Source organism: Pelmatolapia mariae, linkage group LG15 (assembly GCF_036321145.2).
Source record: "Pelmatolapia mariae isolate MD_Pm_ZW linkage group LG15, Pm_UMD_F_2, whole genome shotgun sequence".
Lineage (NCBI taxonomy): Eukaryota > Metazoa > Chordata > Actinopteri > Cichliformes > Cichlidae > Pelmatolapia > Pelmatolapia mariae.
Window position 1 is genome coordinate 18,427,866 of NC_086240.1, and position 72,089 is coordinate 18,499,954.

Below are 72,089 nucleotides of genomic sequence, written 5' to 3' on the forward strand. Positions count from 1 at the left end.
AAAATGTAGAATAATAAAATGTAACGACAAAGGTCTGACTGTAAAATAGAAGTTAACACTTAGACGTAAAAAAAAAAAGTGCTTGTTTGAATGCATATGAATGACATATGTAAGCGTTTTGAGTTTTCGAATAGAAATGTATAAGAAACAGTCCATGTATCATTTTCAAACAGAGGATTAATGTATGGTACATTTTCATTTATGACCAACAAACTACTCAAAGACATTAAAGGGAGTAATTATTTCTTCTGTAGTAAACATGTGAGTTCAACTTTTGTGGCCACTTTTGGTACCACAACAGACTTACCTTGGCTCCCTCACGTGCCCGTAAACTCTTAACCCGCTATATAATTACGAGTGGTGACCCACTGCAGTAGATGACAGCTGAGAGAGTTTAGTACCTCCTTAAAATGGTGGTCAGAGATATTTTTTTTACTTTAAGCTGTCTGACACACACACACACACACACACACCAAAGTGTACAGTAGATGAAAGACACTGACCATGATTGTACCGTTCCATCCAGTCTTACTGTAGGCTTGCACTGATGTTACCCTGTCATTTACACTGTCTGCCAACCCGTCTCTAGTGAATTAGGCCACAGTGTCTGTCAGCCGGACTAGAAGCAGCCAGTGTTTTGGATGGTGTTGCAAAGATTACGTCCACTAACGGAGCCCATAAAGTCTCACAAATAGTAAAAGTAATGACAATTGGATAACATTTATTTACAGTGGTTGCATTTTTATATCTTATTCATTTCTATGTCCCGTTTCCTTAGCTGCATCGTTAAATTGATAGAAATTAATAGCAGGCCATCTTCTAAGAAACAGTGTAAGTCAAATGACAGCATTCACAGTAATGTGTATTTTTGGGAGCAACTTGTCTTGCATATTGTTGGTTGGGCATATTTGACATCCTACTCAACATCCAAGAGATAGTCTTTATTTTCACTTCAATTTCAATTCAATTCAGTTCTATTTATATAGAGCTAAATCACTACAAAAGTAGAGAAAAAATCCCAGTCATTACACAACCCCCTTTGAGCAAGACGTTGGTGACAGTGGGAAGGAAAAACTCACTTTTAACAGGAAGAATCCTCCATCATAACCAGGCTCAGGGAGGGGCAGCCAACTGCTGTGACCAGTTGGGGTGATAGGAGAAGACTGGATAAAAGACACATTTGTTGTAATCAGTTGACCTAAAACCTTGGCCTATAGTCTTTAGTCAATAACATTCTTTTTTTCTTTTTTTTTTTTGGCGCTGGTCCCTTTTGGTTCATTAGCAATCCAAATTTTTGTCTGAAGTCCAAGAAAGAAGAAAGATGCCCAATGGATTTACTTTACCAAGTGAACCATCACAGCCTTGCCATATTGGTCCATTTGATGACCTTCGTTATTATTAATTTTATTTAATTTTATTTAATTTTATTTAATTTTATTTAATTTTATTTTATTTTATTACAGATACGACAGACATGACTGGGGATAGGAAAGGGAGAAAGAAAGGGAGGGAGGGAAAGACAGAGGGGAAGAGGGATAGTGAGAGAAGACACTAAAAAAAATCCACTGGATCTGCTGTTGAAAGAAAGAAAAACGAAAACAAGCAAAAGGAGAGCAACACAATAAACACAACATCACAGCAATAAACTAGATAAGTATAAGGAGCAGTAAATATTAAATAATGAATGTTACTGTGCAGCACGCAAGACCGACAGCGCTTTGAGGAAGCAGCCAAGAAAGATATAGTTTGTGTCTGTGAGCACCCGTGTGTACACCTATGTGCACACCTGTCTGCATGAGCGCACTTGTATTCAAAGGGTTTCTCCATGTAATGATCTGCTAGAGCGTTTGTGGAGCCCTAGCCCTGCCCCCCAGGGCATGAAACAGGCATGGAGGAGATCCAGGCCCCAGACATCCAGAGGCTCTCAGAGCGCAAAAGCCCAAGGACCATCAGAGGGCCAGCTGCGCCACCCTCATGGTTGAATACACAGACCATCCCCTGAACGCCATATAGCGTGCCCACCCCCAAGGCCCTATATGTATTTGTTATGAGAGTATGAGTAATCGGATGTCTATGTTGTGGAATAAAATTATGGCACAGGTGGCCAGAAAGGGACAGAGGAGAAATCCCTCCACTGTCCCTTTGTGACACACCTGTACCCAGTGTTGGGAAGGTTACTTTTAAAATGTATTCCATTACAGAATACCGAATACATGCCCCAAAATGTATTCTGTAACGTATTCCGTTACGTTACTCAATGAGGGTAACGTATTCTGAATACTTTGGATTACTTAATATATTATCATGCTGTTTACAACTACGTGAATGTACTATTGCTGTGATTTATTACTGTTACTGAAGGTCCGCGGCTCCGAACCGTAGTAAAGGGACCTCTGGCTAATACGGTGGGTTCTGTGTCGGGCTCGTAGCTGAAAACTAGCTTTACTTTGTTGTCTGGGTCAACTTTGCTAGCGAGAGACAGAGAGAGGCGTTGAAAGGCTGCTCCAACGGAACTTATTTTTTCCGGAGGAAAACACGAACACAGTGTACAGTCGAGTCTTAATAGCTTACTTACAACTGGGCTCGTCAGGCTCTGTTTGGCTGCAGTGGTTATTATTATATTTACATGCTTCCAGCTCCCGTTTCTGCTCCGTGACAGCTCGGACTTTTCCTTTCTCTCCCTCCCTCGCTCACAGACACATAACGTGTATGGCAGTCCATTCTCGCTGCAGCACGGACTACACTGCCCATCAGGCTACATTCTTTAGAGCTATGCCTGTAGCATTCTGCCTATTAGCTTAGCACAACAACAACAACAAAAAAGCGCTCTCTCACCCAGGAAACACGCAGAGAGAGAGAGCGTCACCCCGTAACCATGGCAACCGTAACGCTGCCGCCTGGAACAACAGAGCGTAGCTGTCAAACAAAACCCAAACAGTCCTGACCCGCCACAATATGAAACAGGAAAGTACCGCCGTGTAATCCATTTATTTCAACAAAGTAACTGTATTCTGAATACCACCTTTTTAAACGGTAACTGTAACGGAATACAGTTACTCATATTTTGTATTCTAAATACGTAACGGCGGTACATGTATTCCGTTACTCCCCAACACTGCCTGTACCTCATGTACAGGTGTGTCACCATGTGTGGGTGGGTGTGATGGAGTGGGAAGAGGGAAGCAGTTGGGGATGTGACCAGCTCCCCTGCTGACCCCAGTAGGCATCCCCATTCTCTGGAATCCACCAAGGCCAGGGGGCCCAGGCCCATCCGGACCAGGGCCCACGGCAGCGGCACCGCCAAGCCCCACAGAGCCCGGGGCGGCCCATCAGACCGCACAGCAGAGGAAACTGCACCCACCCCATCATCCAATCATCTCCCAGACTACACAAGACAATAGACCCCCAGGTTGAGTTCATTCTCCATCTCTCCTAAATGTCTCCCCCAACTGCAGAGTGAACTCCTAGAGAGCAGAGACCTCCTGCAAGGATGTAACAGCCTCCCCGCCAGTTGAAGAGGCTCCAAGTTCCACTGATGGACCAGAGGCCCCCCGCACCAGGATGCTAACTAAATTTTGATGAATAGTAGTCAAATATTTATTCTGACATTTACATTCAGACAATGTGACTTAATTTGAAATATTTTCATGTCATATAATGAATGCTGTGGAGGTCAGGTAGCACTCTAGACTCTACAGACCTCCACATAGTGATGATGGTCTGAACCAAAAATTTCACATTTGGATTCATCACGCCATAACATATGTTACTAATGATTTTCAGTTGAGTTCTTATATAATTTGGCACACCTTAGTCTTTTCTCTCCGTTTCCCTTCCTTAATAATAATAATGACGTCTTTACAGACACCCTCTCAACTGTTACCATCACAAATGGTCTCAGTTGAGACTCAGTGAGGCTTCAATGAACAGGAGATGGATCAGCTGACAGGCAAAATAACACAAAATGGGGGATGACTCAAACTTTTTGCACAGTAGTGTGTTAAGAGCTCTGGATTATAGTGCAGAGAAGAAGCCATGCTGTCAACCACATAATGAAACACATTAAATCTACTGCAGTTGAAGCACTTTTTTCCCACGGTTTAGTCAATTTTAGGCAGCACAATTACGTTGTTTGGGTTGGGAGGAGTTCAGGGTTTGGTTTAGAAAAAAACAAGCAGTCAAATAAAATGTTAAATGAAAATTAGAAAGACATTTTCTACATAAAGAGTTCTGGCTTTTTCAGCCCATGCACCACTTATAACACCAAAGCAAATTTGCATGCACATTTAACACTCATTTCAGATGTTATATTAAGAGCCGTGATGAACACAATACACAAAACAAGGGCAAAAAGAAATTCAGAGAATGATGATTACTTAAACAACCTATTGCAAATATTTAAGTTTAGGCAGGTGTATTTATACATTAAAGAAATATATTTTATGTAGCTTTAAATCTGAGTAAAATTTGAGTACATCACAAACAGGTTTTTGTTTGCTTCATGGTTTCTTTAATAAACCAAACATTATTCAAGCACTGCATATAAAACAGAACAGCATATTGTCTGTGTGAACACGTCTGTTACAGTACTGTATAAGGAGCCCACTGTTCTCATAAGCCGCCACGTTCTGTGTGGTTCTTGGAGGAATGTCAGTAATTAGCTCAGTAATCACAAGCTTTAGGAAATCTGCAGGAAAATGGGCTTTATTGCTGTGTGAAGACCTTCTGTCTGCACTGCTTTCTAAAAGGCTGGTTTTATTGTGATGTGAGAGCTCAACATATCAACAGGTTACAGTATGAAGCAGAGGTGCAAGTCGCAACCTCAGTTCTCAAGTCTTTAATTGTCAACCAAGTCCCGAGTTACAGCAATGATTTCAAGCAAGTCAAATCTTTGCTAACCATAAAACGGATATGGCGGCTACACACCCGTTTAAATTAAATTTCTATTTTTTCACTAGCTCAAGATCTGCCAAAGTCATTAGATTAATGTGGGTTTCCTCCAATCAGAGTTAAAACAAATGGGTTATATTTTCAGTCTCTTACAAGTGGAAAACATTTAAATATAGTTCATAGTGAATTGAATTGTCCAGAAGCATTTAACAGATGTTATTATTTACAATTTAACCAAAAAAAATTACACTATATGAGACATGCTTGACATGAAAGAGCCACTGAACAAGAAGGTGTTGAACCTTACTTATTTTCATCATTTGTAAATAGAATAGTCGGCTAACTATGTCAGCAGAGACCTTCAAAGGATTTTCTCGAGAGGATTCAGTTTTTCTTTATCAATGAACAGTTGGCTTTTGCCCACCTCCAGAGAGCTCATGATTCAGTTTCTCATATTTGTGTCGACTGATTTGCAAAACAAGCCTCTTCGATGTAAGGTCCATTGTTTAGGATGTGTAGTCCTCATGGGATCATCATGATGTTCTGCAGAACTTTCTTCTGCTTTTTGAGTACAATATGTGTGCCTGTTCCTCTCTCAAAGCACCTCTGCACTTTCATTGTTTGTGTCCATAAAAGAGAGGATCGAAACACGGCAGCTCTCAATGAGCTGCACCAACTCGCAGTGCTGTATTCATGTAGCACTCAAAAATGACAAAAAGCAGCCATGAACAGTCTGCTTTTTCCACAAAAGGCTGCAGTGTCACATGAGCCCAGGAGGATGCTTTCTCACTCTCGCATGTTGAATGGAAGCCAGACAAATGTGACAATAGTGACTCAGCAAGCAGATGAATTCACACCAACGCAAAATACTCCAAACTCTTTCTCTTGCCTCTCTCTCTCTCTCTCTCTATGCCAGGCTCCTGCAGGCAGATGAGATCTGAAGAGGAGACTTCTCTTGTGTGAGTATGTGTGCATCCATTATCAAGGCAACCCATCTCCCCTCGGGTCTGAGTGCTTCTCTAAAGTGTACAGTACAGCTAGCGAAGCTGAACAGAGAAAGGACTCCATTCTTCTCCCCCTCCTGCCTTATGGCAAAATAGCAGCACTACCTGAAGCTCTAGTTTCTGTGGTCCTTTTGTCTCGCGCCACCGATTGAGGGCACAAAATGGGTCTGGAGGGAACCCAACACCGCACCCTCACGTTCCTGTCAAAGCTATAGTCACAAGAATGAAATAAAGGGAGCTGTTTCCATGAAACCATGAAGGTAGAGAACTCAGACAATCATTTATTAATTAACTGTGCTTATAAAAATTCTTGTTTTAGTTCAGTTTCATCCCTTTACATTCAACCGGAAAAGAGATACCTCACTACCACCTGCCTGTAACCTTTAAATAGGTATTTTCCGCTTATTCTTGAAACTGTCCCAGGTGGGCTGCCCAGTAAAGAAATGCCACTGACCCAGTAATGTGAGCAGGATGCCTTCCTCTGAGTAGCTCTGCTCTACTGCTCTGGTCTGGAATATTACAGAGGCCAGTTGCAGTGGAGGCTTGTAACTGGAGCTTTTTGGTAAAGGAATGTTGCTGGTAAACACAGCTTTGCTATTAGATACGTGTGGTACCAAATCTGACCTTCACTATCAAAGGGATACACTACCTGTGCATGGTGACATGCCAGCAGCTCAGAGGATTAGTTTTGTGGGTGTGTGTGACTGCATGTGTGTGCTGTGCAAGTGTGACTGTGTCACAAAACATGAACAACAATTACACTGATTGTGCTATATTCTATAAATGTTGATCTATTACCTTCTAAATGGTGCAAGATACAAAGTGGCATACATTTAGTATCCATCCAGGTCCATCCATACATTGAGCAGGGACACAAAGTACTTACATATTAAAAAAAAACAAAAAAACAATCTGCTCAAATAATGACACAACAGGCCACATTATTTTCAAGATAACTACACTTTAAAACTCTCCAACACTATAAAGGCTCCAGTTCAGTGACTTGAATTAGCAGAGCTAGCAGGTTTAGTTTTCAGAGCACGGCTTTGAATCAATTTAATTGGATGTATTCTGTGAAAATGCACAGGTGCACCAAAGATTGAACTTAGCCATGGAGACTAACCCATATATTTTTTATTTATTTATTTATTTTTTACCAGACTGTAAACATGTTTATTTCTGCTATAAAATTGGGCAAAATAACACAGATGTCTATGGGGACTGACTCAGTTTAAGAGCATGTATTGGATGCTATTTGTAAGAATGCAATAACAAAAACAGCTATCCAGCCAACATGTCTTAAAAATCCATTAATCGTTATTCTTTACAATGTGCGGGCATGCACATGTATTAATGGCTCCACAAACCCTTCTCTCAGTCTCTGTTTTTCTCCCTGTTTCCCCCCTGACACATTTCTGCCTACTTATGAGCCAGTTTTTTTTCTCATCAACTTTGGCTACATTTGTCACATAGCCTGGCACTAACCCTTGCAAGGCTATTCCAGTTTGAGTGGAAACCTTGGTCTGTCCTGGACCTGTAGCCCACATTAGTCACTTCTTTAAACTTTGTCACAGTGTCAGCGCGAGCAGAGACTGGAGTCTCTCTATTTTTTTCTTGGTCCTTTCCTGGTGTAATTTAGCCAGATGAGCTCCTCGTCATGGGGCCTTGACAACAGAGTGAACAACTGATTCAAGATGCACATTTCTGTACTGTGTTTTGGAAAGTGTTATATTACAGTCTGAAAACAGAAAAATACATGACAGTGTTTATGCCAGAAGTGTCTGTGAGTGATCGGGCAGTAATGCTGTCCACTCGTTATAATGCTAAATCCTGCTTGAATGGCACAGACAGAACTGTGATGCAAGTGGGTTAGAAAGAGAGGAGGGAACCAGGTAGGTTTTTTTGCTGAGAAAGTAATTAACATACGGTTATCCAGACACTTTATTAGGTACACCTTGCTCTTTTGTCTTCAGAGGTGTCTTAATTCTTCACTCTATAGATTCAACAAGGTGCTGGAAACATTGACATATTAACATATTTTGACAGCTGCACATCCATGATGAGAATCTCCTGTTCCACCACATCCCAAAGGTGTTTCGTTGAACTGATGGTGACTCTCGAGGCCCATTTGGTACTAAAGGGCTCAGAATGTGCCAAGACAGTCTTATGTACACCGTTACATCATTGTACACCATTACATCAGCACCTTAAAACATTGATACAAGGCAAGATAGATCCATTCTTTCATGTCCATCCATCCACCTATCGATCAGTCCGTCCATTGTCTTCCACTTATCCTCATCAGGGTCACGGGGGTGCAGGGCTGGAGCCTATCTTCAGGGCGAGAGGAGGGGATACATCCTGGACAGGTCCCTATTCTGCCGCAGAGCTAAAATATAGAGACAGACAACTATTCACACTCACAGTCATACCTATTGGCAATTACCAATTAACTTAACACCACGAACTGCATGTCTTTGATTTCATGGCAATTTGGCCCAGAGAACTGCTACTTACTGGTTATCTTCTGTTTTTCTGGCTGTTTTCTCTGAACCCTAGAGTTGGTAGTGTGGGGAAAATCCCAGCAGATCAGCACTTTCTGAAATATTTTGACCAGCCCATCTGGCCCCAGCCTGTTGACCTGCCGAGCCTGAAAAACACTGGTTGAAACCCTGTTTGATCTCAAGAACTGAAGAGGAGATAATTATAATGGATCATTAGCAACACAGATCAAGAAAGGCAGGGTACACCCTTAACATGTTGCCATTCTGTCTCAAGGGTTAAAGGTAAAATAGAGAATTACAAGTTAATCCTGTTGACAGCCTGACATAACAAACATGAAAAGCTTTAAAAATGGCATGAAAGACTGCAGCTGGGTTAGTCCTGACTTTATTCTTGACCCACACAACACACAAAGTTGTCATAGTGCTAGCTACCAATTCACACTACCACAACATACCATCCCTCAGTTAAAACCAGTCTTAACTTCTTCAGACATCGGCCTGCTTGCAGTAACACAAGTGTCTCAGTCACAGCTGTTTACAACCTCGTCTCTTGCGCAGTGCTGACCTGTTGAGAGGTTCAGGGCACATGTGGAAATCTTTCTGCCACAGCTATCTTTAATATTTCACACCTCTGTGTGGAGAATAGGGGGAGTCAATTTGTGGCCAACAACAGAGAATACTCTATTTCCTGCAGGCGGTCATACGTTGGTTTGAGGTTTCAAACTGAAGACACTGTGGTTTTTTTCAGGCCATGGTGCGATGGTCTGTGTTTGTGCAAGAAATGTTCATATTGAGAAAATAATAAAAGCTTGTATTTTAGTTTCCAGTGTGGGTGTATAATGTTGTTCATTAATATTACGGTATTACGGCATATTCTTTCATTATTGCATTCAAATGATGTGTCTTACTGTAAGTGCTCTGCTGGAGTTAAGCATCAGGGACTTTTTTCTTTTCAATTCCAGTAGAGTTGTTTTGTACCACTGGCAGAAAAACATTCCTAAAGCACAATGCCTCTACCACCAGATTTGATGGTACAGATACTTTTCACGGGTTCATAGTCACCATTTTTTGTGCCAAATAGCTCAATTTGGTCTCATCCAACCGCATGATATTCTCACAAGTCTTGTTTAGCTGTCCTGCATGATTTCAAAACATAACGATGTAATGTGCCACCCTTAGTTTTCTTGAATGTTGTCCCACCTACTTTGAGACCATTAACAAGATCTTCTTGTGTAGTTCTGGGGTTATCCCTCATGGTGACCATCGATGCTGCCTGTATGCTTAGTCGAGGTCAAAGACTGGTAGACAGCAGTGGGGTGCAGTGACTTTTACAGAAAGTGAAAGTCTACACTTTCATTAAAAAAAAAATATATATATTAAAAATATGTCAACCATGTGTGCACTGCTCTTCCATGTGCTGTTGTTGGTCTGTCAGCCAGCTGTGGAGAAGAGTGAAGTTAAAACATACAAAGAACTGAAGTGAAACCGACTGTTAAAACAATGAAGTCTCCACTTCAGCCACAGTTTGTACTTTTCATGCTGTAGTTTTGATCTCTGATCATTTTTTCACACTTCTCCTGTTCTGCTGTCACTTCCTTCCCTGTTCTGGCCCAGGACATAGGTCATCTGTGTCCACGGGCACGCAGTTGGGATTTTGGAGTACTGCATGTCAGCATGTCTGCATTGCTCTGTATGCTGTCCAAACACAAACCACAGCTGGACACATTTGTAGGACCATAAATTGTACTTAACATAGGAAGCATATCTGTTATAATGATAAATCAGAGGGTTGGTGTACTTGCTAATGCTAGCTCCATTTCCATACAACACAGATGGTAATTGAGCTGAGAGCAGTGAAAGCAGTGAAAGCTCCCCTCCCTAAATGTGGTTCTGCCATAGGTTTCTTCCTGTTTTTCCTTTACACTGTTGCTAAATACTTGCTTTATAGGGTGTCAGCTGATTGTTGGGGTTTTCTTTGTATTATTGTACGGTCTTTACTTTGCAACATAAAGCCACTTGAGGCTTTGACTGTTCTCAGGATTTGGTATAATTATCAATGGACGTTGGCTGTCAGTAACTATGTTGTTTCCACCTAAGCTTTTACTGGATAGTATGTATTATAAACAAATACTTATTCCCTCACTACAATGCACACGATTCAATGTAAAATTTAATAAAATGTTTCACTGAAACTGTAGCCTGGTCATTTCTTAAGTACTTAAAGTTATGAATTCAAAAACGTATTTACTCTACTGTCAACTTTGTTCCCGTTGAGTGAAAATAAAACAAATTTTGTAACAAATGAATTTTTCTGTCAAGGTTTCACAAACGTTAAATTAATCTTGCACTTGCCTGAATTCCTTTGCATTACAGCTGGACCCAAATCAGATGTCTCGCTCAATTTTTTTTGAAGAGAAACATTGTCAGTGCCTCTGCAAGCACGAGGTTTCGCTCTCTGGCTGCAGGCCCGCCTCTGTGCCTTTAGTCTGTTCAGCGAGCGTGAGAAGAGAGAAGCGAGCAACAGCACTGATTAGTTAGCTATGTGTGCAGTGTTGTTTTTGTGGTTTGTTAGCGAGATGGAGGCTGTGTCAAAGAAACAGTAAGAAACACATTGTGTTACCTCTAACCTCTCCAAATGATTATTTATATGCAAGCATAGTTAATGATTGGGTTTGGTCTTGTAGTTTTAGATTCCTTGTTATCACATGTTTGGTGGTGGCCAATAATTTAAATGACCTGAATATGTAATGAAAAAAAATGTAAAAGTTCAAAAAAAGTTAAAAGCAAACTTTATTTAATAAAAACTAAAAGATATAAGAAAAACTTCATCTTTTGAAGTGCTTTAAACCAATGCAGCTGCTCTGCTGTGTGTTTGTTGTATGTTTTCTCTTTAACCCGGGAGGGGGTCTAATGAGAATGAAAATAAAGCCTGTTACCGTCATTACTAAACATGCGACTGTACAGTGATGTTAATGTGCAGCTGTGTCATACTGGTACAGATAGTGGAGGTGTACCATATGGGCACACAGTCTCTTTGCTGTGGCAGTGACGGTGTGTTTGAAGCAGCGAGTCTGTAACTCCACACAAGGCCAAGGCCAGGAGGAATTACAGGCCATCGGATAAACATAAGCTGTAGAGCAGTAGCAGGGCGTGCTCCCTTCAGGAAATTAAAAGCCAGTGCTTCTTCCTTCAGTCTGCCCACCTTCTCTCATCTCCTGCCAGTTCAGTTAAATGAATAGCAAACTAATAGTGTCTGGGACTTTTCTTATCTACTGTTGTCTGTAGAGGGCATTCACCTTCACATTATCATACAAGTATAACAAAAAGAATGCTCTAATTTTTCACAGGCATGAAAGGGATCATGGCATTAGCATAATGAGTACTGTACCATGTCTTAGTTGTTTGCTGTAATCTAGAGGGGCATTGTCAAAACATGCAGTCAGTAATAGCTGCAACAGCTTGGTAAGACTGATTCCTTTTGTATCAGTGATGTTTTGATGACTCAGTTTTCCCGTTTGATGAAATGAAAAAAACACCCTCTGTCCCTCGGGGAATGAATCATGCATAAAAACAAAACACCTCACTGGATCTGAGCCTTTGAAATCCTTATCAAAGTTGCTAATGTTCAGTTAGTTAAACATGTAAACAGTTGATAACTGTTGAAAACTGCTGACCATCAAATCACTAGAAGAAGCCTATGCGTCCGACCAAGATCAGGAAACATTGAACAAAATATGCAAAACAAAACTAGAATTAAATGAGATAATTGATAAAAAAACAAAATTCTTAGTACAAAGACTACGCTTACAAAATTATGAACATGGTAATAAATCCGGTCAATTTCTAGCAAACCAGCTAAAAATAAATAAAGAAAAAACAACTCTATGTGCTGTTCAAGACTCATCTGGGAACACAGTATATGACCCGAAACAAATAAACAACATCTTCAGGGATTTCTATAAAACGTTGTATTCACCACAAATAAACCCATCTAAAAAGGAAATTGATCAGTTTTTAGACAACATAACTCTCCCAAAATTATTAGACTCTCAAGCAATGGCATTGGATTCGCCACTGACACCAAGTGAACTCCAGGAAGCCCTGATAAGTATGCCCAATAATAAGGCTCCAGGTCCAGACGGCTTTCCTGCAGAATTCTACAAAGAATTCTGGACGATTTTAGCCCCAATTTTTTACAGAACGCTGTTGGAAATCAAAGAAAATGGCAGACTCCCATCAAATATGAATTCTGCAAACATTAATCTCCTGCTAAAACCAGGCAAAGACCCTGTATATCCCTCAAGCTATCGTCCAATATCCCTTATAAATGTAGACCTTAAAATAATCTGCAAAGCTCTCTCGAAGAGACTAGAGAAAATAACCCCCCTCTTAATTCATCCTGACCAAACTGGTTTCATAAAAGGTAGGCACTCATCAACAAATACACGTAGATTACTTAATTTGATAGACTACTCATACAGTAAAAACCTTGAAACTACAATATTTTCTTTAGATGCAGAAAAAGCGTTTGACAGAGTTAACTGGAAATTTCTATTTGCAACTTTGCACAAATTTGGTTTTGGATCTTCTTTCATCAACTGGTTAAAAATATTATATAATTCCCCAACAGCTTGTGTCAGAACAAATGACCAGACATCCTCCAGCTTCTGTCTCCTGAGGGGCACCAGGCAGGGATGCCCACTCTCCCCTTCACTGTTTGCAATTTTTATTGAACCACTAGCAGCAGCAATTAGACAGAATTCAGTAATTAAGGGCATAAAATGCAAGAACGTGGAACATAAAATCAGCCTTTATGCGGATGATGTGCTACTCTTTCTCCAAAATTCACAAACCAATATCTCTGGGGTGATTGAATTGATAAACTCTTTTGCAAGAATATCAGATTACTCAATTAACTGGTCAAAATCGACAGTCCTTCCGATTAATTGCTCCTTCCATAATTCCTCTTCTACTCCACTGCAATTGGGAAATATAAAATATTTAGGTATTAATGTTTCTTCCAAGCTTGCAGATCTTACTAAATTAAACTATATCCCACTTTTAAAGAAAGTAGAAGGCGATCTGGCTAGGTGGAAATGTCTACCCATATCACTCATGGGAAGGGTTGCCGCTATAAAAATGATGGTCTTACCAAAAATAAATTATTTATTCTCAATGGCTCCAATTTATCTCAGGATGGCTAAAACATACCCTCTTAGATGAACCTTGGCTAGATGTAGAACAAGCACTTTGCAATAATCTAGAGATTTCAGATCTACCATTTATCAGCTCAAACATTCAACGACATGAATGCTTCAAAAGCGTCAACATTAGCTCCTCTCTGACAGCATGGTGGGAGTTTCTGAAGTTGACAGAGTCTTCATTAATCCCATGCAAACGTACACCTATCTGGAACAACCCTGACATATTACAAAACAATAATATGATAAACTTTTCAGATTGGAGTGGTAAAGGAATCAAATATTTAGAACATATACTAGAAGGAACAGAATTTATTTCATTTGACAGACTAGTTACACAATATGGGATCAACAAGAAAAGATTTTTAGAATATCAACAAATTAAATCCATAGTAAAAAAGAAATTTAAACCGGGTCAAGTTGAACTACAAACACCACCAAGTGTGGTTCAATTTCTTACTCTTAAAACCCCCAAATTACTATCCAAAATATACAGAATGCTTTCTAAAATAGATGAATCAATATCACTTCCTATTGCAAAATGGGAAGCGGATTTATCAGTTAACTTAGACCAAAACTTCTGGTCTCAGATTTGCTTAAAAACCTTTCATCTAATTAGAAATCCCAGTCTTCAATTAATTCAATACAAAATACTACATAGAGTGCACTATACAGGTCATCGGATGTTCAAGATGGGCTTTACGTCTACCAACAACTGCTCACACTGCCAAACCAATTCACCGGACAATTATATCCACGCTCTTTGGTTCTGTCCACCAGTTCAGAAGTTTTGGCGTGAGATATGTGAAGACTTATCGAAGTGTCTGAAATGTAACATTCCAACTTCTCCTTTAGTGTGTTTGTTGGGCAGCTTAGATAATGTCACTTCAGAAAAGAATATAGCCCACATGGTTTTCACTGCCCTATGCATAGCCAAGAAAACAGTCCTCATGAACTGGAAAAATAAAAATAATCTTAATTCTAACCAGTATAGAAATTATCTATTAGATTACATTAGTCTTGATACAGCCTCTGCCACCACATCAGATCAATTGCTCTGGGCTCCTTTGATCAGCTTCATCACCTAGTGGGGGTGGGGGGTCATAGTTTGGTCCCACCTTCACTGTTGTGATTGGTGTGGGGGTAGGGACAGGCTTAGGGCGTCGGGGGTTCCCCAAGAGCATCTTCCTTGGGGGGCTCAACCCGGGGTAGCGGTCATGGCCAATTAAGGGCTCTGTTGGCTCTTAGGTGACGGTTTTCTCGTGGCTGCGTGCAGCGGGGCTAGGGGAGGGTCTGTGCTGACGGACGTGGGTTACTGACCTGGTAGCCTGGCTGCCCCTGGGTGGGTCCGGGACGGGCGTGAGGTTCTGGGGGCGCTCCGTCTCTGGGCTGGGGCCCTGGCCAGGCCTCGGGGGCTCGGGTCCTGGTTGGTGTGTTGCTGGGGTTGTGGGCGGGTGGGTATATGGGGGCCCAGCCCTGGCGCAGGGCGCCGCCAGTGCATCGAGCCACCTGGGGGACTCTTCAACTGGTGGGGGAGGTTGTCACATCTTGCAGGAGCTTTCCTCTCCTCAGGAGTTCTCTCTGCAGGAGGGGGAGATATAGGAGAGGTGGAGGAAGATCTCAGCATGGGCGTCTATTGTCTTGTGTAGTCTGGAAGATGAGTGGATGATGGGGTGGGTGCAGTTTTCTCTGTAGTGGGGTCGGGTGGGCTGTCCCGGGCTCTGTGGGGCCGGGCGGCGCTGCTGCACTGGGCCCTGGTCCGGATGGGCCTGGGCCCCCTTTCCCTGGCGGGTTGCAGAGTATGGGGGTGCCTACTGGGGTCAGCGGGGGAGCTGGCCCCAGGGAGGGGTCACTTGCCCCTCCCTTTCTTCCCTCCCCATCTCCAGCTGCCTCCCTCTTCCCGCTCCACCACAATCACCCACACATGCAGGGCCTTGGGGTAGGGGTGTGTCACCAGGGTGCAGAGGAGGCATCCCCCCCCTCTGTCCCCTTCTGGCTGCCTCTGCCTCAATTTTATCCCACAACTTAGACATTCACATTACTCACACTCTCATAACACATACATATAGGATCTTGGGGGTGGGCTCACAACACGGACTCCAAATTACCATCAGGGTGTACACCTCACCCCTGGCGTCGTTGCCCACCTCTCAATTTTAAATACACGTAGACATTGAGGGCTATCAGGAGGGGCTATGCGCTTACCTGCTGTTCTCTGGCAGGTAGCTCCATGCCCTCCTGGGTTTTAATTGCACCTTAGAACACATATACATCAACACTACATATGAGCGGGTAGAGGGAGGTTTGGAGTCTTCTCACACCCCCGGTCTCTGCGGCCTGCTGGAGTGGGGGGGCTAGGAGGAGGAGTTGGCCGTCCGACTGGGGTCTGGAATGTGGGGCCTCCCTGCTGCTGCGGAGTCGGGGCAGTCTGCTTCTCCCCACTGCAGGGAAAAGGGTAACACCACCTGGGTCTGGGTGCAGTTTCCCCCTCCAGGGGCAAGGGTACCTAGACCCGGTTCTTAGAGTACGCTTGGGGAGTGTGATTGTGTGTACAGCGTCTCTTTATGTCTGTCTCCACGTTGGTTGAGTGTGGAGTAATTGCCTATGAGAGCATGAGGGTGGGAATGGATGTTTGTATTTGAGTGTGCCTGTATGTCTGTGTCTATATGTCAGGTTGGGTATCAGACGCCACCTCTCTGGGGACATCTCAGGCCCTCCAAGGTTTGGAGGCCTATCTCCCCCACCACTTCCCCTGCCGGTGGCAGACGCCCTCAGACATCGATGCCTTGGTGGTTCTTTGTGTCCGGGGCTGGGCGTCCGGGTACACACCGGCTGACTCCTTGGTGGCTGCTTATCGGGGCCTGGAACCTGGGGCTCGCTCGGGCCACTTCGGGGGTGGGGTGCCCTCGGCCTCTCGGCCTGGGGCTCGGTCACTCAGGCACAGCTGGCTGCCGGCGGAGCTCACAGGCACGTCACTGCAACCCCCCCTGGCTTCTGCTCCGCGGCTGCTGAGTGATCCCTCATCTGGGACTCTCCTCAGCTCTTTCTGGGACAGTGGCGCGGCTGCCCCTCTGTTGGTCTTCCTTGGTCTCTTGTGTTCTGGGGGCCTCTGGATGTCTGGAGTTTTGATCTCCTCCATACCTGCTTCATGCCCTGGAGGATGGGACTGTGGCCCCCCACACCCTCTAGCAGATCATTACATTAAGGAACCTTTTAAATACAAGCGCGCTCATGCTCACAGGTGTACACACAGGTGATCACACACACAAACTACACCCTTTTTGGCTCCTACCTCAAAGCACACTGTGCGCTGTCGATCTTACGTGCTGCACAATAATGTTTAATATTAAGTATTTAGTGTTATATTCCCATATTTCATTGTGATGTTGTTTATTCTATTACTCTCGTTTTCTTCTGCTTGTTTTCTTTTTTCTTTCTCAACAGGTGATCCAGGTGATCGATATATGTATTTTTTGTCTGCTTATTTTGTTGGTTTTTGTTTTTTGCCCTTTATCCCCGTCCCTCTTCTCCGCTGTTTTTTTTTTTTTTTTCCCCCTCTTTCTTTCTCCCTTTTCTTTTCCCCTGTCCCGTATCTAGCAAGTAAAAAATAAATAAATAAATAAAATAAACAATAAAAGGTAAATCAAATGGACCATTACGGCAAGGCTGGGATGGTCCATTTGGTAAAGTAAATCCGTTGGGCATCTTTCTTCGCCTTTAGACAATAATTCTGATGGCAAAAGAACCAAACGGGACAGGTTTATAAAAAAAAAAAAAAAAAAAGAAAACTGCTGACCACCTTTCTGTCATTATTAGATCAAGAGAAAAACTGTAAACACACTTTTCTTTACACCCTAGCAACTGCTCACAAGCTAGATAGCTAGTTGCCTCATAAGTCATATCTGATCAGAGTATTTTCCACTTCTGAGTTCAAAGATAAAATACTTTAGAAATGCAAGAATATATATGATATAAAACTCCCATAGTGTGATTAAAAAAACAACATCAACAACTGCTTGAAACAAAAGTCAGTGGGATGTTGGAGGAAAAGAACATTTGTGAATACATTTAAGGTTGCTCATTACAAATAATCAATAAAAGAAAGGAAATAATCCAGTGCAGGGACAAGAAAATCTGTTCTAAATTGTGAAAATCTTCAAAAATGACTCACTCTTGAAAAAGAGATTGTCGCATTGTGGTTAAGCTGGATAGTGGAGCACTTGTATATTAGTCTAGGAGAAGATGTGCTTAGTGTTTCCATGCTGCGGAGTAAAAGCAGGCCTCTGGCATGGCTCTCAAAGTAATAAAATAGGAAGCAAGGATGAATTTCATCCAGAATGGAATTCTGGTCACGTAGCCGGCTTTGCCAACATGGTCCCGGTCTGTTTTGGAGCATTCAGCCTTTTTGCTGCTTCTCTGCTTTACATGTGACCAGATGACAACGGGAAGAAATAAACAGAAGTAATGCACAAAACACACCACACAGATGTGACAGAGCAGGAACAAATGTGGTCACGCGTGCTGAACAGTGACTTAAAAAATGTAAAATTATAATGGATGGTATGAAAATGAACTAAAAATCCCCCCTTATAGTTTTTCAGTTGCAACTTATATTTAATTAACCATCATTTAATTATGAATTTTTTAAACCTGTTGACATGCGTCAAAAGATGATGAAGGTCACCTTTTTTTTCCATCAAAATATTTGCTGCATGTTTAAGTTCACCAGGTGCAGTCAGCTCAGGGGTCAGAGGTCAGAGCACATCCTAGCCAGGAATCCCATCATGTCTGCCAAAAATCACAGGAAGTGCATTGTTCTCTATGGGGAATTACTTTATGAGGGCTTACAGAGAGGAATTATAGAAACGTAGCCAAAGTGTTTATGTGATTACACGGCAGTTATGTCACTAAGTCTGACCTAATAAAAAGAACTTCTTTGGTTTACTGATGCCATGATTGTTTTAGTTCTCATAAAACTGTTGTAGAGTTGTGGTTTGGAGTTGCTGCGGAGCCTCTGATTTGGAAAACACAAAGATCAGAAAATCCTGGCTGTTCCACTGAGTGTCCCAGAGTGTGTTATTATAAAATGACCCCTCTTGTGACATCCAGCTGTCTGACACTTCAACACTGGTATTACAGAGAGTGGAACCATTTGGGTTTTAGTGGTTCATCTTATAAAGGTGTTTGCAAATCTTTTAAAACAAAGATAGACTACATTCAAGTATGTGGTTATTGACCAAAGACAATTTGTGTAATACATTAATTAGTGTTATCATTCGTAAAACTAAACTGCAAGACATTTTCAGTATTTTTTACGCCTCTTTGACTCATATGATTATAAATTAGAAACCTTTGGGTAAACATTTGAATATTTGCCCACCTGGGCAACAGCACTCTGCTACAATAATTATATAAGGGTCGATGCTGTCCTTCTTAAGTTAAATGCAGTGTATGAATGGTAAAAATCTGTGAAGGTCATTGTAATTAATGTAAAAGTAAGCATCATTTTATTATACTAACACTAATAATAATAAAACTTTGTTGTTATGACTCGCAAAAGAACAAGCACTGAGTTGGACTTACCTCTTTGTTCCTGCCAGACTGTCTCTGGGTCTTTGCATGTGAATTCTTCAGCCATTTGTATCATATCACTCATCATAGATGAGTCCAGATGTTGCACAACCTCTGGAGTGATTAAAGTGATGACTTGACCAGATATGGTGCCTGCAGCTATTTTTTGTTCTCACAAATAGTAGAGTGCAGGTGTCATTGGGGTTTTATTTTGATCCCACCCTCCACACCCATGTAACTATAATGGCAAGAAAATGCTTTGACTAAACCACATCCCAGACCTATTTTTCACTGAGCCTTTATTGTTCGAGATCATGTCATTTTCTTCCTATTTGAGTCTCGAATACTGTATGCACAGGTGGCGTCCTGCAGCTCCTGTACTTAAGGAGGTGGATGGTGGGGAAATACCACAGAATTCAGTGGGGGGTACTTCATCTTAAAATAACACTCCAACACCTCTGTACACAGCAGCAGGAAGCAGAGAGGTGTTGAATGACAGAAGGAGGAGTGAGGTCAGATCAAATGTAACATTTCAGGTTTGAGGTTTGAGGCTAGCTGTGGCAGTTGTGCAAATGCGGTGCAGTCGCTCCAATTAGGTGGATGAATTACATGAGCTAAAAAAAGCATTTTTAACTTCAGGGTGGATGCCCTTTGTTCCATTCATCAGCATATTATTCACTACACTGCAGGGTGCAAGTGCTGCTTTTTGCTCACACATTTAAGGTTTGTGAGCAAATTGAGGGATACAGCTTTGGCCTGTCATTATTTGAGGAGAGTGGGTGGCAACTAATGACTGAACTGGTTTGCAATTGCAGGACTACCAGTTAAGTTCTGGTCTGTCTGGGAAATTTTTAGCACTTGCAGATCGTCTTGCTTCAGCTCATTTAAGTCTTACAAGAGCTATTTGATTAATCTCTGACCAAGACACCCACTTTAGGTTCACTGATGATTCTAAATCATGAATGTGAGTGTGAATGCTTGTGCATCTCTCAGTGTTAGCCCTGTGATAGATTGTCAACCTATCTAAGGTGTACCCTGCCTCTCACCGTATGACAGCTGGGATAGGGTCCGGTCCACCAATCCCAGCTTTCATAGCTGACCCGGATTTACGATTACTATAAATACATGAGTTTGAGCTTTAGAATTTTTTTTTCAACACAAACATAAGGAGAACATGTAAATTCAAACTTCTGAGTTGCCAGGTTGTGGAAAAAAACCCTCGACCCGTCCCTAAAGAACCTCATAAAAGACTGCAAAAACAAAGCATAACTCATATCAGCACGCCAAAGCAAGGACAAGGGTGTATGCTCAGCTCATCTAGTCAAGCAGGTAACCATATGGTGCAAGGCTCAATGCAGTGGCTTGGATTAGAGTTCAACCCAGGTCGCTTTGCTGTGTGCTTCCTCTTTCCTATATAAAACTTTGCTGTCTTATGAAATAATGGTGACAACACCCAAAAAAGAGTTTAGAAAAAAAAGCAAAAAAAGGTTTCATCTGAAATTTATTTACCACTTTTTATCCTGGAGTTTTTGTTATATATGTATATATATATATATATATATATATATATATATATATATATATATATATATATATATATATATATATATATATATATATATATAAAGAAATACAAATAATTTGTTTATGTAAAAAATAAGCATAATGAAGAGTACTCTTGACTCATTAGAAGTTAAGACAAAACAGTCTAAAGGTACTTTATTGGATGGATGGATGGATGGATGGATATTTGTTCAAAAGCAGGGTTTGCAGAAATCATGTTGGAACAAACACCAAAGCAAATCAAAAAGAATGGGAATTGATAAATGACTTATCAATTAGATTTCTTATTGACTAGCTCACTGGCTCCACTTGGAGAGTCACCACCATCTCTAAGGTCTAAGGAGCTTAGAAGAAAAAGCGTATGGACTTCTTTAAGTTGCTTGAATGACTGATCTGACCTGGATGACTGAGAACCTTCACAGACATATTGCCGTACATTTTGGGAGGAACACCCTTCAACTGGTGCGGGAGTATGAAAAGGAATCAAGGAAATTAGCAGATTATAGGAACCATCTCCGTTTCAACTTCAAGCAACTTAAAGAGGTCCAGAAGCTTTTTCTTCCAAGCTCCTTAGACTACGATGACCTGGATGACTGAGAACCTTCACAGACACCATCTCTAAGCAGCATATCAAAGTCATTACATTTGTGCAAATTGTTTGTGTGTAGTGTGGCCAAATGTTTATGCATGTTGAAGGTATTTCCCCTCTTATTTGTGTTCAGTGTTGGGGTTGTTACTGAAAAAAGTAATGCATTACACATTACTTCTTACTGTTCTTAAGAATAATGCACTATGTTACTTAATTACTCCCCAGAGAAAATAATTTGTAACACAACTTTTTATACATTACGCTCACATTTCTCCATAAAATGACCTGAAACACACCATAATTACCAGTTAACAAAGTAAACCTCAGATAGCCAAGCGGGCTAACCCAGACATTGATATGTGTCTACTTCAAACGCTTTAACTACGTCACATCCAGTTTTAGAAACATCAGTGAATCCAACGTTTGTGGGGTTTTTTGGAGGGTGAAGCTAAAATACATGGGAGAAACACATACTGTAACAGGCAGAAAAACTTCACACAGAAAGAAGTCATTAGGGACTCTTTTTTTTCTGTGAGGTGACTAACCAATACATGATTATACTGCCTATCTTATCAGTTTCCCCAAGTAAGAGATGTGATATCATTTATTCATGGTTTAAAGGAAGATATTAGTGGTAAGACATTAAGACAGAATTTACAGAGTTTTCTGTAAACTGGTATGTGTTAACTCTCACATCCTGAAATGTGCAGGATGTACAGCTTAAAATAGGCCATAAAGTAAACATGTGGGTGTTTGTAGGCAGCTGACAGAGACCTGTGAAAAATGCAGCCAGTATAAGGATGTCTGGTCTTTAATATTGGCACATTAGGTTATTATGGATTATTAAGATAAGATAAGATCCCACACGCGGGAAATTTGTTTTGTCACAGCAGGAAGTGGACAGTGCAAAAGTTATATAGCAAAAATTAGAATACAATAAGAATAAAATACTGTACACAACTGTACAGAATAGAATAAAATAAAATACTATATACAGTAGAATAAATAGAATAAAATATACAATAGGATAAAAATAGAATACAGATGCTTTATACAACTGAGTAAAAATACAACTTTGTCGGAAAAAGAGTATTGCACTTAGTGTTATTGCACATCTGTGGATGTGTGTGTTTGATCAGTTGGAGTCTATTACAATACTGGCCTGTCTAAGTTAACAAGAAGGAGTTTATAATCAGCTTCCTTTTGTTTTAAGGGAAATGTTGTAATGTAACCAGTTAATTTATATTTGCTTCTCTCCATTTGACTGCAACAGGATAAGGATTCATTCTATTTGCCATAAAATGATCTCCATAATCATATCTAAACACAACTATGTCTGGTCTGTCTTATTCTGTAAAAAAGCCCAGACACACTGGGAATTATATTGTTTCTTTGTCTTTTACAATAAACTGAGGGAAAGCTTGGTTTATTGCATGAACAGAGATGCAGCCACTGTGGCTCAACAGCCTAAGTCACAGGAACTCAAACATCAATGGAAAGTCTAAGTCAGAATGCATCACTCTGCATAACACCAGTCATTAGAAGTCACTGAGCTCTTGTTGTATTTCACCTGAGTGAATCTGAACTGTAAAGTGCACGTGAAAAATTACCTGTATGTTTTCATTTTTAGGACACATGCATTAGCAAGCTTTTGCAGCCATATGTCACCAGAACTCTGAGGTCTTCTATTCAGTGCTGGTTATCCATCCTTAAGTCTAAAAACTAAAGGTGTCAGAGCCTTTGCAGATGTTGCCCTACACCTTGAAACTCTTTGCCCTCTGATCCATGATCTACAAGCTCAGTCAACTACAAAAGTTCAAAAAGAGCTTATTTTTTTGAACTGGCATTTAGGTAGCATTCTTTTAAATGCCCTTTTATTTCTAACATCCTGGTGTCCTTTTACTCCTGGTCTTAGTTTGTTTTTTTGTTTTTTGGGGGGGGGGCTCAGGTTTTCAGAAATCGGCAGTTACAAAATAACAACAATATAACAAATTCAGCACACACTTATATAATGCCTTTCAGTCAATGTCAAGGTTTGTGTCAACCTAATATTTGCATATTGCAAAAGAGGTCACACAGATCAAACTAAGGAGGAGACACCTGCGCCACATTCCTCATGAGGCCTTTATCATCGAGATGACGGAATGTACAAGTCTATCTGTGCTTCTGAGAAAGTAGGGCAAACATTCGACTGTGAGTAATTTTGATTGCTGTGCGCTGAATCTATAGATCTGATCAAATCTACTTGCGTTTTTGATGGATTTTGTTGGTGAGAGTCACTGCTCTCCATAAATCGTGAATTGATCAATGCTAGATGGCATGAAAACCAATAAAGTAATGAGAATGTTAACAACTATTTATTGTCTTAAAATACATAACAAAATAGTTGTGATGAATAAAAACAGCATTTTGCTTTGTACAACTATGAAAATGTTTACAGACAAGCAAAACTAATTGTACAAAAATATTGGTAACATTGATACACAATAACAAAAAAGATAAAAACAATAAAGAACATAACATCCTCACGTCAGTGTGCAAACCGTTTATACAGATGGACATGTGCCCCTTAATAAGGCAGCAAATCCTGATAAATTATTTAAATAGCAAATTTCTACAAACACGCGCGCACGCACACACACACACACTCACACAAAATCAGCGTCTCACAAACCACTAAGACAAACAGGACAATAATTTATCTGCTAAAAATCGCACTGGACATACGTGATAAAGCAAAATAAAAAAAAAATAAAAGAAATATCCCACCTTCTTATAATTTTCACTGTAGTAAATCATGGGATTGGGAGCTCTGCTGTATTTGTAGCTATGTCATGTTATATTATTTACAGCTCATGCTACAGTAGCACTAAGATGTCAATCATTTCAAAGGAATACGAAGAAGTACTTATGTTTTTGTTTGATCAAATTATACAACAGCAATGAGGTAATAATTGTACATCAACAATCTCCTTTGTTTTTCATCTCTCTCTGAAGAAAAGGCACACGGATCAGATACACTTCATGCTAAATAGCCCTGTCTGAAGAGTAACGAATTCTGGAGATAAAAGACAACGACAATGTTATGCATCCTGTATCTAAGCGTACCTGATTTGGGGTCAATTTTCACTGTAATTGGAAGGATACTTTTACTTTTTCAAAGTACAAAAATTTTGTTTACTGCCTACACTGTAGGCAAAAATCAATAAATTAGATGTATTTACATTATTTCATAGCAAATTCCCCCAAAAGTTGAGGGAGCTAATTCTCTTCGATTTCTACAGTTAGGATCTGATATAGGGAGTATTTTGGAAGAAATTTTGACTATGTGGTTATAGACTCAAGCAACTTTTTGTAAAATATAATTATCTCCATCTAATCCTGAGAGCTGTTAAGACAACCAGATGAAATCCAAAAAACCAACAATACCTGTATGTAAATGATAGTTAACATAAACCAGTGCTGTCTTGCATCGCATACTTCCATAAGGCAAGTGTGACAAAACGCTCACATATGGCATCATAAAGAACACAAGTACCCAGATAGGATACTCAAAACAGTCAGAAGATCAATATGAAATGCTGTACATTTCTCACCCGCTAGCTATCTCCAATTCCAGCTAGCTAGCTAACAGTAGCAGTTTTTTTTCTAGCTTACACCAAACAGTGCATTTTATGGATTTGTCTGGTGTTTAGGTATGTTAAATTGAACTGTAATCTTCACTGTTGAGTAATTCTGTATTAAAAGAATCACCAAAGGCTCAAGAAGTTGCAAATTTTTACATAATATGTTAGCTAACTCATCAAATGCAACTGTTTTTTTCTATTAGGAACATTTTTTAGCATGTTCAGTTTGAGACAACTTTGTCGGAATTCATGCATTACGTAAATATGCAGTGTACATACTGTGCTACTTGGAACTCTGCTCTTGGAAGTATTCAAATTGAGACAAACACAGTTCATAGTTCTTCTCTACAGAGATTCTAGGGTAGAAGATGAAAGAACTTTCTTGTTCCATTCATGGTTAGTCTTCCACATACATTCTGTACATGCATGCAAACATTTATCCACAGCATCATATTCCCCTTATTTCTAACTTGCTCCCCTCTCAACAGTTTTCTTAAATCATTAACAACAAATATTCCTACAAAATGTCATCTTCATTTTTTGAGTCCTCATAAGTTGTATTGTCCAGGATCTACATCCTGGTCAGACTGGTAAGGCAAAGGAAATATTCTTTATTTCTTTGGGAAGTCCATCTAGAAAGTGAGGCAGAAAAGGCTGAAGAGGTGAGACAGAAAGAGAGAGAGAGAGACGTAAAGACTTGGAAGTGCATAGTTGTTTATGAGGAGCCATTCCTGTACAGAGATGAATGAGGTCTTTCAGAGAGCGGGTAAAGCAGGCAGAGCGGGGATAGAAAGGTGTTGGTGACCTACAGGCTTTGTTGGGTTTTTTTTCACCTCTCCCTGCTCTTATAGATGTTAAGGATGGTGGTGGAGAAGGGGCTCTCTGATCCTCAAATGGCATTCAGCTGGTTGGTTTTCTTCCCAAACCAGCTTCAAGTTACCCTGAGGCTAACCATATGCCCTTCGCTCAGTCTGAGTGAGCATGCCCAAAAAGAAAGAGTTGCGGCAATAAATCGGTCCCTGGACTTTGCATGAGAATATAGAAGTTCATACTTTATACAAAAAGGTGCATTCCTCAGAGCTTCCTGCGCCGTACATTTATGCATCTGTCAAAAGGAAGAGACATAACATGAAGAGATTGCAGAGGGTTTGTTTAATGTATTTAATTCTAGAGTCCATTTTAATAGAACAATGTCAATTTTAGTGGTTTTTAAATAAAACTTACCTCTGCATTCATACTTGAGGTCTGAGAAGTATACCATCTCTTGTGAAAAGACAAAAAGACCTAGCCTTCCACCTGCATATGTCTTGTCATAGATGCTACCAGAATCAGCCATGATCTTCTTACCCTCATACATGACAACTCTGTGGAAATCAAGGAAAAATTAGACATTTGAATGCCAAACTCATGAAGGGTAACTACCGACAGACTCAAAATTATTTTCTGCCCACCGAATGTGTCCTGTTCTCGGCCTGTGGATCAGATGCCATCTGTAGGCAGTGAAGTCTTTCCATCCAACGTTCTTTGGGTCATGCCAGAGAGTGCGAACCTAAAGCGTGTGAAAAAAAATAAATAAAAGACATGAGTTTTTCAATTTTATTTAGGTTTGATTATCAAAAGTAAATGTTTAAATTGTCCATGAAGGAACAGAAGTCCAATGTACCTGTCCTGGGGTGTTGCCTGTGTGCCAGAGGGCATTTCTGAGGTGCTCTCCTGGGCCGGTGGTGGAATTAACCACTTTGATGGACAGGCCAGAGTAACCTTGTGCCTTAGTTGGCTTATGTGACCAGTAGGTCTGTGTGATTTGCTTCCACATCACCACATAGAACCTGGAACTGGACTGGTAGCCAAACACAAAGCCGGCATAGTCATCATCCCTGTCAGTGTTGATGAAGAAAGTCCCACTGAAGTCCACTGCATTGAACTCATGGTAGCCTGAACAAGAACAGGTGGAAAAGGTGTCACGACAAGAATTGAATAAAAAAGAAACTTTCCTGTTAGTCTTTGCAAAGTTACACATTTGGTCCAGAGAAATCTTTGGTACTTACCAACAGCAATGCCAGGGTCACAGTTAACAGTTTGAACCAGCTCTTTGCCCTGGTGGCGGACGACCCAGTTAGGATCAATCTGGGAGGTGCCTTTTGGATCCAAAGGAACCATCTGGAACTTGCGGAAGTCTGTCTCACTGATGTCAAAGTTCTCGGGACACACGTCATAGATGTCAGGCACATTGTCCTGATCAAAGTCATCTTTGCAAGCATCTCCACGGCCATCACCTGAAAAATACATATTCCAAATTATTTAATAATAATAATGATACCCAGGGTGTATAGATATATGTGTTCCAGCATAAAACTGCTTGTCCAACTTTGCTCACCATCAGAGTCCAGCTGATCAGGATTGAACGCCAGCCTGCAGTTGTCTTTTTCATCAGGGATGCCATCATTGTCGTCATCATGGTCACAGGCGTCACCTTTGCCGTCCTTGTCATGGTCAGCCTGATTGGCATTGGGAATATACGGGCAGTTGTCCAGGTTGTTCTGGTGTCCATCCTCATCAATGTCCTGGTTGCTGTCGCACTTGTCTCCCACGCGGTCATCATCTGAATCCAACTGCAAAATTAGAGTGTTTAAACATCCTAGTTAGATCTGGTTTATGGGAAAAATTGAGTATTAGCTTACTTGTACTCTATACACCACCAAATAACTGCTGCATTCATGTCTGAACATGTCTCTTTTGGCCTTTAATTGTGCGCTTCACTCTTTAAAAAGCACATCAGTTTAGACTTCCCCTCCTTCCCCTATTCTTCTCCTAATTCCTGTTGTTTAACACATTCCTCTTTCTCAGTGTAGCATGGCACAGGTGGACTAAGCAGGACTAAGACAGAGCACACATATAGCCCAAGGCAAGCCCATTCCTTAGTAATATCCAGCCTGGGGCCTCTCCCTTCACATTAGCCAGCTAACGTCAATGGGTCATTGAAAAGACCCCTAGCCCCCCACCACGCCTTACTGAACTAATGTGCCCTTCAGCTGATAAAAGGATTTACTCCACCTTTTACATGCCATGATAATGCTTCAGCAACTACTGAAGCCTGCTTTGACTGAAAGGGAGATATAAAAGAGAGCCCGGGAGATGAATGTGGATTATTGTTGCCGGGTAAGACTGAAGCAAATGGGTAACAGCAATGCGTGTGTTTGCTTTTACACACCTGATCAGGATTATGTTCTAGTGGGCAGTTATCACACATGTCTCCCACTCCATCCAGATCTGTGTCTCTCTGGTCAACATTGTACACATAGGGACAGTTGTCCTTCTCATTCAGTATGCCTGGCATAAACGGAAATAGATGAAAAGGCAGCACAAAAGCAGAAAATATAAAAGTATTGTCTCAGAGTTATGTTGATTATTTTTGTTTGCAGGTCTCACCATCTCCATCAATGTCCACTGCGCAGGCATCTCCCTCTCCGTTGTTGTCGGTGTCTGTCTGGTCTGGGTTGCTATTGTAGGGGCAGTTGTCGCAGCCGTCACCCACATCATCACGGTCATAGTCATACTGCCTGGGATTGTACACAAAAGGACAGTTGTCCTGTTTGAAAAAGAGAAAAACGCAGTGTTAGAGAAAGAGTCAATGACAGTTTTTAAGGTGCTGCGGTTGTAATTTCCAACTCCCTCCCTGCCCATTTACAGGGAGGGAGTGATGCAGGATGAAAAGCAGCTTTATTTGTAGGCTCTCTCCTGCATCAAATGTTGGGATTAGCAGCACACAGCGCAGCTCCTTCAGAGCCTCAGCACTGGAATTTGAGGTTTTGGCTCAGCCTTGGGAGAAACATTTGTTTTTCTTTTGAGCGCCACCCTCCTCTACCCTACCCCCATCTCCACCTGTCCTCTTATTAGACAGCGTGATGAATGCAAAAAGATGTGCACAGGCACCATTTCACACTTATTCCTTGTACAATCCTATTTCCTGTCTGGAAATGTTTACTTACCCTATCATCAGGAATACCATCGTTGTCATCATCATTGTCACAAGCATCTCCAATGCCATCCTTATCATAATCTTCTTGCCCTGAGTTCGGGAGGTTGGGACAGTTGTCCTGAATGAACAACAACAGAGTCCTTCTCAGCCATTATAAGCAATATTTAGATATTTTCACTTTAACTCTGCAAAAACATTGACATTTCTTTGCAGCTGCTTTGCTACTACGTACTTTTTTGCAGTGGTAGGTGGCGTTTTCGACACACACCAAATCTGAATTGGGCCATCCATCCAGATCTGTGTCCTCTCCGCAGATATGGCCATTGCCAGCATAACCAGGTTTGCACTCACATCGGAACATGGGGTCAGCAAAGTGTCCAAGATAGTTACAGCGGGCATTTTTGTTACAGTCATGGCTTCCATCGAGGCAGGGATTACGGGGTGAGCACACCTGTAGATTGAAGATGAGATGAATATCAGTGGTGAGACGAGCTCTGCATAGTTGAAATTCATGACATTCTCTCCTTAGAAAGGCACATATTCATCACAACACATTAGTATGACCTCTCCCTGTTATCAGTATTTGTTTAATAAATGTTGTCTCTCTTGCTCTGTTTTTGGCTTCAAACAGGAATCTACTTGCCTGCTTATTAGCAGCGGCCTGCTCCACACCATGGCCAAACGGCTGGGGTCCTGAGTAACGAGTTGGGCAGGGCAAACAGTTGTAGCCTGGAACGGTGTTCTCGCAGCGGTGCACCCCATTAAACTCAAAGCATGCATCAGGAACCTCTTTGCACTGTTTTCAGGATAAAAAAGAATCACAGTTATGGTTACGATGTTGCCTGAATTCTAATATATGACTGTAGCTGCTTTAATCATTGAACAACAGCTAAAGAAGTTTAACCTCATCAATATCTTTACACTTGATCCCATTGCCAGTGTATCCTGCTGGGCACTTCCCACACTTCCAGGAACCATCGGGAAAACTTGTGCACTTGGCACCAGCAAAGCAAGGGTTGGACAGACATCCATCTGAACACAACAATGCAGTCATCATTATCAAAATCCTTCATATGTAACCTGCTTTTAATCTTAGTAATACTAATCTTCCAGTTATGATCTCATTGAGATGGTACACTTACGTATATTAAAAAAAAAACTTCAATAAATAAAACCTACATTGAAGTGGATGCCAACAATAATGTTGTAAAGACTAAATTTTAAAAACATGAATAATAAAAAATACCAAATACATGGAATATGTAGAACTCCTTTAAATGATAAAATGCCTCACCGACTGGGCAGGGGGTCCTGTTGCACCTCTGGATGTCCTTGGCTTCACCGACACACTCTTTACCGCCATACTGTGGTGCAGGATTATTGCACAGGCGTTTCCGAGTCTGTTGACCACCTCCGCAGGTGAGACTGCATGAATCCCAGGGAGACCAGGGACCCCAGTTGCCATTGACTGATGAAGACATGAAGAAAGCATGATCAACGTCTTCTCTTGCTTTACACAGTAGCAAAATCCAACTGTAGTATGAAGAAACTTACTGGGACACGGGGACTTTGTACACGTTTCAGTTTGCCGGCCTTCTCCAACACAGTCCTTGCCTCCTAGCTGAGGAGTTGGGGAGTTGCAGAGGCGGATTCGGGTGATGACACCAGCACCACAGGTGACCGAGCATGATGACCATGGTGACCAGTGGCTCCAGCTGCCGTCCTGCTTGACTAAAGGCCACAAAACAAGGTGAGAGATCAGTTATCAAGAGCCAAAAAGTTGAACCACAGTGACATTAAATCATAAAAAAGTCACACATGGTGACAGACTAACTAAAAAAAACAAACTAAACTACACATGAATTATTTTCTGTCAAGCACGATGTTCTTGTTGTTGGTTAAGTTAACTCACAGCGCTTGTCACACTCCTGGAGGTAACAGTCTCGGGTTTGCACAGAGGTGCCCTCACAGTTGTTATTGATACGGTCGCAAGAGCGCCCACGCTGCTGGATGCCACGCCCACATGACACGGAACAATGGGTCCATTCAGACCACGGCGACCAGCCGTCCTCTGCATAGTCACTCGCTGAGCAGGAGGGAGAGGGAGAGAATATGAGAAGGAGGCGAAGAGGGAGACAATAAAAGAGCTATTGCAGCGAAGCAGCACCCCCTTGCAAACAGCCCCTAACCTTAAATGAGGAGGGGAAGCTCTAAAAGCAGTGGACTAATGGTCTGGATTTAGCTGGGAGACACAGCTGTTGTGAGCATACGTAGAGGACTAACTGGAGAAATAGAAAGGCCTCCTGTCCTCAGGATGGATAGGGATGCCCCACTGGCTTATGTTTTCCAAAGAGGAAACAGCTCTTGAAAACATGGCCCTGGGTCTGTAATGACTTCAGCAAGTGGCTGAGGCCGGGATGAATGCGGCTCCCAATGTTTACTTAGGTTTTAGGGAAGCATCTCAGCCAAGTCTGCCAAGGTATGAAGAACATGCCACCTCCCCTCATGTAAAAGATGGCTTCACTAAACAGAAAACCAATTTTCCATTCCCCTTTAACCAATTTGGCAAATTGCAGCCATTTCAACTTGAAGATTCAAAGATGTTTTAGAGCACAAAGCGCCAATGTTCCAAACACATAAGCACCCTTTCATACTAATGCAGTTAAATCATCTTTAAAACTAGCATTTTTTTTTCTAATGAAGAGAAAGCTTTACATCAAGGGAAATATTTGTGGTTTTTTGTTTTATATGGCACCTAAAATAGAAACAGCTCGCTCAGGGAATGGTACAGTGTTAGCTGAAATGTCATACACTTTACGCTATGTGGACCATTAATGTAACATTTATAGTGCAGGTTTGCATGCCTATAATTATTTTAATTACAGTGTGTCTTTGTATAGCTATGCAGGTCATAACAAAATGTGTTGGAGATCGTAGATTAGAAATGCTTACGTGTTCCACAGCGTGGGCAGCACTCTCCATCGGGAACAGTAGCATTAGCACAGGGGATCAGGGGGCAGGAGATCTTGCGACACACAGTAGCAGAGTTCTGCAAAAGCACAGAGATCAAATTCATTTTTAAATATTTGGATATCACTCAAGTTTTGCTGCAATTTTCCTCCAAGTTCAGTCCAGGCACTCAGTCAAGTCCCAGTGCTTGAATGGAATTTGAAACACTGGACCCTTCACAACGGCGTCACTAATGTGGAGTTTGTGGGGTTGTTTAAATCCATTTAAATTAGTGCATGTTTGAAGATATGTTTTTAATCGAGGCTTCACCCATGTACGTGCAACCATCTCATTAAATTCACTATTGGTCATGTGAGTTTAAACATGGAAGAATGAGTAAGAAGCAAGAGTTCTGGCTGAGAACGGGGACCCCTGCAGCCAACCACCTGCCGACTAGGTCAGGGGAGGGTGGGAAAGAGGCCAAAGTCCTAATAATGGATATGGGTTTCAGCACGGAGCCGGACTGGGCACAGAGCCCCGAACAAGTAAAGCCAGCCTGCCAGCACAACCTGTGAGGGTTCACTATGAATGACTCAGGCATAAGAACTGCCTTTTGACTATGCATGCTAATGTTCTCCCTCCAGGAACTGATCACTGACAGGGAAAAAAGGGGAACCTGGAAGAAGTAGTCTATCTGCACAGGAAGAAATAAGCAAATGAACCCACTGGTGAAATGCGGGAAGATTTCCTCCTAAGTATTTTACATCTACATCCTCCTATCCACTTGTCAAAGCCAAGGTCTTGTTCTTAATTATGGGCAACGGATCACTTAAGTCCCTCAAGCCCCTCAAGGCCACAGCCAAGTTGAACTTCTGACAGCAGACCTGTCATTGCAACAATAAAGACTGTTGGCCTCCTGCCCAGTCGCCACACTACTTACTAATTACTGACCAGATCAGTTGTGTTGTGGTTAAGTGTGTCTGCCCCATTGTGGGTTGTCATCATAGTGTGTGTGCTTGTGTGTGTGTACATGTAAAGAGAAGTCAGAGCATTGAGTAAGTCCTCCTCACACGTGTGTTTAAGTACTCAAGATGTAATGGACACTGGTGGGAGCGCTGTGGAGATCTCACCTGACAAGTGCACTCGGTGCAGTCATCCACGGTCCACTCGTCTCTGTTCTTGCGAACGATGCCATTGTGGATACAGACACCACTGTGAATTCCAATGTGGGATTTAATAAGCTTGTTTTCATCCGTCTGAGGAAAAGAGAAACAAGAAAAATAGACTTATGATAATGAGTTGTTAGCTTGATTGTTAAAAGAGAAAAAATGTGAAGCCTATTTTAAAATTCACAAAGTAACAGAGATACAATTCTGAAGAAATGCAGGAGGTAAGCAAATTCAGTGTCGGCACAGAGGAAAAGAATTATATGATGTACAGAGTAATAAACAGTAAAACTACACAGTAAAAACCATTTACAGTTTTTCTGATACTGATTTGCTGAAATTACAGATGATTTTCTGTCAGATGCCTTCTCAAGTTTCATTCACAGTGCAGAGCTTTACAAATATTTAAGAGCTCCGTATCTCCTTTGCTTAAAATACAGACAGCTGTACACACATCTGACGTACACACAGGCAAACAGATAACCAGCAAAGAGGCAGACGTCACTTAGGTTCTTCTACACTGTCTTCTGGGTTTGCTCCTTACCAGCTTGCGGAGTTCAGTGGACAGCTCCTTGACCACCACACCAAGACCCTTCAGCTCTTTAAACATACTGAGCAGGTCCTCACAGGAGAAGCCACACACCATCTGCAGGTCTTCACCAGAATACATAACAGTGAGAAAAACATACTTAATTTTTATTTCAGATTAAAATTATTTAATTCTCATATAGTTTAGAAAAGTTTGCAGACTGAGTGCATCAGATGCAGCAATGCCTACCTTTAGTCTTATGGCCACTGTACTCAGTTCTGATGGCCGAGGAGCCATTGAGGTTCCTCAGGACCATGGTGTCAGTCATGGCTGAAAGAGAAATACTGCTGTGAATCAGTATACTATTTTAATGGTAATATATTAATTAATATGCCCCGCAACAGTAAATTATGCAAAAAAGTAATTAGTTCATTCTGCATAGGCTGGAGAACATACTGTGATACCACAGAGCTCTGAGATATTTGTAAACTGGCATTCCTTTTTGGCATCTCGTAAACAGCTTCTCGGGCAGTGTTTGGTACAGAAATCAGCAGACAAACGGAGTACACGCAGATTTCTTTGATAAGGTATTGCTCGCACTTGAGAGTGCATGGAGCAGATGAGTGATTGGTAAACACTTTGAGTACTCACCGCTTTGGCATCCTTTGTTGCGCAGAATAGCTTCCAGCGTCGTTCCAAACACAAACCGCACGTTTTGTAGGACCCCCTGCAAATATCAGTGTGCAGTTTAAGCACCGGTACACAATTCGAAAAGTTCATCACACTCAAAGTATTTGAAAAGAAATTCCTTCCTGACATATGCTGCTCCATTCTCTCAGCTCTCACCGTGAACTTGTCCTTCACGGCTCCCTTGCCAACCCTGAGCTGCGCGCTGGCCGGAGTCTCCTGCGTCAGGATGCTCTGAATTGGCGCATCCAGTTCGGCGGTGTTCACCTCATCGCATCCCACGTACAGCTTTGCCCAGTCCTCCTGCACGAACAGCGTGATATTTTTCCACTGACCCGTAGCCAGACCCACATCTTCGATGGAAACCACCTGCTGCTTGTTCTCGGTGGAGAAAACAATGTCCAAGGTGTTCGCTTTGCCGTTTGAGACGATCTCAAACACGGGTCCGGATCCATCCTTCTTCTCCACAGTCAGGAGGCTTCCCCTGGTGCGTCTGAACTGCTTAAAGTTGAGCAGTAGGAGGAAACCCCGCTCGGCATGGATGGAATCGATCAGGTCCCTAAAGGAGTTCTCGGGGACCGGGGGGATCAGGTCCGGGTTGAGGATCTTGTAGGCGGGGCTGTACGGGTCGTCTCCTTTCACCAGGGTCACCCCGTGGTTCTTGCTGGGGACTTTGACGAGCTCAAACAAGTCATACACGCTATTGTCGTCTCGACTCTCTGCGGGTGAATAACAATAAGGAGTCAGCCTTTGTGAGGCGGTGCGCTGGATTTCTATTGTTTTCACTTTTAGAGTACTGCAAAACGTTTTTAAAGCCATACCAGCTCCTTTATATTCTTTTTTTTTAAAAAAATTAAAAACAAAAAAAACAAACACAAGCTTTTTTTCCTTATCTTCCACAAGAATCATTCTGACAAGTTTTAACCAGTTCAAACTGAGACAAACTCACCTGCGACTCTCGCAGCCTCGCAGGTCCAAAGCATCATTAACAAAAATATCCCCTGCAGCTTCATGGTGAAACCTGCGGTCTGTGACAAATAACCACAAAAAACACAGCAGTTCCATTTTAATTTAAAGCATTAATGGCATTGTCAGAAAGAGTCAGCCTGCAGCAGGTTGTACACCTAAAATACAGCTGGCCAAAGAGCGATGACTGACGCTGCTGCAAAAACACTCAGAATATTTACCACTTACCTGCTTAAAGCAGCAGATCTTAAGTAATAAAATCCGGAAAAATCTGGAGAAATCCAACAATTAATCCCCAAGCATGAATTTGTGACGAGTTGTTTTTATATATATATTTATAAAGTTCCACTGCGAAAAGAAGGAAAATAATGACAAAAAGAAATTATTTTATTTTAGTTTTTGTTATATAGAAATTTCTCCCTCCGGTGTCAGCCGCTAAAATACAGCTTTTTAAGCCGAAGGGGGGACAAAGTGCTATTTAAATAGTTTGATGCCATTCCTAAGAAGTAGCCTCGTCCAATCACGGTGAGGCGAGAAAAAGGGACGAGCTTATCCTCTTAGGGGAAAGAGAAAGAGAGAGAGAGCGTTTTCCACTGCGGGACCAACTTCACTGCGTTGCCTTCAGAGTCTTAATGGTCCAGTGTTTCATCTCAGCGTCCATCCATCAACCCTCACAGGCATTTCCGTCTCACAGCTACAGCGACGTGACACATTTATAGCGATGTGTTTCTAACATTCACAGTAGAAAAAACAAGTCCTCCACAATGTTATTCTCCCATCTCTTCAACTGATTAAATTACAGCTTTTTGGGTAACAATATATGCTCTATCATATTCCTTTGATATCTTTATGGAAACTTTTGTGGATTTGGTTCATATATATGTCTGTTTTCAGACTTACTTCTGCTTTGAACTTTTTATATAAACTTGTTATATTCCTCATACTAATACTGTGGTGTATTAACTTTAAAACATACTATAAACATTACACAATGAACCACTTTTTTTTCTTTTTCTTTTCTTTTTTTTTTTTTTTTTTACCGCTGCTTAAACAGATGAAAGCCAGATATCAGAGTATATTTGGTGTGACTTGAGCTTCACAGATTTTGAGCCTCAGTTTGCTGCAGTTCCAGATCCATCCGCTAGGAGCCGACGTGAGTTCACTCCAGAGATGCCCGAGGCATTTCAAGGTGTTGCTGCAGCACACCTGAACTGACACATTGTTTTCATTGCCATTCAGTTCAGAAGAACTATGTAATAAGGTATTATATCATTTATTTAGCATATTTGGGCATTTTTTTTAGTGCACCAAGCATCAGGTCTAGGCTTGATTGATTAAGGCTCAACCAAACAGAAGTGTGGGAAGGGGGAGTGACATATAGAAAACATATAAACCAGTATGAAATGATGCAATTTCTTTAAAGTAATTCTTCCCCGCCAGACCACGCACAAATGTTCAGTTTTGTGTTAGATGGCCAGCTAACACGCTCTGTGTTCCTGGTTGAAGTGTAGAAGTGATGTTGAGCAACTATTTTAGCTACTGTTCTTACATATAAGTAGCACAGATGCTCTCTAAGAAATACCAATATTTTGCTATTATAATAAGCCATTAATAGTTGATAATGAACAGCGCAAGACTAATGAAAGCAGATGTTCCTTATCTTCGACTTCTCGGTGTAAACAGATGTCAGCTTCACACTTTAAACCTCCAAGGCAGTTATTTACAAAAAAAATCTTTGGTCGAATCATCTAATTTAAACAGCTGTTATACTTTTTTTACTTAATAGGAAAAATGCCATTAATTTATTGAGAGATTTATGAAGCACGGGAAGGAGCACAGATTTGCAGAAACGTCAGATATACCTAAGGAGAGATCTGCACGAAGAGACTTACATATGAATAATTTCTATAAATTAGTTCTTCTGGTCAGGGTGCAAATGTCTCAGCTTTCTTTGGTACTGCACTATTGCAGTCTATTTCATCCATGTGGTTTATTCATACATGCGCTGTGATCTTTGCCTTTCATTGTCTGTATCTAAATAAGATGCTATGTTTCCTTGCCCTTCCAATTTTCATCTGTCAGGAATGTAACATCCTGCCTTTGATAGACATTTAGAGGACAGACTTATAAGACATTCTAGCCAAAGATCAAGGGAAAGGGAGAATTTCATAGCAAAAGTCACCTCTACCCCCACCTCTGCTGCTTCTTGTGATAGCATACACATGCATCTTTTGACATAGAAGTAGTCATGCTTATCTCCTATTCTCAGACACAGAGAAGCTCTTTTGGCTCTTCTTATGAGTGTAATTTATCTAATTGATGCTTAATAGACATACACTTATGTGTAATTTGACAGGCTTCAGAGCTATGAGTTTAACAGATAGTTGTGCGATGATACTGAATGATGGTTTAGATGTGGAATGGCGCTGTACCCTGAGGGGTCCTAAGGTCAGAGCTGAGCTGACTTTTCTGGTGCCTGCGTGTCTGTCTCAGATTCAGGACCCTCAATGGAAACTGTAGGTAGCTTGTTTCAGCCTGCGGAGGACCCAATGTCACCCGGGTGTCAGGTCAGTTGGCTGGATTTTGATTTAAAAACTTAACAATAAAGATTTGTCGGTTGGAGAGGTGCTAACCCCAATGAGCAAATGGAAAGACTCTGCACAAATCGTGTGTTTGTTTGAGCTCATTTGGTGTTTGGTTCTTAATTTTGTAAGCTTAGCTTGCAAAGAGGGGAAATCATGCTGAGAAGAAAAATGTGCTGCTGTTTTGGCATCGGTGAATATAAATAAAAGGATCAAGGGGGAAATTTTGTCTGAATACACACAAGACTGCTGTGCAGATGTGTGTACAGTGCACATGCATTTACACATGTAGATACTTGGCATCCTCTCTAAAAGACGACCCACAACAGAAGAGAGGAAAGGAAGAGGGAGAAGTGAGTGGAAGGTAAAGACAAAGGAGAGAGAAAGAAGAGACACAAGGAAAGGAGAGAAGATGGTGCACAGAGGAGAGGAAATAGAGACGAGAAAGTGAAAGGAAAAGAGATCATGAGAATTTCGGATAAGGAATATTGCAAGGGAAGGAGGATAAAGGGAAATGAGAAGGAGGAGAGGAAGAAGTGATGGGGAAAGCAAACAACAAGAGCATAAAGACAAGGAAATGGAAACGAGGGGAAAAATTAAGAGAGGAAATGAGGGAAGCAAAGGAAAAAACGTGGAAAAGAAGTGACAAACAAGCAAAAGTATCAGGGAAACAAACCTTCTCTCGATCCAGATTCTTCAATTAGTACACAACATATTTGTTTAGAGCATAAATTCCAGCTGAGAACTGTTGTTTTAAATCCAATACATGTTTGACTGCATGTTTAGCAATGATTGTCTGGCTAGTTACTCCATTTTGCGAACATCTGCAACTTGTTTAACGTGACCACACACACATACTGCTAAAATATTCTACATTTAAGACAACAAATCAGGCATGAACACCAAACAGTGTAAGATTGAGATTATTCATGGCTTTGTTTCCTCTTCAACTACCTCAGTAAGTCATCTGTGGCTCGCCTACAAATGGTCCAAAATGCAGCTGCCAGGCTACTCACTAGATCCTCTATGTGGTGTCACGTAACACCTCTTTTGTCTTCATTGCACTGTCTCCCCCTAAAATTCAGATTTAAATTTAAGGTCTCATTGTTCACTTTCAGAGCTCTGCATAGTCAAATGCCTGGCTTCAATAGAAACTCTTGCACCAATATATACTGTATAACGTGGAGATCATTGAGCTCTTCTGACTAAACCTTGGTGGTTCCTTGTTCTAGACCAGGGTTGTGTATAAGGCCTGAGGGCTAGGATCAACCTGGGAAAGACTCAAATCTGGCCCACTGGCCCACAAATAAGCTCATTACTTACTTGTGTGGGCTTGTTTTTAACTTTTTGGTATTATCGTTGTTTTAATGTTTGTATTTGCCGATTGTTGTTGTTAAGCACTTTGTGATCCTTATTAGAAATTGTTTGAACAGACGTAACATCAGTGGCTGAAAATAATCTGTAGCATTGGCATCACCATCAGAAGTGTAAACATGTCCTGCTGTTGGTGGAAAATTGCCATATTTGATCGTTTTTAACTTATACTAAGCATGAGTATGAAAGCACACAATTTGAGACAATTAAGAGAACCGTTTAAAGGAAACCATAAGAAGTGATCACCTAAGACATTAAAGTCTTTAAAGGTGGCATAAACCGGAACTGTCCGAGGAGCTCTTCACAAACACAGGAGAGCTTGTTATCTCTCCATAGAAATGCTTTGCTTTGTCCTCAAAACCTGGACTTTCTTTGTTTAAGGAAGCGGTGCCAACCACAAAGCCAGCATGCTGCCTAACAAGAAGACAGAAAAGCAGAAACAAAGAAAAGGTGACGAAGAGGAGATAATAAACAAGAGGAGGCAAAAAACAGTCCAGTACATGCACATACATGCTATTTCACAGGCCAGTCACTGAGTGGAATAATCCATCATCTGCTATTCCCTGTAAGTCATAACATAGAAGTGACATTATTTTATGACCGCTGAACAAAACTTTCCAACGCACCTCTGTTTGCCCTCCTGTTTTTGTTGAAGTTCAGCATCGTGACAGGCCATGACCCATCCTCAGGCCTGCTTTTACATTCTATGGTACTGGTTACTAAGTTATTTTTCCCGTAATGTAGAGTCAGAGGAAAGTGATTCAAGAGGCTGGAATTGAGGGTGATAAATTTATTGGTAAACTGTCAGTCATTTGGTGAGTATGACAGGTATGATGATACACCTGAAGTTGTATAATACCTGCATGGAAAAACACAAATGAATGTTTCCCGGAATTTATGGTACTACCTTAAAAGGTTGTTTAAGAAAACATGACATGCTGAATAATAGGTTAGTCAAAGGCAAGAGTGAGCAATTAATTTTCCCAAGGGGCTGCATGGGAAACAGAGTGTTGCAGAGGGACCAATAAGATTATAAAGAGACCAAATTAATGCTGAGCAGAATTGAGTTGACCAAAAGCTGAGTATCACCGAATTCCCATAAGGATGCTCAAAGTTGCAGCTTGTGCTCTCACACTTCTTCAATTTGAGACAGCGTGATGAATTGTAGCCGCTTAAAGTTATTCCCACGCCCTGCTTGCAATTATTACTGAGAAGATGACATGGGGAATTTTTCCCAGTCGGCAGCTCGTAGTCACCGTAAATTCAACATGGCGTGAACTCAGCACATGGTCTTCTTTGCCTCATCATCAGAGAGAAGATGAGCCAGAGATTCTGGGTTAATGCAGAGAAGGAAGCTGAGAGAAAAAAGGAAAAAAAAAGGGGGCAATATTTATTTTGCCTGATGCTTGTAGGTGTTCGTGTTTGAAGATGTTTTTTTAAAAAGATGTCAAAGCTCCACAGTCATGCTTTCCAGATGAGAGAACTTACTTGACATAAATTAAATTATTTACCATCTTAATCATGTATATGTTTATCTGCTCACAGCCCAAAATCTATAGATCACAGATTGGGGGATGCTGCACCTGAATCCATTCATCTATATTCATGTCACGTCAGCCTGCTCTGGTGTTTGTGTGTCTATGACCATTTGGATTTGGTTTTGTTTCATTTATGTAGCAGCAAAGCCAAGTACTTTGTGGCTCCAGCTTCTCGACTGTGAGTACGTGCTTCTTTCCTGCATTATTTGATGTAAACAAGACATTTTTAAAAATTATTTTTAGACCATTTTACAGACGAAGCAATCAGTGAGTTAGAATAAAATGGAAGTTTTAAGTCTTTGTTCTTCTCGTTAAGCTTGGTAAGACTTCTTGCCTCAGCATTTCAATAAAACTACTTTTATTATTACTGTGTAAACAATACAACACCAAGACAGACAGACAGACGGATAGGCATTCTGCAACGCTACCAAACCCACTCTGCTTCTTTACGGCAATTAAGCCACACAAAGCGCGTAGACACAGCGCTTCGATGGACAAATTGAGCCTGTACTGTATACATCTTATTAAAATGAATGGACACTGAATGCCAAAACTTGCAGGGCATTCACAGAGCGACACTAAAGGTTTCGGTCAATAATCCAAAACAATGAAGTGACTGTTAGACAAACTCTGTCAGACCCGATGCACGCGGGAGCTCAAAATCCATTTTCCAGTGATGCAGACCTACAGATGACCACCTGTACATTTCTTTCATTGAACCCTCCTTTTTATGCTCTCACTAATTCCCAATAAACTACCCATTGGTGTGTTCACCCATGACATTACTGCGACCAAGCCAGGATCATTATAGCTGGGTCCGCGTTAAAAGACATTAGTTGCCACAGGCTCTCTGCGCAGTGATTTCTAAATATCTAATAGTGTCTAGGAATGTAGTCTTGATCCAGTTCCATCTTCAGCCTATTAGGAGGTCACGGTGTGCCAGCTTCTTTTCATGGGCTTCCATGGACAATGTAATTTGCATTCCAGAGCTCAGTGGGTTGGGGGAAAAAGACGTCTGGGTGTTCTGAATCATCTGATATAATTGCTGCTGAGAGCGTAACTGCCGATTCTATTTAATTCTAATGGGGCCTCCGGTGAAATGTTTTCTCCAAATTTGGCAAATTAATACAAAGGCCTGTCTTGACCATTAGCAACTTCACAGCTGTTAACCAGCTGTTTACAGTCAAAAAAAAGATACCCTGTGTTACACAGGCAGCCGTGCACGAATGAAAACTTTTTAATAGGTCTCCCTGTCATTTTGCTTCAAAATATACTACTTTCATTACATATTAGTGGCACATGCTCTTCTACTCAAGTGCAGTCATGTTGTTGAGCCACAGCTCTTTTTCATTTCACTCTTAATAACCGCCTTTATTAAATTTGCCTAAGGAGGAGACACTGTTAGACAGTAGCAATGTATGAAAGCAGTTTCAAGCTTTCACAAAGGGTTAAGTCTATTAAAACAGGAGTCATATACATGTTTTTTCCTTATTTAGAATCATTAGATGGTAAGATGGTACACTGTCTTGTGACAGTCTGCCTATAAAGAAGCTGTTGCACTTTTCTTCTTTGGAAATAACTTTCCAGACTCATTTCACCTTCATGGAATGTTTTTTTTCCGGGTGGATCAAACTCATGTTTGGGGAAAAATAAAGCGGGTGAACTCTGCTCATATAAGTTGGTGGATTAAATGCTCTCCGAACAACACAGTTTTTATTTTAATTCAATTTTATTTATATAACGCCAAATCACAACAACAGTTGCCTCAAGGCAGTTGGGGCAGAAGAGAAATTGCTGATCTACTGCTGTTTTTTTCAAAGCAGCTGGATGTTACAGCTATGCAAGGTGTGCTTTAGTATTGGTGCTGTGATGCATCAGGCTATAGCAACAAGGAGATATTTCTCATCGCATATGGATCACACTGAAGTGCACTGGGTAAGTGTCATTTTTCAATGTGCAAGGTTAAGACTGCCCCAGACCAAAGACTTTGTGGAAACAATTCTTTCTATTTAGTAGAGATCTTGGTAATGCCTTTGGGTAGTTACCCTCATGGCACACTTTACTAGGGGCTTGCTAGTATCTGGTTAGACTCCTTACCTTCAGAGCTGCTTTAATTATATGGCATATATTTACCAAGGTGGTAGAAACATTCTTAAGAGATTTGATCCATGTTGCACCTGCACATCCATCATGCAAATCTCCCTTTCTCAAAATCCTATACCAAAAGTGCTTTATAGCATTGTGACACAGTGACCTCTTCACACCACGCAATGTTTCTCCAATCTTCTACTTTTCAATTTTGGTATGGTGATGTTAATCATAGCCCCAGTTTCCTGTTGTTAGCTCACAGTAGTGCCACCCAGAGTGGTCTTCTGCTGCTGTAGCCCATCTGTTTTAAGGTTTGTTGTGTTGTACATTCAGAGATACTCTTCTGCATATCTTGGTTATAATGAGTGGTTATTTGAGTTACTGTTGCCTTCCTATCAGCTCAAAGCAGTCTGGACTTCAATGAGGTATTTTGACACAGGGAACTGCTGCTCGCTGAATATTTTCTCTTCTTCACACCATTCTCGCTAAACTCTTGAGATGGCTGTGTGGGAAAATTTCAGTAGTTCAGCAGTTTCTGAAATACTCAGATTGGTTAACAGCGATGCCATGTTCAAAGTTTGAAGTTCAGCAGGTTGTTCTGACTATGTGTACATGCCTAAATATGTAAATTATAAACAAAATAAGATTTAAAGATGTTTATCCTGCAAGTCTACATTACAGCTTTATTAAAAATTCCATCTAGTGTCATGGATACAGTCAATCAAGTACGCATCTATATTTTACTACAATGATGTGTAAAAAAATCAAGTGCAGATAAAATAAACATTATCTATGGGAGTTCAATATTGCTGTACTTTAAATGTAGCAATAATACATACCCTGAGACATGAACACAGTGCTCTTTGTTTTATGTTGTTGCACCTTCTTTATGTTGGGCTTTGTTAGCAAAATCTTAAGGTCTAACCGCTAGCTACAGAATACAATATTGATAGTTCTACAACTGGCTTCTAACATGATGTACTTGCTAAGGCACCTGCAGAAAACTGAACCAGAATAAACATGAATTTGCTTTTACAAGTGGAAAATCACTTCCCCTCAGGCCTATTACTCTGCATATAAGGCCTCCATCACTCACCTTTTATGTAACAACATACGCACATAGGCATTCATCTTCAAACAGCTCAAGTTCAGTAGTTTGGGGGAATTATAAACAGTGGACATCTTTTACGACTGCTCAAACATTCTTGTGGGACACCCACTTCAACTGCGGTGACCTGACGTAAAGCAGCAGTAAACAACTTTCGTCTCTATTTGGTGAGCCAAAGAGGTCACCTGTCACGTCCACATTCCCAGCATACCTAAATATCCCGAGAGCCTTGTTCTGTATGCTAGCTTCATTTATCTAAGACCTCGACAGAAATCCCTGTTATTAGCTTTTAACTCACTCAACATAATAAGAGGCATTACAATACCCCTCCTTGTCCTGCGTCATCAGTGAAAGCGACTCACAGCTCATGAAGGACGTTTGGACAGGCCTGATTTAAATGGACTTTGTGTATCAGGTCTGTTACGTTCAGAAGCTGCACATTTTTGTTTAGGAATAGCTTTTTAACGTGCTTTCTCTTAGCAATTTGGTTGCAATTGCCACAGTGCCTGTGAACCTTACTTACAGGGAGAGTTGGAAAAAAAAAGGAAAAGAAAAATGCTGTGCTGAAATGACTCAAGGGGGCATGGACAAAGAGGAGGATTGGTCTAGACCTGCACAGCCAAAATCAAGCAACACACAATTAGATGAGTGTGCCAAATGCCAGCAGTTACGGAGAAGGGGTGTGGATCGAGACCTGGCAGTGACACGCAAGGCCACGAAAAAAAAATAGCCTCTCAGTGCGAGCTTTGCATGTGTACTGCTTGAAGCTATGGGTAATTTGCACCTTGCCCATCCCGACATCCGTGGATTGTTTACATCAGGTGTAATGGTTTTACTGAAGGATATGTGCCACACCTCATTTGTCATACATTCACATCTGTCATTACCCTCCTAGCCTACCTACTGAACACAGTCTGAAGCAGTCGGTTCAGCTTGGATGACTTTCGTGGCCTCAGGCTCACAGACGAGTCAACTTTATTTTCAGGATTCGACTAGTCTGGCCTGCAGTTCTTATTCATTTTGACAATTTAGGGTAATTTAATATTCACATTTGCTCTTGAGAGAGATTTTCTGGTTTTAGAACAGTTTTACTTTCCATGTTTTTAATAGCATTGTACTGACCTTTTACCTCTGAGTAGACTGATGTGTCTCTGGATCAAATACATTGTCACAAGACTTCTTGTTTGCCATCCTGCCTAAAGATAGTTTGCGATTTATGACTCTCTACTACAATGTGTTTCCTTTTCATTGTTACTTTTTCCACTGGCCCCAGTATGACCTTCCTCACGGGTCGCCATAACCAGGTTAAGAGCCTCTGAGCGAGACGACATCTTTCAGCAGCTGTTTAGTGCATGAATGAACAACTGACATTTCAATGAATCCTTCGGCCACCTGTTCATGCAGGAGACGCGAGTTAGTGTCCAAGCACTCATTTGAAGAAATCCTCCGGGCTTAGCTACAAAACATTCTGAGTAGCTGCCTCTAAAACTGATCTACATCGGTAGGATATCATTGGTTTATCTTTTATTCATCCACGTTGTGTCCTGTCATTCATTTAGGCACGAGAAGCACTTGGCTTATATTTGAGGGAAAAAAGTGCTGTGTGTGTGTGTGTGAGAGAGAGAGAGAGAGCTTTTTAGTTTGTTTAGTCCTGGCTAATAGAGGTCTGTGTCAGTAAACATATAACTAAAAATATAAGTGGTTGATAGGACACAAAATTAAAATCTGTAGAATTAATTGTTGCTCCTGTGATAAGTAAAGCAAATATAATTTCAAACAAGCATTAAAGCATCACAGGACTCCTTATGCTTTACAATAAGGAGTCGTAGATAAACTTTATATAGCTGCTCTTTTTTCAGTTGTTCTTCCTATACATGCAAACTGTCATCTATTCAGAATCAAGATGTTTGCTTGCTGGAGGCAACATCCTGACTGTCATGTCACTTCATGTTAACAGTGCACTTGAAGAATCAGTGGAACAGTAGAAGTTATGTGTACATGTTCTGCAGTTTAACATCTTGACAAAAGGCTTATGTGATGCCTGTGTCTGACGCTGAGAACCTCTCAGTGTGTTTGGTCTCAGAGGGACAAACCCTTTGTTTACCAAATCCGTCTGACAAAACAGATGTTAACATTTCTGTCACGCAGACATTCATCCAAGTGTTTATTTAAAGCCTCCCTATTTCTACTTCCATGTTTGGCATTTTATCCTGCGGCTTTAGCATAAAAGCTAAGCTCGATATAGGTAACCTGCTTCCAGAGCTGTTGTTTTTGTGTCGACCACACTTATTCGTGTACAAAAAGGGAATGCAGTGCTATGTAAAGTCAGTTTTAAAGATTCTGACAGACTTTGGAGGCAGCTATTCTTTTTCACATCTGTGAGCCCTCGCCATTGAAAGTCAAACAAAAAACTGTTGTGCTGACTAACATGCAGGCTTAAGGTAAAGGGATTAATGTGAGGTCCCCAATACAAGTTAGAGAAAACTGCTTATTTAATGGCTTGTAAGCCTATTAAAATGACCAAACCTAAAGATTTTGGTAGTGAGGTTGCAGCAGTGTGTGGTGCATAAAAACAGCTGGGCATACACTCACTTCTATTTTGTTACACCTTTATCTAATCAGCCAGTCACATTTCAGCCAGTTTTAACCAGTGACTACATTTAGACATGAAGTCACTTAATGTTCCAGATGCAACAATCTGATGTTTGGTCAGGAGTTTTCCATAAATAACATGAAGTCGCTTTTTTGTCTCAACAATTCAGGCTGCTGCTGGTGATGTAATGTTGCAGGGGACATTTCCAACCCATGCTGACCACGTCCAACCCTTTAAAATCATGGTGTACCCATCTTCTGATGTACACTACCATGTCACAAAGCTCAGACCATCTTACTCTTCTTGAACACTAAGTTTATTGCCCATAAATGACTTCCACAGTCACTGGACATGAATAGAGCACCTTTGAGGTGAGGTGAAATGGGAGACTGACATTATTAATCTAAAGTTGACAAAACTCCATTAATCATGTCAATATGTTTCGAGCACCTTGCTCTAAGCGGGTCCATACTGGTACTAACGCGGTGAATCTAATAGAGTTTCTGCTGAGTGTATATCCAAGAAAGAAAAGAAATCTTTCTCTGAGGGTTGTATATATGGGGTTAATGTTCTCTAGTTGGCTCAATAAACCCACGGTTCACTTGCAAGGTGTTTCTTTTGGATTTTTTTCAAATGTTGAAACTGAGTTATTTATTCAAAACAAATTGTATCTGAGCTGACATCAGCTTGTCACGGATTTCCCTATAAGGTTATTAACTGTAGGTCATTAAAACCTAGTCCGGGAGCAGTAAATGGGTAAATTTCAATCTATTTTATCGCAAAGGTTTTCACATTATTAGGAAAAACAGACAAAACTCCCCTATGACATGTAATTACATAATGTCACGAGTATATAATATATACTAATATACACTAATACTAATATATACTAGTGTAAAACAAAACTCAGTGTGTCTGTTTGTTCCTCTTTCTCTCCCAGCTTTCCTGTCTTCTGTGGAGAGAAGATGCACATGAGCTTCAGAAATAGGCCATGAAGCAATGGAAGAAGATGGGCTGCTCTGTTGAATCATGATTTCTTTTAGGTGTGTGTGTGTCACTTACCTGGAGAGCACTTGGCACCAAGTATGGGAAGAAGGCAACCCAGGGGAGACAAAATTATGCTTTGGGCAATGTTCTGCAGGGAAACCAATCATCTTGCCATCCATATGAATGTTCCTTTGACAGGTACCACCTGCCTAATCACTGTTACAGACCCTGTGCACCCCACTAATATTCCCCGATGACTGTGGCTGCTTTCAGCAGGATAATGGGCCCTGCTACAAATGCTCCAGATCTCAAAAGGGGAAACGACACAATATTAGGCCAGTGGTTCATTATGCCTGATGAGTGTACATTTTAATATACTTGCATTACGTGAAATGTATTATATAGGTTTGTATTAACTAGATTAAGAGCTTCTTTTACAAGGAAACTGTCTATTTGATTGAGTTTATTAGATTTTTCTGACACATTTAATCACGTCTGACACTGATGTTTATCTCTTTCCTCCTCTTGGCAGGTTTTGCGAAACAGTGTTTGCATCGAGATTCATACCGGAAATGTTTCAGCGGTCCTGTGCTTTGTCAGCACACACTTTGTCAACAGCGAAGGAATGCGATCACTGTAATGTCTCTTAAACCTTCATATCCCATTAAACAGTTGCTTATTTTGGCAGCACTTCAAATTAGCCAAAACATTTTCAGGAAATCATTCCCAAAATATTTCCTTTTTTCTCTCCTCTTGAGTCACAGTTGACACTAACCAGGCCTGTTTCAGCAGCTCTGTTGATCAGGTTGCTTGGCAACAGTAGGATACAGGGAGCGAGTGGGAGTGACTGCAGGGTAACACAGGGAGCTCATGACCCTCATGAAAAGGCCACAAACCCAGCGAGATGCTTAAAGATGTTGACATGTGCACAGTACATCCTGGCCATGTGTACATGACTATAAAAACAGGAGATTGAGCTTGAATGCAGTAAAACTGACAAGTTCTGATTGACACTTTCTTTTTTTCTGACATTAGACTTAAAAAGTTCTTTTTAATGCACAAAGATTTTGGTTAGTGAGTCTTAATTTGTTGATTTTGACAATTTTATATAATTTTCCAAAACAACAAAGACTGAGGCTGACACCATGCATAGTCATGGCCAGTTTATAAAATGAATCTCATAACAGCAACACAACATTATAAAGGTTAGGAGAAGTAGTGTAATATGATGAGAATACACTTGGTAGTAGACCACAGTATTAGGTATTAAAATTAGCAATGGGTGAGAAACATAACTGGGCATAAAAGAGAAGATCCTGGAGCTGCTGATCCCTTCAGACGTAAGCATGGGGAGGGGTTGACTGTTTCTGCAATAAATTAAAATAAATAAGGATGTAAAACTGTACAATGTGTTGGAGGATTTCATGATTTACATGCATTTCTTAAGATTTGGATTTGGAGTACATAAAAAAATGTCTGTGGGCATGGTCTCTATTTATATGCTGCAGCAGCCACCAGGAAGTTAAGAGAAACTCCACATCATCACAGACATTTCACCAGTTATTTAACAATGCTAAAAAGCAAGAGAAGATTGATTGCTCTTACCTAAAAGGAGAGCAAGTTCAGGGTGAAATACTGATGTGATGAGTGGAACGTGCAAAGGTTCCTGCACCACATTGAGACTGCTGATGTGTAACCATTCACAAAGAGCACGGGGTTAGCAGTGATCTGGGTACACAGTTGTCAGACCGATCATCATTTGGTCTTGTGGTGGGGTGGCTTCATTTATTCTTCATTTATGCTCAGTTAAGGGAGACTAAAGGGATCCTTTTCTCTCTTCCTGGAAGCTGTTAATCGCTTTAGTGAAACCACTACATTGGCAGTGTGGTGTTGCCAACCTGGAAAAAGTTAATGGATGAACCATGCTCAGTAACAGCAGTGCACCAGAGTGTCTTTTAACACTGCATGAGACATATTTTGGCCATCTGTGTTAAATAATCTTTTTTTTCTGCTACTTGGGGAAAAAAGTATGTTTTACATATCAACAACTTTTAAACTGTTGATGGCAAGAAGCTTCTTCTTAAGAATATATATATATATATATATATATATATATATATATATATATATATATGGAGTGGTGTTTCTGGCCACCTGGCAAATTCAAACCTAATGGTTACTCTACATTAGCTCCACTTTAGTACATTGTAAGTACATTATTTGCTATCAGCAAAGCCTTTCACATTGTTGCATTATTATCGTAGTCATGACTGAGAACCTTCACAGACTTGTTGCATTATTATTTTTTTTTAACGTTGAATGTTTGTATTGTCTAATCAGGAGAAAAATGATAGCAGTCAGGATAATGTTTAGAGTATTCTTTTGTAGTGTTTTGGCATTTGATTATGAGCCTTCAAATTCACAGATTGATTACCGCCCCTGACGTTTTATTGCAGTGCTATTTCTGGTCTGTCCCACATTGAGGTTAGAAGACTGCATGATAAATGTCGATGACGTCCTTTTGGTTGTCCTCGGCAGGCAATTTGCAATTTCTATTTGAAGTCAGTTTATGCAGTCAAGAGCTTCTGTGTAACAGTTTTATGTTTGATTAGTCTGTCCTGGGACAGCAGAAAAGAAAATGCAAAGATGAAAGGAAAAACAATTGTTATAGACCAAACAAAAATGTAAAGTATATTTCTATAACTTAGTTTATGATAAGAACAAAGGTCCTTTTAATCAAGATCATAATGATTAATCATTGGCCACTTCATTCCCTAAATGTAAATAATAAACTGTGATAATCAGTTGCCATATAGAGAAGATTGTGGTTCATAAAACATGTTGCTCTTGAGTCGAGACATGCATTAAGCGATGTAAATATCTTTGTCTTTTTCCATTAAGTTGTCAGCATGTCCTTTTCTTTGCTGGGATCCCCTGTGTTATTGCATTCCTGAAGGAAACCATTAGCAAACATGACTGGGTGGAGTAACTTTAATGCAACTTTAGACATTCATGCTGCAGCAAAACAAAACAAAAAAAGCCAATCAGAATGTCATTAATTGTCACTGTTGTGAACGTGGTTTTAGTCTTTGGAACTATGTGCAAAGTGCAAATGATCTCCAGTAACTTTCAAACCATTGGATTTAAAATATTCGACAATTTAGAAGCAGACATAATATTTTCCTTACACTTACTCTTCTAAGTACAAACTGTACATTTACTTACTATACATTTTTAATGCCTTCTATACATTTTCAGTCGTTTAAAGAAATCACCACTTCTGCCTTACTTGAGGACCTTGTAGATGAAAAATAATTATAAACAGCAGAGGCTAATGAATCATGCATCATAAATACAAACAATTGCTCATTCAGTGTGATAATATAAATATATAGCAGATACAGCATTTACAGCACTTCCTAGATCTGACACTGAGTAGCATATACTGCTAATGTATGTAAACCCTGCCTGTTTTGGTCTTTTAAATGGGTTATTTTGCATGATAAAACAGGGCATGCAAAAAGGATATGCAAAGCTCTTTAATAGCTTTATACATGAATAAAGATAACTAATGAAAGTTTTAGTAATGTTTGGAATTAAGTAACTCAACATTTGGTTAAGACCTCAAAAGCATTTTTGTAAGGGGGCTAAATACGGACACATACCACAGTAGCAACAGCTTCCAGCATGGTAATGGACAGTGGACAGTGACTGTAGGTGTAAAACCCACTCAACTGTGAGTAATGTAAAAATTAATCTGCCATTCAGTGTGGGCTACTTTTATGTTTGTGCTGTTGGTTCTTTTAGCCTAGGTCATAGTCTTGGAAAGAAATTGTAATAAAGAAGTAAAAATCAGAGGGGAAAAGTGTCCACTGCAGCCACTGTCTATGCTTCTCATTAGTTCTTTTTTTATTTTTCTGTCATTTTCATTTCTATTCAAGGTCATGTAAGCTTTCAAAGTCATAAAACCGATGACGTTTTGAAGGTGATCTCTGCAGCTTGTGTCGGTTAAATTCTCTCTGCCTAGCCAAAGCACTACATGAACCGATGCAGGACAATAAAACCTACACAAAAGACTCTTTGGCCTCCAATTCGACTCATGCCTGTCTCTAATGTTATCTCGAAATAAAAGCAAGAAGACCACCAAAACTAAACGTAAAAACAACATGGATGTGCTTTCGGCCATCCCAGTATCCTGACATGTAATTTCATATTTCTTTAAAGGGCAGAAAACATCCAGCACTGGCTTGGACACAAGTCGTGCAGTGTAAGAAAAGAACAGTGCAGCGCACGTCTCACGTTTGGGTCCTCTACACGAGGCCTGAGAGTTTGTAGGTTCTGTTTCTTAAGTCTTTCTAGGGGACGGTTTGAATACTCAACACTCTATCCTGAGATATAAACAAAAAGACTATATCACCTGACTGATGTCAGATATATGGGAAGGACTGAGAACATGGACTTGGTGGAATGCTTTAGGGAAGAACCACATAAGATTCTTAGCTTGTTATGCCACAGAGTTCACCCCATTACCCCCACTTCTTTTTTTCCTTTGTGTGACTTAAAATCTGACAAAATAACTCTGCACTATTCTCAGCAGTCCTGTTGGCATCTACCCAATTTCTCCTTCTCTGTGGGAGTCTCTTGAGAAAATAATCACTAGTCATGGTGCTGCGGCCAAGCTCCAACAGAAGCAGAATTCTGAATGGAAATGTCTGCAGAGAGGTTTATGGCTCTGCTTCTGTGGCGTGCGTGTCAGAGGGGTCATGTTTGTGTGGATATCAACAGGATTTACGGCACAATAGCAGTCAAGTACTCTGCTTTGATCCAGAATATGTGACACAGGGTGCAGGTTGAAGCTGTTTCTACCAGGATTCCTATTGCTTTTTGTCAGGCCTCCTTAAAAGGGCAGAAGTTGGGTGTTTTTTTCTAGCAGAGCTTCAAATCAAAAGACGAACTTATCTTTTTTTATTTTTCATAATGGAGCCTGACAGCATGAAATATAAATTATACAAAGTGTTTTTACCCAGCACACATTATCATTGTGAAATTATTGTGAAGTCATCTGATTAAATGCTCCGGGATATTATCTGTTTGAGATTCCTGGAACAGTTTTGACATGACCTGACTTGTAAGTAATATTTATGAATGTAAAGTACTAATCCTTGGCAAATGAAAGTGACACAACAGAAAATCTCAGGTTTCCTTGTAACTTTTTAAAAAAAAAAAAAATCTCTTAATATTGATCAATTGAGGTTTAATAATAAATATAAAATAAATATCCCAGGAACTGTCAGTGTCCCTGACATTAGGACTAATGTGACGTCTTTGCAATCACTGAAGGGAGAAACATTTCTTAACTTCAAGTACTATTTGAGTTCTTCTAATCTGTAATTTCTATGTTTCTCCCTAGACAAAAAACCCCAGAAACCCCCACAATCGTCCCCTGAGGACAAACAAAAGGGCCAAAATAGCTTGACCTTGCAGCGATACAGAAGCAGGCTGAGTTGAAACTGAGGCAGCTGATTATGCACTTCTTGTTGGATGATGTAAAGGGCATAAAAAAATTAAAGGTTTTACTTTTAATTTAACTTTTAGTTAAACCAAGACGTATGATCAACACAGACTTTTAGGTAGACTTTTTCTGTTGCCGAAAAGTTAAATATGGGCTAAATTTCCAGCACTGCTCCTCTCTGGGGAGCAGCAGTGAATTGTTGGCACTGCATTAACAAGCATTAACAAGAAGCAACAGCTAAAAATATTTACATAAGCTGATTTCAGTGGTAATACTGAGCCAACGAGGACAATCGTGTCAGAAAGCCATCAAAATCACAATGTTTCCATGACCTTATGATAGCCAGTTTCAAGATGTACTAACACAGCACTGTGATATGACAAGAGTCAAGATGACATGAAGACTGGCACTGGTAGTGTCCTAATTTTAGATTTAAAGGTTGCATGGTTTTGTTTCCATAAATCTGTCTGCAAGTCGATATCAAAGCCAGCATTAACTTTCATTAGACTGCAAAGATCTGTGGAGAAGCTGTGATATTTACCTATCATACTTTCACCTTCCTCCACATCCTGCTGTTATACCTGACGAATACCATTTGAATCCTAAGCTCATCCTTTCTGCAGGTGTTTTGATTCACCTCTGATAAGGCCCTTATTCTTTCTGATCTGACTTCCTAAATCAGTTTAAGCTGCTTTGTGTTTTGGGATGTGGCCGTGTTTGGCCCCGGGACCATTGTGATCTGAGAAAGTCTGTCACGCTGATGCCTGAGGAATGCGTGTTGATTTAGAGGATAAGGAAATCTATCAAGATTTTATTAAAACAATCCTGGGTTTCAGATCATATTACACCTGCACTGATATGAAAGATAAAAAAAAAAGTCTTAATACTTATGGGTTAAAGTATCTAGTCTGTCATCAGTATCAGAAGAAGGATTTAGATTATCACAAGGGATGTCTAAAGGAGTAGATTTCCACCTCTTAAGACCCATTTTCATGCTGGTATATTTTGACGTTTCTGTGGTCCTTCGGGAACCTAGGGCCCACTCAGCTCTGGTGTTTTGTATTTTAAAATAATAAATAAGTTGTATGTTAGTTTAGTTTATCGAAATTGTCTAAATTACTCTGAAATATCCATCCATTTGCACCAGGGGCGTAATTTCCAGGGGGGTTAGGGGGGTAATGACCCCCCCCTCCCCCCCAATAATCAGACCCAGCCAATATAACCCTCCCAATAAAATTATGAATTATCTTGTATAAATAGGCTGTTGGCTCACTAGAGTAAAAATAGGATGGCAAACTCCTTGCAACTACAAAAAAATGGTGGATGACTGTAAGATGACTGCACAGGTAGCTGAGTGCTTATAGCATTTTGCAAATAAATTGTTGTACAGCGCCAACAAATTTCAAAATGTATATTTCAAATCTATCAAATTCTGGCTAGACTCTATGAATGTAAGTAGTTAATTGTAAGTAAGTCAGTAAAATTTATTTACAGAGTGCTTTTCACAGGCATGAAGCCACAAAGTAATGTACAACAAAATGAGTAAAACGCTATGATTAATCACAAAACAATAAAAAAAAAGAAAAAATGTTAATTTTCTGTTTAATATGAATTTCTGTACATGTAGATGGTAACAGATTTGCAACAGATGGTAGCAGAGCTGCAATTTTCACCAATTTCACCGATTTATCGCAGTAAACTGCTGTATTATCACAAACAGATTGCAGGTAATTGCCAACTTGACCCCATTCAATCACAACCTGTTAACAGACTCATTCCATCTTATTGCCTTGCCATTGGCTCCACTATTCTCTTCCTCTTCATTCATTCTTCTCCTCAGTTTGTGATATTAGAATCCACACTGAGCCTTTCAAGCCACACCCATCTCACCTATAGGTGCTATCGAAAACTACATTTGCAGTACTTCAGCACATTGTGTTCTCCATTTTGTACCTTTCTCTTGTTTTGTGTATATTCCTTTAGTTTGTATGCATTCCTATTAATTTCAAACATTTTTCCTGTTTGTTATTTATTCCTGCTGTCTTACTATTTATATTTTATTCCTGCGCAACTGGCGTGGAGCACCCATATCCTTAGTCAAAGGTCCAGTGCCAAAGACTGTCAGCCCAAGTCCAACATCTTGAATTAGCCTTTCTAGTGAACATCTACCTTTACTGGTAGGCTGCATTATTGCATAACTCTCACAGATGTGCTCCAGCTGTTTGTCTTATTTTGAATACTCAAATTGAGTTTTCTTTTGGCATCCATTTTTTGCGGCTATCCAGCTAGTCACTTTTGCAATTCCTTTTTATTTATTATTTATTTTTTATATACAGATAAGCTCCCGATGAAATCAAAAAGCAGTATATTCCATTTGATCTCACCTTTTACATGCCTGCATTGCTTGGTAATTACACCTCAAATATGCTATTTGGGAATTTTGTTTCCCTGCAACTTGTCCTTGGATGAAAGGTAGTGTGTACCTAAAAAATGGCAAATTAGCAGTCGAATGGTATACGGAGAAAAGAAAAATGGTTTTCGTGCTTGCATCATGAGGAAAAAAGACAGAATTACAAGCATTTCCTATTAGGTTTAGTTACATTACTGCAGTGTTGTATACCAGGGTGCAGCTTAGCATAATTGAATTCATCAATAAGTCAGTGCTCATGGCCATTTGAGCTGAATGGCAATGAGGAGTGACTAATATGTGACATACAATTTTGTACATGACAGCAAAGTTACTCATAAAACCTCCGCTTGAAAAAACTTGTCTGTTCTTCCATAAAATGTGTTTCCAAATATCAACGCAATTCTCGGTAAACTTGATTCAAATGAATGTACTGAAGACACAGTCACCACAGTTCAAAGAATCATAATGCCTTTGAATCTGTTCAGAATCAGATGTCTTCAAAGAAAGAATCTGCACAAAGACATGAGTAATTCCTTGAACAATCTTGAACTGTTACACAGTTTGGCAGAATAATCTGGCTTGTACTTTAACTCAGAGCAAGTTCTGTAGTGGTTTTAGCTGAAGAACAAAACAGACACTCGTAGGCATGGCAACAATCAAAGGAGTATTTCAATATTAATGACTTTGTTCAACCTAGAGTGGAGAGCGTTCAGTTCAGTTCAGTTTTATTTTTGAATTGCCAATTTGCAAGAACGGTCACCTCAAAGTGCTTTATATTTCAAAGTAAAGACCTTACAATATTAACTAGAAGATTATTTCCCATATGAACTACTTGGTGATAGTGGGAAGGAAGATATCCTGATGAACAGGAAGAAACCTCCAGCAGAACCAGGTTAAAGGAGAGGTAGCCATCTGCAATAACCAGCTGGAGGATGAGAGGAAAGGGAAGAGAAAAAACTGAGCGCATAAGGGGAACAGAACACAAACCATGGAAGAGAAGAGACCAAAGCTGTGTCCCAAAATGTAGGCTGCATCCTTCGGAGGACCCGGCCTTCTCGATCTACGTGGGCCGGGTCCTTCGAAGACCGAGAAGGCCGGAAGTGCGAGGCTGTGAAATGGGACAGTCTAGCCTTCAGATTTGCGTCACCGCTGTGTCGGTGGAGTTTAATAAACTCAGCCGTCTGCTCCTTGCTATCTAAAATATAACAGGACACTGCCGTAAATTCTCGACTGTCTCACACTTCTGTTTAATCAGTTTTCTGCTTGACGTTTATTCAGCTGTGTGAAAATCCCGGAGGAACCCACCCGATGGATTAATAAAGTTTTATTTAATCTAATAATCTAATAACTTTGATCTCAGCCAAACCGATTTGCTCCGGAACAAATAAAACACCGAAAAAAGCCAAACAATTACATTTTTAAGTTATCCGAGTGACTTACATATCATCTTTAACCTGAGTAGCGAAAGACAGCAGGGTCTGAAAACAATGAAGCCGGGAGTCCGCTGCTCTCGCCGGCTCGAGTGACCATTGAACCCCCCGGCTAGCTATCGAGCTGGTGGATAACAGACGTCTCCAAAAACGTCGGCGCACTTTCGCAAATATGCGATGTCTTGATAAACCAAGCAGATATTTGAAGTTCACACAGCTACTTTCTCACCTGAAAATGTGTTAAAATTTTATTTTGTGACCCAGAAAGATTGATAAGAGTAATTTTAAAACTTAGTAGCGGCCACCATTGTTGGAAACTGAAATTGGCTGGGCTGCGCTATGAATTCTGGGATATGGTGGGCCACGAAGGACACACCCGACCCATCCTTCAAATTCAGGGAAATGAAGGACGCATTTGTCGGCTGCATTTGAAGGAGTCGACGAATTGGGACAGCCTTCGTCGCCTGGCTGTGACGTAATCGGCCTTCAAATGCGGCCTCCGGAGGATGGAGCTGACGTTTTGGGACACAGCTCAAGTTTAATAACATCCAGTAGTAAAACCCACGGGCAGTGAAAAGATGGTCGTAGAGATTAAATACTCAATGGATCATGGGAAGTCTATTAGCATCCTGGGCCTATGGGAACATAGCTAGGGATGGATCAGGTGACCTTGCGCCAGCTCAAAGCATATCTCCATCGAAAAGGAATAGCATTATTACAATAGTTATTTTTGATCTGCCATTTGAAAAACACAAGTTACTAATGGCCTTTAAAGTTTTCTTCCATATTTAAGTGTCACAGGAATCCATGGCTGTGCATTAGTGCAAAAATGCTTGTCTTTCTTTAACTTGTATAAATAATAAATGAAATGTAACATTTATTATTTCTTTCCAAAACTCCAAGATAATCAAATGTCTCCACTTCTGATACTAGCTTTAAAATTTAACCTTAGTCAGGTTAGTGGAATCAAAATGTAAATCACAAAAAAAAATAACCCATTAATAATCTAAAGGGATACCATTGCAGCACAATGGTTAAGGTGGAGTTTATACAATAAAATGTCAGTCAAATAAGGCCCAAGACCATTTCCAGCCAGCTCTTCCTACTATGCCGGCACATTCATGTTACTCAATTATCAACCCAGTATTTATATTGATTTTGGATGACGCTACGCTGGAACTAAATTGTTATCCAAACCTTGTCCATGCTGACTAACCTTATCCAAACTTTGCTGCATCATTTCCAGATATTGAAGAAAGCTGGTCTTTTGAAAATATTGACAGTGAAAGCAATTTGTGGTTTTGCAGAACAGCAGTGTTACTGATTAGCGTTAGGCTTACACAAGGAAAATAGCTTGATTTCATTCTATATCAAATTCCTCCTGATTAAAAGATAGATTAGTGGAGCTGTAGGTGTGTCGCTGGGTTAGGGTTTGGGGAATGGCTCTAATTTCATTTCTTTAGAACAGTTTTTTGAGTTCCTTCTTTTCATCCCCACTACAGAAAAACTGTCTCACAAATATAATGTGGACACCTTCTGGTAGTTGGCAGTAAAATGTTACCATATTGCCTCTTTCAGTTGTTTCCTTTAATAGCATGTGTTGAATACCTCAAATCTCAAAATTGTTTCTGAACTATGCTTGTGGTTATTTTTCTTTTCCACTTCAGACATTATGGGATACAGAGGAATGTGAAAATTATGTATAGAAAATTATAAAGGATAACTGACTTTATTTTTCCAATGAGAGGGTTGTGCCACTGGGGTTTGTTCATGGCTGTATTGAAGTTTTGCAAAGCTACTCAACCCCAGTGATTTGCTGCCTTTGTCCTGTTATTGCTTGTGCAGCTACGACTCGTTCCACTCCAGGTGGATAAGCCCTACAGGTATGCTGGGTATTTGTCTCAGTGATGTAGCATGTAAAGACAATTTTGTGTAATATGCCAGCATTCAGTGACTTGCATCAGAGTTGCATTCCTAAAGAATGGTGGGTATGAGCTACTTGGTGTTTAGGGGTATCATAGTTAAGCGCAAGAGATACTTCCTGCACGGTAAAAAGGGAACATTTGGACAATTTTTTCTTCACTGGAGGTCATTACATAACATGAAAAGTCAATTGTGAAACTCTGGTCTGAAACCAGAGAAAAGATGAGGAGTGACAAAGAACATGTGGCTTGCATGTGTCTTCCATCTCCAGCCTCTTGTTATGTGGATTTGCATACAGAGTAGCACATGAAAGGTGCAGCAGCTCAGACGAACAAAGGACAGATGACTCATTAGATGCATTAGGCTGCTGTCAGAGAAATTCAGACCAGAAATTAAACACCCAACTGTTGTTTACTGGGAGCAGGACAGGAATGCAAAGAATGTCTGCTGTCTGAGTTTGTCCTTGGATGAAAGGTGCTCATAAAATGTGTCCCAGGCAACCTTTGAAGCAGTCTTCATTTCAGAGGATTGTTGCTGGGAATTTCCATCTTTCTGTGTCCCTTCACAGACTAAATGACTTAAGATTTTATTATAAATTTGGCAGCTTGGTGGATCAGTGTTTAGCCCTGTTGCCTCACAGCAGGAGGGCCCTAGATTCAAACTCTAGATAGGGACATTCTGTGTGGAGTTTGCATCATATCCCTGTGCTTGCAGGGGCATTCTTTGGGATGTTTCTCCTGCAAATGACAGTGAAGGTCAGCCCTGGTAGGTCAGCTCTCATAACAGAGGATCTTAATCTCAAGACCAGGGGCGGATCTAGGGAAATGTTCTTAGGGCGGCATGAAGGTGGCATGGAAATCAGATGGGGTTTCAAAATTCTCAACAAATTTTCAGGTGTTACATTCTCTAATATGTACCAAATATGGTTAAAACACATAAAATGCATGTTTATAAGTATTCACATATAAACATAGTCTGTAACTTTCTTATTGGCATTAGTCAACTGATTAACCATTTCAGCTATATAAAAATAATGTGCATTTTGAGTGCAAAATGAGATGGATCAATTAAAAGTCCAAATCCAACTTAAGTTTCAAACTCTTTGCTTATTAGAAATATATTCAAAAGTGTGTTACATGCCTAAATTTACACAAAAAAGTCAGAAACTGTCATTAATAAAATGATATTTTTTCAATAAAAGCTGAGTGATAGCGGTTACTCTCGAAGCAGAGCCAATGACAATCAACAAGAGAATCGATAAGGAATCAAATCAATAAGTGATATCGATAATTCCCATCCCTTGGACTGACTAACCTAACCTCCAGAGGCAATTAGAGAAACGACAGTTTTTGGCACCCCTGCTACTTACTTTATTAAATGTTTCTAATAAGAAGGGCCAAGTTTAACAACAGATAGCGGTCACTTACTCAACATCAAAAAGTGCAAAACTGATCGCAAAGGACTTTAGTACAATAGCTCTGGAAAAGATGAAGTTCAGAATATGCATATGACAGTCCAGCCTGTCTAAATTGTTGAAACACTTTTCCAAAAGGAAAGAATCTCTCTCAAGCTGTTACTTATTTATTTGTTATAAAGGTAAACTTGGTAACCCAAGCATCAAGATGAGTGTGCATTGGCAGTATTTGTTCAGACTTTGTAAAGACTTGCTCCTTTCGAGAACCTCAAGATGTCTCTAAATGCAAGTCAAAATTGTGCAGTTCTTGCGTTCAAAATTGAGGTTGGCCTTATTTACCTTCTTTCTTTAGAAACTGACATGCATGGTTTGAATTAAAAGATGCCCTAGAAGCAGCTGCAGTTATAGCTGGAACAATGAATCAGCTCAAAGATGCTGATGCGAGCATAGCCTCAAACTTAAAACACTGTCTGGCTGTTTAAAATCAGGCTTGGCACCAACGTTTCACATAGTTTCATTAGTACATGAAATGTACAAAGTATAATTCTACTTCATTATTCAGAAAAATGTTGCCAATTCAAAACAATAATCTGAGGTTTTTCATGTAAATAATTGTCAATCTATTTTTCTACTTGAAAAGGACCTCTGTCATACAAAAAGTGACACAGTTCATATTTCCAGGCACGGTAGTAGTATTTTGGAAATAAACAGAATGAAGACTACCATTAACAGAAGCAAGGGCAGTCACAGTAGCTGTCTAAAGAAAAGAGATCCAACCACAGGAACTAACCATCGTCAACAAAACAGCCCATGAAAGGTGATGTCATTGCAATGGACACACTTATGTGCTTTCAAGCACATCATTAAGTCAGAGAAACTCTACTTAACCCTAACTTGACGTAAATTTTCTTTGAATTAAACAAATCAAAGGGGCACTTTCACTTCTCCTGTCTGCACTCCTATTTGAAATTAGTACCTTAAATACATATCTTGTTACAAACTGGCAAAAACTATGCATTTTCTTGTTTTTAAAGACATGTTCCATACACACTGCCCATACAAGCACGGCGGTCACGTTGCAGGCCTTGTGACAGAGCATTTAGCTTCACATTGAAGTGTATTTTGCACAGTTAATTTAGCAGAAGCTGGAACGCAAATAACTCTGCGCTCACTTTATTTAAATGACTCATGTTGGTTCTCAGGCTTGTCATATATAACATTCAATGCCTGAGAAAGACAGCTGCTTACAACAGGTCGGTCATTAGAAATGAAACACAAGAGACAGAATCAGGGATGGAAACGGTGCTGTTAATGACTCCTTTTTCTGGTATGCGTGACTACAGAGTATAAAGTCTGACAGGCTGGACCAAAGAACAGTGGCCATCCCAAGACCAGACCTTCAGTCCTGATATTACTTTACAGGAATAACTCTCTCTCCCACTTCCATTGAATTCTAAATAATCCCAAGGTGAATCGGTGAAACTATTCATTGCTTTGCATTAGCGATTCTGGTGTGCAGTGTCATAAACAACTGCTTATTCATTGTCTTATTATCGCAAAGGTTGTGATACATTGCATTATTGTATACTATCAATGGAATCGACATAGAACTGCACTTGTTTTCTGTTGCTGAGCTATGGAAGTTACTATCTTCACACACGTGTAAACACATTCCAGTTTAAGGGGAAATCAAGTGCACCTGCTGTGTAACTGCTGTGTAAGGCTGCATTCACATCCTGTGCGCTTTAGTATGATTTCCCCCCCTTAGAGTGAGTCGTCTGGGCACGTGTAAACACAGTAATCATACTCAGGTGTAGATTAAAACACTGAAACCTTTCCCAAATGAACTCTGTTGACTGGAAAGATATCTGATCTCCGTCTGACCAACCCCCAGATTCTCTGCTCAGCTAAACAGCTCCTGTAGCCAAACGCTTTGTATTCTGAAATGCAGCAGAGCACGCAAGCTGTGGCTGCTTGCTCCTTAATAGGAGCAACTAGCTGGAGAGTAACAAGCAGCCTCACTAATAATGTTTCTGCCACAGATGCTGGATATGACTAGCCGAGAACAAAGGACTCTCTTCCTGTATTATCTTTCTGGCTCCTCAGGCACATCTGGGCGGTACGTGTGGTGAACTTTCTAACTGAGACACTTTTGAACACAGTAAACAAGGTTTAAGTGTGAAAATTTCCCAAGTTACACTTTAAAGTATGGAAAACAGTACCACACATAATCATAGATGGCTTATTTTTTTCAATCATACCAGCAAAAAAAGGGCCTCTGAGCAGCAGCACAGTCATTCTGCAGCATGATAATGAAACTAACAACAACATCCTGAGTCATAAAGAAGTAGATTCGCTAACAAGAACAAGATTTTCAACATCCATGACTCAGTCTTCGTGAGAAGAATTGAGATGGCCTAAATCCACAAGCAAACACTGACACGCGTTATTTGGAAGCTGTAAAAGTACATATGAAATAATTTGCATTTACTTATTAAATGGTGATGTCTCTACCTGTCCCACACCAAGATTAGAGGTGTATCCTGCTTTGAGGTTTCTTGTTGCCTTAGCATAAAAATGATAACAATGTTTGTTATGCCTGTAGATGCCTCAGTTTAGCAAACATCAAGCCTAGCAGCAACACAAACTGCACTCATGTTTTCTTAAACTTGGCTTGTTTAATTTGGCAAGTTTAGGGTTTCAAATTTCTCTTGCATTCTTCTTTAATTTCTCTTGCTCGTTCTTTCTGTGATTTTCAGGATGTTGGAGTGACTGGCTTTTGAAATCATCTCCAAACTTTCCCCAAACTCTCTGATCATAGTATTCTACCACTACCATTCATTCTGGAGCAATGTAATGTCAGCTACATGCTGCGCTGTGGCTGCAGCCTTTGAGACTCTCGCCACTAATGATAGTGGAGGATCCCACTTTTATAATTGTGTTTGCATTAAAATTACAGCTTGCGTGCCGCTACAGCACTGGATCATCGGCTCAGATTCGATCCAGGGAGGAGCGGCGAACCACAAGTTCGGAGGAAACGTTATATGCAAACATATCAATTTAGGATTAAATATAAATATTTGGAGACGCCTTTTCCTTTTCCCCTATTTTTTTTTATGGAATCTATCATTTTCCATGTTAGTCTTCTGTCACAGATTACCAGCTGTAGTAAATGTTTGAGGCTAAACTTATTTTGGTTTAATTGTTTCTCTCTATGGAGAGTTTCTGATGTACTATGTGACCAGCTGTGTTAAACAAAATAAAATAACTGTTTAATAACTTATCATCTAATTTAATAGTATAAGAGAGTGTAATGCCCTTAAACTGTATCTTTGAAATTATTAGTTCCAGATGAAAAGCACCTTGAGACAACTGTTGTTGTGATTTGGTGCTATATAAATAAAATGAAATGAAAATTGAATGAACTAACTTTGCAGAAGCCTTTGAATGAGATCAAAAGGTACAGACTGGCAGTAGCTTCAGATTGATCGACAGATGTAAGGTATTGCACTCATCTTCAGATAAAACTGGCCCTAAATAGCCCTCCAGTGTGCAGTGACCATGGCTCCGTTAAAAGAGAGAGTGGTCACTTGGATGAAAACAATTCCCTTTAACCCAAAATACATTTCTGAACATTGATAAAATCTTTAACAGGCAACATGAATGATCAATTATTCCTTATTAAGAATTATTAATCCACACAGACTATTTGCCATAATTTCTAGGGGTATACAAAGTGTCATACTTATGTATGCATATCTAGAACGCATAGATGGCAGCGGGTACCCAGTTTCCTCAATTAACTAACAGGGTTAGCAGTTAGATGTTTTGATTGGTTTACAGTTAAGAGCTGTTAGCACTGTAGTATTCAGCCAAATAGCCCTGCCAGTGGTCCTTACATGAACAGGGACTTTTGCCACTTTGTTTCTCAGATCATTTTCTGTTTAGTTCAATTGGCTTTAAGGACGAGAGCAAGAAAGTGTTCTAGTTGATTTACACGTTGGGGCAGATGCACTTTGAAATTTAGAAATAACTGTGGTCACATGCCAATTTAATATGACACAACCTACATGCGGCCGTTCATTTCCTAGTTATGAAATTCTGAAGAACTCACCAGCTCATGATGTTGTCATCTGTCTTTTTGACTTTGCTTTTGCACAACTTCTCGTCAGACAAGAGAAAGGCGTGCTGTGCTCCGCTGGGGCTGTAACCTGGGTGAATGACAGGCTTGCAAACGGTGTACTCACATTATGCTATCCACACTGAGCCCAAGCATGTCTGACCTCCAAAGTCCAGTTTGACTACAGTTGCTACTTGCTGTACTTGAGCCCAATTGAGTGAACTGTGCCATGGCCAATATGAAAAAAAAAAAAAAAGAGGCACTGCAATGATGACACAAACTAATTTGAACCTAGGCCCAAATGAAAGGCTGTGTGTTTTCAGGACAGGAGTGGGAACAGTCATGCTTGAACATGGTAGATAGTGATATATATGTTAATAACTGGATAAACCAGCTAATATGATGCTAACTGGCAATGATAGCAAGCAAAAGTATGGTAAGCTATTTCAGTAAATTCCTAGTCTTGCCCACTTGCATCTAAAATTTGATATTAACTCTAGGATAAACTGGGAACTGATTATTTGATATTTGGCATTTTGCATAAAATTCCCTTTTGCACCATCACCTTTGTCAGTGAAGACCACATTTTAACAATGCTTCATTGCCATTCATACTACTCTCAGATCTCATTCACATGAGTTCATGACTCCTTTGTGTCCACATCGCCCTCCTCTCTTTTGTCACGTTTTGTTCACTATCTCCACCCACCTCACTTTCTCTCTTTATTCCTTGCAGAACTGGCAGTGTGTGTGTGACTTTTTCTCAGCACATCAAAGAGGCAGTTGCCCAGTCAGAGGAAACATTGTTAATGTTGCTGATACCGTGCCTTCAGCTTATTTGCAGCATGTTCTCAATAACAGGAAGCCAGGAGAAATGAGTTCTCCCATAATTACATTGGACTTGTTTTTCCCCTCCCTCCCCATATAGCATTGTTGGGGTAAACTGAGATCAAAGACTGGAATGTTCTATCTTGATCTTGTATCAAAGTGGGCTTCCAGCAGCAATAGTTTAATAAACCCTAATGCCAGTTCATAAATTGGGCCTTCCACTCTGTACAACACCATACATAGAGCTGGAATGTACGTATGGATAGGATATTGTTTGACAATTACATTATATGTACAGATTAAAGATAGGAAAACGTTAGATCAGTGAGCCGCAACAATAAGATAAGTCAGAATAAAACACGTTACTTATATGACTACAAAAAGGTTATGAGGCTACTGGCAGTCACTTGTGTGAAAAACGTATATGGTACAGCAGCAAAGCTCTTTGTGATTACTTTGTTTGACAGTAGGTCTTTGTAGTCGCCAATACTTTGCTGGAGTGGGAAAGGTACTTTACTTTAAAGTGAATGCACATCCCTCCCTACCAACCGGAGAGTGGCTGTCAAGGGGGGTGGGGAAAATAAGACCCAAACGCAGGATTCTCTCCGATGAACACAGTGCGTTTATTCACAGTGAAGCTAAATAACAATACATCGATAAATCCCCGTGTGTGCTCCGGATGAGTGTGCGTCACCGATTCCCGTGCCGTGTCTTTTCCCAGTGTTCGTGACCTGTGCTTCCGCTCCCCTGGTGTCTATATACAACGTCCGCTTCGTCCTCTCGTTTCCACACTTCTCCTGGAAATCACACAACGATCCAGCGTCGACCAGAGCTCAGCCACTCTGCTAAGTACCCAGACGAGGCTGATCAGCAAGCAGGTGTGTGCAATCATCATCCTCCTCAAGTGTAGCTAGCCTCATGGCGGGAAATGCTCTCCAGGCCTGGTGTCCCAGGAAAACCAGGACACACATCCCCAGACCCAGGCCCATGACAGTAGAAGGAGATTGGTGACGGGTCTTCAGGCCTATGTGTCTGAGGCCTAATCTAGAGTGATTCATGTTTGAAAGTCAAAACTAGAATGATTTAAGTTTTCCCGAATTTTTAAGAATGAGATTGCAATGGCATTTGGAAAGAATGGTTGGAAAAATTGTAAAATTGTACAGATGTTTTTCCACCTATAGTTCATTTACTCTGGTTAGAATCAGTTGATGAGTCTGTTAACTTGTAGCTTCGTTCTGTGGTTTGATTTTTTTCACACAGAAAAAAACACAAGTAAACTCTAAGTCAGGGGTCGGCAACCCTAGGCACGCGTGCCACAGCTGGCACGCAAAGGGTTAACTGATGGCACGACCATAGCTGGACTGGCCATCGGGCATACCAGGCATTTGCTCGGTGGGCCCGATGGTGATTTTTCGTTTTTATCGGCCGATTATTTGTTTTTATTATTTATTTTTGTAATGGTATAAACAATGAAAGGTGGTGGATTGGCCAGATGCTGGTCGGTGTGTAAAAATAACTCAGTTGTTTGGTGGTGGCTATGGCGTAGCTTCCACAGATTCAGTAACATTAGCAAGTGGTGGAGGCCAGCAGGTGGATGAGGGAAAGGGGAGGCAAGAGGAGAGACCCGAGGCGGGGCCGGTCCGAGTGTCAGGTGAACTGAACTTCAGGTAAGAAGTTATGACCTGCAGTCTCTCTGGGTCAGATATAAACCAAGTTTAGGTGTAGTTTATTTTCGTTGTGCTGACTTTTTACAGTCAGTTACAATAACTCGTACTGCGTACTAGCTAGCATGACGGAGTTTCTATACAGCTGGGTGGGTGCTATGATGTTACTGATAGTGAACTTTATTTTATTCATAACATTAGTTAGTAGAGTTGCCAACTGTCCCGTAAAAAGACGGAATCGTCCTGTATTCAGAGAAAATGTTACGTGTTTCGTATTGAGGTGAAAAGGAACACAGTTTGCCCCGTACTTCAGCTAGAATGGAAAAAAGCTGTTCAGCTGTTGTTAGAATTTATTTAATATTAATTTCTAGTATCAGCTGATGTTTGCTGGAGCCACAGCTGTAAAAGCTGCTGGTCATGATGTCGGTTTGGATATCTGGTGAGAGGGAAACAATGAGTTGAAGGGAAGTTATGAACTGTTTCTGAGAGACAAATAACACCAGGATCCTTTTCTAAGTAGCTGACAGCTGGTAACTGTGCAGGGGCGGGTCTAGCAAAGTTTTGCCAGGGGGCCAGGTAGGGCATTAACAGGGAGAGGGGGGCACAAAGAAATACTTTCTTATTCTCATTTAAAATGTCTAGCTTTTATTAAATAATTATCTGAAGCTTACAACCAAAGTTTTTATCTGACGTAAAATGTATAGAAATCATACATATACCAACAAGACAGCGTACATCACTGTCACAACAGCGTTTGTTTTCATTCAAAGGCTTTATGGCTTTAATACCTGGTGGGCCGGTCTCTAGTCAAAATGCCCGGGCTGTTTTTTTGTCCCAGTCCAGCCCTGGGCACAACACGCAGTGAATTAATCTGAGAAGGTGCATTAAAAAATAAATGGCCGGGCCAGCGGTGCACATCGCAAATTAGCTCGCATAGACACATTAGTTGTGCTGCTTTTTAATGACGGTATCTTAGCTAACAACTCCAACTATCAGATTCAACTTGTAACTGGCTAAAAATAACTTAGCCTACTGGTGAGAGGGACGTTGTTAGCTTTCCACATTCCGACACTTCAAAAGCTTCAGGAGCTCTCCGCTCAGCGCAGCATCAGCACCACGGAAATACACAGATACATCCGTAGACTCGAGACAGAATTCACAATGCGTTTTTGGGACTTTCAGGTGTATGGACCAATGTTTTCTTTTCTGATCAAACCAGAAAGCTTTAATGAGCAGCTGGATTTGTCTCACATTAACTGGCTGAGTTAATGACAGTTAATGCGACATCGAAGCAGCTGGAATCCACAGCTGTGCGTGTTCATGGAGCTTGCATTTTCACCTGCTGGACATCACTACCTGACAAGTTTAACTGTTTCCAGAACATTGCAGAGGCCTTATTGACAGTATTTGACTCTACATATCTGTGTGAGCAGATTTTCTCTCACATGAGTTTCCTCAGGTAGCCGTCTGAATGCTGGACACTCGGAGACCTGTGTCTCTGAGTGGGAGACCAGAGATCACATTAACATGTGTGTCCCTGTATTGACAAACATGCCATATTGGCTCAGTTTATTTTTCTTATCATTGTTGTGAGGAGACCATAAATAGCATTTGCATTTTCTGTTGTACAGTTCATTTGCTGTTATGGAGTTCTTGTTATCGACAAAAAGTGTCTTTTTTTTGTTTCAAAATAACTGACAACTATTCGCTGATAGCTGCCAACATCTGCGAACAAATATAATCCTATAAAGTTGTTCTATATAGTGTGTAACTGTTAATATAGAGCGTTATTAAATTTATTGCTAATGCAATCATATGGCACACTGACTTCTGAGGAAATTTTAGATGGCACTCGTTATCAGAAAGGTTGCCTACCCCTGCTCTAAGTAAACCAAAATGCATTATTATATACCTAGTGAGAACGTTTAGTTTACTTATTGGCCAGATGTGTCTCGGGCAGGAGCAACAAAACCAAATACAGGAAGAAGGTGCTCTGTTTTGGGCTGCTGAACATGGAAAATTTATGCTCATTTCACAGCTAACTGTTAGCCCATACTGACCTTCACACATCTATGGTAACCCACCAGATCCTAGAATGCATAGCACATGTCACTCCATAAATGAACCATTCTGCAGTTAATTTGGAACCAGACCTAGACCACCTGCTCCAAAGGTTTTCAGTGCGGTTGTTTGGATCTATACCAGAGTGTGATTACTTTGTTCGTATCTGTACAAACAAACCACACCAATGTGGAAAGTGAGCCAGAGTTCAATTTAAATGGACTAAACACTGGAGTTGTGAAAACACTCTTAGTTTTAACTTGATACTCATGTACTGCTGTATTCTTGGAACCCACAGGTGCTAAAGAAACACAGCACAGTGGTGCTGCAGCAGCTATAGTAATTTGGTAAAGCCCACAAATAGAGTCCTGTTTGCACAGAGTATCAAACCAAACTACTCAGTTAGGTTTAGGAAAAGGATTATGTCCATACACAGCCATTCCTCCATTTTTCTCCTTCATCCAACTTAGGGTTGCATTTGCATTTGAATGTGTGAAACACATGGCGAAGTGCACTGTAAAACCTAGCTCAAGATCTTTGTAAGGGCATTGAGTATATATGACATATGTCACAACAGCCAAACTTAATGTGTCAACATTCCTGACCAGATGTGGGAAGTAACAAAGTACAAATACTTCATTACTGTGAGCATAAAATGAGTGACGTTTATTGCACAGTGTGTTGATATCTAAAGGTCCAGCTGCTGTATTTGAGTGTGTACTGGTGCACAGTGGCTGTGGTGGTCATGGTATGAATTTTAGCTGATGATGCTTAGACTCATTAACTGAAATCCACCTTCATACCAACTTTATACTGTCTAGAAAAAAGACAGCACACTCTACTGTCAGTGTAGAGGATGTGTCATGGTTCTGACACATGGTTATGTCTCGGTGTTTTGTCTTCCTTATCTGTTTCTATGTTCTTCTTTGTGTTTCATCCTCGTCCCCCTTGTCTGTTCTTGTCTGAGTCTTTTATGAGTGTGCTACTTCCTGTTTTATTTTCTCAGTTTCTCATCTTGTGTTAATTGTGTTCAGTTTTGCTTCCCCTGTCTCATTATGTACAAATTTGTTCCTGCTGTGTTCCCATGTGTTTGCACTTCCCTGATCATCCCTCAGTGTATATATTGTCTCAGTTTTCTTCAGTTCTTTGTCAGAGTGTCTATTTACACACCCCTGTCTTGCCATGTTTCAAATGCTCCAGGTTTTCTCAGTGTTTAGGTTTCTAGTTTAGTTACTTGTTTTGTTTTCTCAGGTTTGTCTTATTTTTGTCTATTGGCCTAAATTTTTGGCTCGCCTTCAGTCCATGCGTCTGCATTTGGGTCCTGTCTTCTACTCCGCATGATCTGCTTCCACAGATCCCGACAGGATGGAAATGAATCAGGACAAATTCTGAAACATTAGCTGACATCTTGTTGAATTCAAATGTGTAAATCACAGAGCAGCATTAGCCCAGATCAACTGTTCACAACCAGTACAATAAGAAAATCTGCTGGAGCTCTCAACAGAAATTAATGTGAGTTGTGATTATTTTCCCTACATTGAGTCATTACAACTGTTTCTTTTCCCCTCCTGCTTAATCACACTTTAACCCTGTACTTCTAACTTAACTACAGATTATCTGCACTTTTGCCACCTCTGCTGAGAAACAAGGTGACTATGACAAACAATATACTACTATACTTAAATATGTTTTAATCTACATTAAATGATGCAGTGTGACAGGCTGTTACACAGCTCTCCTACCATTTGTTGAGGAGCTCAGAATTGAACTAGGATATCTGCCCTGTTATAAAGACTGACCTATTGAAAAATAATGAATGACCTTTGGGACATTACTGCAGAAACTGAGGAATATCCAGACTCCCTACAGCATGATCATATTGTAGTTTTGGATAGAAACATGCTGCTTGGCACAGCACTGTACATATCCAAAAGTTGAATCTGTTCATCTGGACGTAGCGTTTTGTGGGAGAAACGTTTCGTCACTCATCCAAGTGACTTCTTCAGTCTCAGCTGACTGCAGGTTTCCCCAATCTTATAAACAGTACATTTGCATAATGACTGAAACCAGCCCACTGAAGGAACAATGGGCTGGGAGGTCAGTTCCTTAATCATAATTATGCAAATTCTCATGACCATTGATCAACAACCACTGACCAAAACCCACTGATCAAAGACCACTGATCAATGGCCATGAGTACCATTCACAGAGAGTTGGGGAATGGCTGCAATCACAGCATTGTAAGATGGCAAAAGATGTACCCTTAGGCCCCCTCCTCGATTCAGAGATGGTCTTTCCCTTTTCACGTAAATGGCCTCCTTGACTCCGCGCTCAAACCAGCGTTCTTCCCTGGACTGTAACTAGTCCACTGGAAAGTTCACAATGGGAACAAATTGGTCTATGGAAATACACTTGCTCTCTCCAGTTAGGGATTGGTATAACAGCTATATACATGAAAACCCTGGCCAAAAGTTTATGTTCTGGACAATCAAATACAAAGGAGCGTTGAGTGATCATCAGCTGATTGTAAATTGGATCAGAAATAATTGGAGGCTGCCTGACTCAGTAAACACAAGCATTTTAATCATCCTTCTTATACCTCAAAATTCAACTCTTGGTGAACTTTTGCCTTTTGTTAGAGAGGGAGGCTGGAGACATGGCATCAGAAGGGATGCCATTCAAAACTTTCTTTGTGAAAAGAGCTGCAAGCATCTGTGACCACAGGGTGGTGATTGCTTGTCATGGCAGAAACCCAGGAAGCTTGTTTAATAGCTGCCATGCTGAAGACAGTTCTCTTGAATCTAGCTGTGTCACTGAGGACTTAAACCATAACCTATGGCATAACTGTGTGATGTCCTGTCAAGAACCGTTGATTACTCCTGTGCATCTCGGGTTACTTTTTTGGCTCAGGTTTGTAATTTATCTTTGAGAGAGTAACAATCATCATCTCAATATAAGTAATAATAATCATAGCATCAACATAAGGACTTAATGTCAGCAAATTCTTGGATTAAGACTGCTGTTACTATTCGAATGGATGTGAGGGAACTTACAAAGAAGTGGAAAAACTTGAGCGAGAAATATGTTTGGCACTGAAAAAAAAACCACAACAAAGAGATGGGGGAAAAGTCCCAGCATATGACTTGTTTCTGTTGGCTGGCACCTCATGTAAAACACCGGGACACGACCACACAGTAATTAACACATAATGAACCACACACAAGGACAAATGCT

General features: G+C 40.5%; 1 protein-coding gene across 1 annotated transcript; it reads right to left on the reverse strand.

Annotated features, from left to right (window-relative positions):
• Nucleotides 1-23,657: 23,657 nt before the first annotated feature.
• Nucleotides 23,658-35,658, reverse strand: thbs1b (thrombospondin 1b). The gene is made up of 23 exons (XM_063494931.1): nucleotides 35,453-35,658; nucleotides 35,208-35,286; nucleotides 34,418-34,977; nucleotides 34,223-34,298; nucleotides 33,821-33,901; nucleotides 33,587-33,696; nucleotides 33,007-33,132; nucleotides 31,880-31,976; nucleotides 30,840-31,013; nucleotides 30,482-30,658; nucleotides 30,222-30,395; nucleotides 29,832-29,959; nucleotides 29,571-29,723; nucleotides 29,160-29,378; nucleotides 28,938-29,045; nucleotides 28,378-28,537; nucleotides 28,160-28,278; nucleotides 27,326-27,560; nucleotides 26,997-27,224; nucleotides 26,612-26,883; nucleotides 26,400-26,497; nucleotides 26,173-26,312; nucleotides 23,658-26,053 (listed from the first exon to the last, which is right to left on the reverse strand). Exons 2-23 carry the CDS (start codon nucleotides 35,269-35,271, stop codon nucleotides 26,046-26,048), a joined length of 3,507 nt encoding a protein of 1,168 aa, XP_063351001.1. The 5' UTR covers nucleotides 35,272-35,286; nucleotides 35,453-35,658; the 3' UTR covers nucleotides 23,658-26,045.
• Between the last annotated feature and the right edge of the window lie 36,431 nt (nucleotides 35,659-72,089).

Bases quoted from the DNA above. Each gene is read 5' to 3' on its own strand.
- thbs1b (XM_063494931.1), bottom strand. From the start codon at position 35,271: ATGAAGCTGCAGGGGATATTTTTGTTAATGATGCTTTGGACCTGCGAG. The intron at 33,697-33,820 runs GTAGGCATTGCT...ATTCTGGTGAAG, and splicing joins CAGTGGCCATAAGACTAAAG to ACCTGCAGATGGTGTGTGGC. The intron at 30,659-30,839 runs GTGAGTTAACTT...TGTGGCCTTTAG, and splicing joins CCAGGAGTGTGACAAGCGCT to TCAAGCAGGACGGCAGCTGG.